At 29.4% G+C, this 61,336-nt stretch overlaps 2 protein-coding genes and 1 long non-coding RNA gene across 3 annotated transcripts; all 3 read left to right on the top strand.

The window, feature by feature from the left end:
* Positions 1-900: 900 nt before the first annotated feature.
* Positions 901-3,501, top strand: LOC129959710 (uncharacterized). Its single transcript, XM_056072600.1, has 2 exons — positions 901-1,380; positions 2,713-3,501. Exons 1-2 carry the CDS (start codon positions 901-903, stop codon positions 3,223-3,225), a joined length of 993 nt encoding a protein of 330 aa, XP_055928575.1. The 3' UTR covers positions 3,226-3,501.
* A 2,148-nt stretch (positions 3,502-5,649) lies between these two features.
* Positions 5,650-17,216, top strand: LOC129960614 (uncharacterized). The gene is made up of 4 exons (XR_008783640.1): positions 5,650-5,942; positions 14,358-14,487; positions 14,790-15,058; positions 17,009-17,216. It is a non-coding gene; the product is annotated as an uncharacterized LOC129960614 (long non-coding RNA).
* Positions 17,217-32,824: 15,608 nt separating this feature from the next.
* Positions 32,825-61,085, top strand: LOC129960973 (caveolin-3-like). The gene is made up of 4 exons (XM_056074754.1): positions 32,825-32,979; positions 44,955-45,331; positions 58,383-58,625; positions 60,887-61,085. The coding sequence occupies exons 2-4, from the start codon at positions 44,975-44,977 to the stop codon at positions 60,992-60,994; spliced, it is 708 nt and encodes a 235-aa protein (XP_055930729.1). The 5' UTR covers positions 32,825-32,979; positions 44,955-44,974; the 3' UTR covers positions 60,995-61,085.
* The last annotated feature ends 251 nt before the right edge of the window (positions 61,086-61,336 follow it).

Raw genomic sequence — 61,336 nt, 5'->3', positions numbered from 1 at the left:
TTAAGTATCGAAAAAGAAATTGCAAAAAGTTGTAATTTTTCTGAAAAACAAAATCACGCATTAAATAATATATGTTCGTGTTGTATTTTTTTTTTTTTTTTTTTTTTTTTTGTTTCACAAAAAAGTAGGGCCTCAAATGGGTTTTTGCACCCCGGCCCCTTGATATGGAAGGCCGCCTCTGGGGGTATGTAGAAAAGAGAGTCTAGTATGTAAATTAAAACGAGCTTTATACGGACTTCATCAGAGCGGTAGAGCTTGGTATTTTGAATTAAAGAATGTTTTAAATGAAATTGGTTTACAGAAATTAAACTAGTGTAATTGTACTAATATTTATGGAAATTCTATTGTTCTCCTAGTATAAATGAATGATATTGTTATTTTTGGGCAAAGTGAAAGGGATATTGAAGATGTTTTGAATAAATTGAAGGGAAAGTTTGATTTCAAAATTATGGGCAAGACTAAAAAGCTGTTGGGAATTCGAGGAAAAGGATGACTGCATGCTAATCCATCAGAAACCATATATTGATGAGATATGCAAGAAATATGAGCATTTGAATATCCCAATTTCCTCGTTACCGATAGCCAAAGGAATTCAATATAGTGAAAGCCAATGTCCCCAGTCTAGCGATGAGAAAGTAGAAATGAAGGAAATCCCGTATCGAAATGTTCTTGGCTGCTTGTCGTTTCTTGCGAGGCCCGACATATCTTACGCAGTTAACATTTTTTCACAGTTTCAAAATGACCCAGGTCTTGAACATTGGTATGATTTGTTGAAACTATTTGGGTATGTTAACAAAACCAAACCTAAACCGCCTTTTGGCGCTCACTCTCATTTCATGTACTTTCACGCACAGCTCTGTGATGAGTGTCTGAAAATATTTTATCTATTGACATACCTTCATGGCTGAACGAAGCATCCGAAGAAGGCATTTATCAAAGAATCAGAAAGATTTTTTGAAAAAAACTCTATTTCGTCTTCTTGCGGCTCTATCTGAGGAAGTAGAGGAAGAAATGAAAGCCACAAAACGTACTTGGGTTAAAAAATGGATTAGAAGAAGAGATGAACTCGGCACTTCTAATCTTCTTTTAAAAGAGTTAGCTGCCGAGGATCCAAAAGAGTACCGGGTTTTTTTAAGACTAACTCCGGAGATGTTAAACAATTTGCTATGCCGAATTTCAGATACAATTCAAAGGCAGAACACAATAATGAGAGACAATTTATCTGCAAAAATTAAACTGGAATTAACGCTGACCTTTTTAGCCAGTGGATGCAGTTATAGAACGCTGAGCCATCTCTTCCGTGTGCCTAAGAGCACTATCAGTTCTACTATTCCAGAAGTTTTGGATGCTATTTGTGAAAGCTTGAAGGAATTCATAAGGGTATAAAACTTATATTTATATAATTTGAATAATTAGTGCTGAATGAGTCGTATCAAAGAGTTTTAATAAATCTGCCGTGATTGAATAGTAATATATGTAGAGAAAAGTTAATTTGCGAGCATTTTTATGGCTTAATAACATTTACAGGTATAAATATTATAAGAAAATTGAAAACACACACGCAAATTAGTCATTTATATTTTGACTTCAAATTATTAATATTTTGGATACTATGTGTTTTGCTGTTAATTTATTTAAAAACACCTTTTGTTGCAAATGCCTTGTTTACTACAGTGATTTTTTTTTAATACTTGATTTTAAAGCAATAGAAATGAGTTGCTGGTGTTAGAAATGGAGAAGTATCATGAGAAAAAAAAAATTGTTCACTCACTATTGATATAGAACCATAAAAGATCCTAATACCTTGTTGATATTTATAATTTTTGCCAAAATAATTAATACAACAAATAATCTCTATTTGTCTTATCAAGTAAGCATATTGATTTAAAACTTCGTCTAGATGTTAATTACTTTGTCTTTAGTAAATATTTACTGCAGCAAAATTTCCTACTGTTTAATTTTATGAAGGAAAGCAATAAATTGAAGGTTTTAAAGTCATTATTACTACTGTAAACAAATAAAATTTAAGTAATTAAAAAAATTTACTGCATATTTATTTAAAAACAACAAGAAATAATTATTAAATTTTTTAGTAATTATTTTATATTATAGCAACTATAAGTAGATATTAAATAATTCAATCATGAAACACACAAAAAATCAAATTATAATTTATTTATTGGTCGTCAAAAATTGTACATTGCATGGCTGCAGCTAATAATCATTTTATGCACGTATGGGTGTTTTTGCACAATCTGCAGCCATGTCATGCAGCCGACACTTGCTAATAATTCTTTGTATTTCCAATTGTGCCTGAATCGCTGATTCAGGCTTCAGTTTTTTAATATCCAAGGCGATGGATCTTCCAAAAGCATCCACTTCATCATCTGAATCTACATTCAGTCTGTCCGTGAGTTATTTTATGTCTCCAGTTATTTCAAGCAAGTCCCTTTTCCTCTTTTTTTCTTTTCCCAAATGAGGTTCTGCCTCGTTCAAACTGAGGAGTCGACGTTGATGGAAGGTGAGGAGTACTCACTGGTGTTGATGTAGAGATCTCCACACCATTACTTCAGCATTTGCTTTCTCAACAGTTGGCTGAGGTTCCTGAAAAATTGATAACAAATTACGATTTTGAATGATGTCCCAAAAGCATATTTCAGAACATGAATAATAATTTTTCATTATTCTTACTGTATAAAAATTTTATTACAGGTCCCCTCTACTACAGAAGAATGGGCTGCTATTACGCAAGGTTTTTTGAACTCGTGGAATTTCCCAAATTGTCATGGGGCACTTGATGGAAAACATGTCCTGATACAGGCACCTCCTAATTGTGGCTCACAATTTTTCAACTACAAAGGATTCCACAGTATAATTCTACTAGCATTAGCTAGTTGGGATTACACGTTTCTGTATATTGATGTTGGATGCAATGGAATAGTTTCCGATGGAGGAGTATTACAGAACAGTGCGCTCTACGAAAAATTAGAACGATACACTTTATTTGGTACAGATGGATGCATTATTGGGGATGATGCGTTTCCCTTGAAACCATATTTGATGAAGCCATTCAAAATTCATCCATTGACTACCGAGAAAAAGATATTCAACTACCGTCTAAGTAGAGCTAGACGAGTTGTAGAAAATGCTTTCGGTATGCTAGCAGATTTAGAATCTTCACAAGAAAAATTGAATGCCAGTTATTTACAACTGACAAAATTGTGAAAGCATCTTGTGCTTTGCACAACTGGCTCATCAAAACATCTGCATCATCTTATCTATCTCGGGGGTCTTTGGGTGAAGAAAATATTGAAACAGGTGAGATTATTCCTGGTCAGTGGAGATCAGAAATAACCGAATTATTCAACATTCAGAGTATTTATGGCCGAAACTGCAAATCATCAAAACTTGCCAAATTGTACAGGAATAATCATGCCAAATATTTCAGTAATGAAGGAGCTGTGCGATGGCAAAATGGTAAAGTGTAATAAATTGTCAAAATTTATTTATATTCCTCTTTTACTATATTCATTATAATAATTTTGTAAAATGTTTTATTGTTATTAAGGAACCAGAATGTGGCCATATCTTGTATGTTTAATTTTTTAATATTACTTTGCTTATTGTATAAATAAAAGATGTTAGTGTACTTACCAAATAGTCTGTCGTATTCCTCTTTTGTTTCACCACGTTCATGAACTCGTTCATTATATGAAACCATCTGATATTAGGTACATAAACTTCTGCAGCGCCAATCCCCGATCTTTTGGAGGCTCTAATTTTTCTGCTCTCTATGTTATAGGTTCCTCGAAGGCTTTTAATCTTAGCCTTTACTAGCTCAGGAGTCCAATCTTGAAGACCTATTTCAGATGAAATGGCTTCAGTCATGGTCTCCAGAGTCTTTCTTTTTAAATTTTTGTTTTTATATGAATCGCTATCGGCATTCCATAGACATTCATGTTCCCGATAAAGGGACACAAATTTGCTTGTCTCACTGTCAGACAGCTTCATTTTCTAAAATGGAAAACAAAAACAAAAAATTCTTAAAGTTAAAAATTTCAATTTGAATAAAATACAACTAAAGTTCAATAAAATAGTACACATCAAAATATTAGTGTAAACCATAATTACTAAACTTTTTTTGTATGTAAATATTAAAAGCATTTGACTTAGTGGTATGCTGAGGGTCCTACATTTTTAGTTTCTTGCTTGAATACAAAACATTAAATTTTGTATATTTTATTTGTAACCATTCAGTTTTAAACTTAGCTTATTCATAAAATTACAGGTGGTAAGAAGAGTTTAATATTAATAAATAGAGAATCATTACCACAAAACTAATTTAAATGCTCTTGAAAAATGTATATTATACCAAATAATTCATAAACATATGGAGTGACTAACTTATGATTGTATTCACTTTTGTTTCGCTGCTATTTTTTATACATGTATAAGAAATATTTCACAAGGAATAGAATTAAATATTTTATTCAAAAAACATTATTGTATACAAATGGTTAAAAAAATCCTGAAAACTAAAAAGACTGCACATTCAAAACTTTTCTTCTCATTTCATTATCAAAATATAAATCCACAATTATTGCTAACACCAAATGTATAAAGCTCATATTTCATAAAACTATTTAATAATAATAGGAATGCATTAGTTTATAAAAATTATTAGTTATTAAAAATCTAAATGTTTTAATTAATACAATTCAGTCCATATTAAAATCTTAGCAATTTCTAAATTTAGAAGACAATGACCATGCCAAAATAATGGTAAACAGTAACTGTAGCAAGCATTGAATATTTAAAAATTATATTAATTAACTAAATAAATGTGATAAAATGACCATTAACATGCTAACACCAATCTCAAACAAATCTATAAATATTGACTGAAGAACCTTTTCATGCCTCTACCACACCTGACAAATTGTGTCAAATATATATTTTATAACAAACATTTTTATTATAGTATTGGAATACTTTTTCATAAAAATTAGACATAAATAAAACTTACCTGATAAATAAACAAATAGCTAAAATGAAAGGTGAAAGAAATAAAATATCAAGTAAATTTTAGTGAAGAAAAAAATGAAAATAGAATGGCTGTAAAACGATAATCGAAATGGCGAAAAACAAAGAACACACGTTGTTTGGAGGCTTCGCACCTTGGTACATTTTACGCCAAATAAATTTTGTTTACACGCCAACAAACATAATTTTTTTAAGCCAAAATCTACACACGCATGCGCAAATAGAGGACATGTTGGGACAATGGCAAATAATTGTCCCGTCGGGACAACAGTTTGCCGTTGTCTCAACTGTTCACACGGGGACAATAGAGGGACAACAGTAGAGGGACAACGATTGCCCGCAATAAAACGCCTCGTGTGAACCCACCTTAGGTGGGTTCACGCATACTGACAGTTAAAAAGTGCAAAGGAATAAATATTTTCTGTTCGTATTCACATTAAAAAAAAGAACGGAGAAAATAACTTTTAATTATAAGCTTAACTTTCTTTATTTAATAAATTTTAATTATAATAAAGAACAAAATTAAAATCTTTAATCGATATTTTTTAATTTAACATTTTTCATAATATAGCTGTAGTTTATGTACAGCTCAACCATTGCAAAAAGTAGTAAACAAAACAGCATTAGAGTTGTTAGAAAAGTATTCCTATGGCTTGCAATATTGGCGGCAAACTTGGGTGCACACTAATCTTCACTTAATCCAAGTTGTCTTTCTACCCGATGAATTGGATGATGCTATGCAGTTTTAAAATAAAGAAGTGATTTCTTCCGAAGGCTTTTTTTTTGTTGTTGTCATTCAGGTTTTTGATGCACTGTGCGACTTTGTAGTTGTGGCAAACACTGTTAACCTGAGAGAGCCGCGCGGAAATAAGCAATTGTTAGATTTGGCAATATGAAAGGTAAATAAATTGGCCATATTCTGACCATCCACAGTAACGAAAGTATCTCCTATGTTATAATTTAAGATTTTATTTTTGAAATTGGTTGTAGCAACAATTAAATGCTCGATTCTGCAAGAACCAAACTGCAGAAACAAAAGTTATACCATATTTTAGGTATTTCATTTTTCAGCTTCTTAGAATGGAAAGGAAGTTTAGTAAACTGATATTGTATAAATTGCCCACTGTCTCCCGACATAACAATTGATGAAAAACTGCAAATTTTGGAAAATATTATAACTAATATAATAAGAATCAAAATTATGAGAGAAGCTCTCATAAATATTCATTTAAATATATTAAATCTTGAAATTTAAAATATTTATTCAGATATTTTAAATTTCACGAAAAGATGATCTTCAACAAAGTGGTGGGGCTTTTGCTGAAGAATGATGGTAATTGGTTGGTAAATATCATCAAAGTATAAGTCTTTTCTTTTAACTACTTGATGCCACCCTCAAAATGATTTCAATGAGACAAGTAACAGGAGTAAATGCTGAAAAATTAAAGAACTATGGTAAAAGGAAATGAATTGCAAGTAGCTATAAACCTAATAAAACCTGTGATGATTAAAAAAACAAACAAAAACACAGAAATTCTAAAAAAAAATTAAGATACTTTAAATATTTTTTTGCTTTTAATTTAATGAATTGTATATTTTAAGTTGATCGGTATATTTCACTTATGTAGTTAAAAAGGTTATTTAAAGATGTAAATTTTTTTTAATTCTCTCTTTCTTAAATTTTTGTTAAATTTAATTTTTTTAATCAAAAATTTTTAGTCATCCAGGAGCATAAAATTTGGGAGTAATCAAGTAAGAGGACACCTTCAGAATATTGAAAAGGGTATTGCTTACTTATAGAAGTCTGGTATTACCTCCATATCATAGGATGGACAGAAGTATAATTTTACAAAGTGAAAAGTTACTTGTAAGTAACGTGAATGCATATTTAATTTAGATCGAATAAATGAAAATTTGCCATTTTATCTGTAGATTTCTTATCTGTGATTTCTTTAGTTAAAATGTGTTGGGAAAGAAATTATATATAAAAAAATTAGTTTTTTTCCCTATAAGGCTCTGTAAAATTCTTTTAGAACAATTTTTTCCCCCCCTCACAATAGGAAATATTTTGAAAAATGACATTATCTACAGGATTTATTTTAACTATTTACTTTTATACTTTTTTCTGATTTTATAACAGAATTTGAAATGAACATGTGGGATTAATGAACTTATTTATTTTTATAAATATAAACTAATAACAAATTTTTTTGTTTTTAATGTGTCTTGAACAGTATCAACTGTTTCTTTAGCATGGATTATTTCATTTCATAATTTAAAAATAATTCACATTATGATGAATATTTATATATGTGATATTTTTTCATTTTTTTCCCTGTACAAGTTTTTAGTATTACTGTCTTCTATGGGAAATGATTTACATATATATGCTATTGTTGTTTAAAATTCTCAGATCTTTTACCTCTAATTTGTTATGCAACTTTTACCCGTGTGGATGCACAAAGTAGTGTTTTACAGCTTGTGGCATGTTTCATTCAACAAACAGAACTTATTTTAACCCCCCCCCCCTTTTATTATAGAAAATTAAAATTCAGCTTAAGTAGTTTAAAATACTTCTGCATTGAATGTCTTATTTAGAAGATTGAATGTGTTAGTGATACAAAAATAATTTTTTACTATTTAAGCTATGCTGAGGAATTAGGTGGATTGAAGATCATTCCATATTTCAGAATTACAGATTTATACAAATACCAAATATCTGAAATAGATCATAGTTCAACTATACAAAAACTAGAGCTGAAACCCTACAGAATTCTGCATTTGGATTTAAAAAAAGAATAGTAATTGTTTTCAAAGTGCTTAAGAAAATTCAAAACATTATCTTGTTATCCACATGGCATAACAATATTATTTATGAAAGTAAAAGAAACGAATCCAAAAATGTGCAAAAAATTCAGAAATGAATGCATTGTGTAATTTGTCTAAAAGGAGTGGTTTTTGTCTTGCATTATTTAGTAGCAGCATATTCAAAGGTGAAATTTCAAACATTGGTCTATACAAGTAATGTTTTTACTTTTGAAACTATTGCTATTCATTCTCCTGTACTGCTTCTTTCTATAAAATAATGTTAAAAAAAGCATTACAAAATTAGCTTTAACATAATTTAGACATTATTCAGTTTCAAAAAAAAAAAAAAAAAATTAAACTCACAATAAAAGTCTGATAAAATCCAAATTTTTGTATAAATAATAAATTAGGACATAAGCCCCTCCTCCCTTGCTCATTTCCATATTCTTTTTGAAGTGTGCATTCTCCGTTGTGGAATATTCAATATTAATAAAGAAAGCAACTAGTGATTTTAATAGAGGAAAAATATATCTGAAATATACTATAATGATATCTCATTTGGGTTTTTTTTTTTCTTATGTGTAGCGTAGATGTAAAATTTCTTCTATTGAATTTTATTCTTATAAATTTTTCTGTTGCAATAAAAGGAATTTTCATGCAAATGATGTACTTAAGTTTTATCTGACTAAAGAATTAAAGTGATAATCAGCTTTGATAGTTGTAAACTTTTTATTACTACATATAAATTGGAAAACTATGCGTTATTTATTTTTCATTTTATATGTTACAATTTTTATTATATTTTGTGATTATTATTTTGAAAATTATATTGTTAATTATGTCAATTTTTTTTTTATGTCAAATATTTAAGAACTGGGAATTCTATTATTAGTTTGGAAAAGGAATTGGTTTCAAGGAAAAGAAAATGTTTTGGTGATTTTTGTAAAGCAAGTAAAAAAAAAAAAAAAAAAAAATCTTTGAGATACTACCATTAGGACAGTTAGTTAAAATTAATTGAAAAGAAAAATTATTTAGATGTTTCATTATTTTTAAAAGATAGCACAAAATAAAAGTAAAAACTGAGAAATTATAATTTCTAGAATTTAATTTCTCATTTAATTTTCACATTTAAATATTTCTGAAATCGGATGAATGCCCATAAACATATTTGCTTTTATTAAAAAGTAATATATAATTGGTAATATTAAATTTATTTTTTAAAAATGCTGATTTAATTAAGCTATTCACTATTTATATTAGAATTATGAAATTTAAACTATCTGCAGGTGCTGTATGGATTGTTTTTAAGTGTTTTTTATTGAAAGAACATTTAAGTATTTTTTGTAATTTCGGCCAACTTCAAGTATTTTACCTTCCATAGTTTTTTAGAACTTTAACTCTTATTGCTTATATGCTATAATTTTCATATAAAATGTGTATTGTTTAATTTTTAAGTTTATTACCAGCAAGTTAAATACCACCTTTCTAATGCATTAAACATCATTTAATATATTTAAATAATTACATTTGTGGTTGTTCTGATGATCACACAATACTGAATATTTATATTACTCTGAAGTCAGTCTTTATTCGAAGAAATTTTGGTATTTTAACTTCTGAATTTATTATTGCAACATAACAAGCTCTTAGTGACATTATTTTATATATTTTTTATTGGATATATTTCTTTTTAAATTCTTGATTCTTCCAGAGAGATTCTTCTTTTAGGTAGATTCATATAGGAAGATTACTTATTGTAACGGTTTTCATGATAATACTTCAGAAAATTTCTGCAGTTCTTCACTGATCATGGTCTCTAGAACCCAAAATCACCCTTCATTCAAAAGTTATAAATAGTTGGCAAAATGTTTATTTGTAACCTAAATTTTTTTTTATGTCATGAAAAAGTTAAATGAGTTTTATAACTAACATTTGTTGAAATAAATTATGCTAAAAAAGAATGTCACAACAAATTATTAAAAATAAATATTTATTAAATCGTTTTCTAAAAAATAATATAGAAGGAATATTTGTATACTTGTGTAGTGAACATTATTGAAGTAAATACAACAATAAAATAAAAATAATTAATATTTTGTAAACAGACCATTGACTTTTATGACTGCTTCAAGATGTCTTGGTTTTGAATCTATTAATTTTTTGTAGTTTCTGAATTTGTTTTCCCTTACTTCAATTAATGCATTTTTCAAGCTATTCTTATATGATATATATTATATAAAAAATTTCATGAACTTCAGTGTCTAACTGAGACCATAAGTTTCAATTAGATTAATATTAGGAGATTGTAGAGGAGTTTCAAGTCATCTTGGAATATCCTAAACTAGCCATTTCTTGGTAACTATAGTAGTAGGCTTCTGGTCATTGTCTTGGAAAATAAAAGTATCCTCCACACCTAATTTCCTTACACTCTTTAGTAAATTATTGAGCAGCACATTAATATAACCTAAAGCATTCATTTTAGTGTTAATAAATGCTAGGTTTCCAACTCTGTTGTGAGCTACACAACCTTGAATCATTACATTCCCATCTTCATGATTTAAAGTAGAAAGTTCATTTTTAGGATGAAGAGCTGTTTTATTTTTTCTCCATATTTTTCTAAACCTTTAGAGTGAAAATCTCAAACTTGCTTTCATCTGAAAAGATAACTTTTTTTTCCAGAATTCCATCAGCTTGTTTTTATATTTAGAAAGCCAAGCTTTTTTTTTCTATTTGTTTCACTGATATGTGGTTTTCTTCTAGAGGTTTTTCTTTTAAAACTTGCATGGTGTAACAAATTTCTAATTTTTTGGTAATTACTGATATGTTAGACATTATTACAAGTTCATTAGCAAGATTTTGAGCAGATATCATAGTTTTTTACAGCTGCTTTAGCAACTTTGCGTTTAGCTGAAATTAATTTGCTTGGACCACCTGGTCTTTTTTTAATATTTTCTCTCTGTGTTACCAATAGTAGTAAAAGGTGATTTACTTAATTTTCCGACTTCCCAATAAGACTTCTCACTTTTCTAGCGGTCTATAATATGATTCCGCATGTCTAAAGAAAGCTCCTTGGTTTTAGGTACCATTTTCAAAAATATATCTGTAAATCATAAAATAGCCTTTACACCACAAAACATTATAAATAACTAACATGTAATGTGACTACGTCAAAATTTTATTAAAAAATACTAATGCATGAATGCACATTGTACAAATACTCTTTTTGCAACAATTTTCCACCTTTCATATTTTTAAATTTTGGTTTTTCACTTTTAAAAACAAACAAACTTATATTTATTTGAAAATAGACACAGAAGTTTTGACTACGAATTAATACAGTTCGAATAACTGCTTATATTCCAAAAAAAAATTTAAAAAAATAAGTGATGTGCAATAAACATTTTGCCTATTGTATATAAGTATATATGTGTGTATAAAGCTTTGCCCATATTATCTTATGAGCAAGATAACTAGAGTAATTTTGCTTCGATTTTAACCGGTTTTGAATATGTTATAAGAAATGTGAAAGCCTCAGGTGAGTTCGTAGATGGGTCATTTATCTTTAAAAGGGGTGGAAATGGGGGATGAAATTTTCATTTCGCTATAACTTCCTTATTATTGAAGAGGGAAAAATAAGTTAGTCAAATTAACGTCTCATGAGGACGAACAACTTTTGGATTTAAGTTTTTCCATAACTGCAGTTGCTTCGAAGTTTAACGCTAAAAAGAGATTTCTAATTTAGACTGTTCGTCAACAATTTATGTTGCCCGTTTTTGAAAGAAAATGAAATGCAACTGCTACTTTTCTTTTATTTCCATAATTTAAAATTTTGAAATGGTTTAAGTGTATATGGAGTAAAGATTAAAAGCTTGAATAAAGCTAATTAAAGGAGGAGAAAGATTTAATGGCAGCATTGTGTAAAAATGATCTGCTTAAAAATTTACTGAAGCTGCGTGTTTTTTATTTCTTTACATATATTATATAATTTTAATGAGCGTCGTTATGCTAGAACTTTTAATTTGATGGCGCTTTGGTTTGATGTCTTCCACATACTGAGAGTATACTGTATTTAAAAATATTGTAATAAAAGACAGTCATAATGGCTTTTACCCAAGTATGGGAACTTTTATTAACCGACTAATAGCAATTAATCGCCAAAAGAAGATCGAGAAAGATATGTTAGTCTGTTGACTGTTCGCTATTGACGTGCGGTTAAGTCTAATGCTTGCCAATGGCATGCAATTAATACACAAGTGCTGAAGAATATTAAAAAAAAAAAAAAACGGATGATAAATTTCCAGTATCAATTAAGAAAAGCTGACGATTTTCCCCCACCCAATTTAAATGAAAAATCACACTATAAATTCGTACTCTGTCATAAAACGTTATTGTTTGCATTTAAATGAAAGATGAATATTTGCTAATGATAGCAAATTTCTTGAAATATATTTAAAATGCAGAAATAAATTTTCAGTTTTTGCCATCTAATACAAACTTTTAGCATTTGCTAAAAACTTCAAAGCTCGTCTTCGGTAATAAACTTCGATAGTATAAACTTTGTAACAAGCCTAGATTTGTATATTATTTTTATAATATTTGTACTTTGATATTGTTTATTTTGCAATAAATATTGTTGGGTACCTATATAAATATTTCTTATGGTTACTTCAATATGCAGTTTTTCATTTTTAAGTATATGAAGTAAAGAGAAAGTATTTTTATTTTTATAAAGAAATTGAGGCTTTTACGAAACTCTTCATTTCGGACGTTCCTGTGTCCAAAAAACATATTTTTGGCTTTACAGCTGTTTGTCTATGACAAAGATAACTCAAAAATGCTTTGAGGTAGACAAATGAAATTTGATATACGGTCTTTTCACCAAATCTGTAGATTTCTATCAAATGTTGAGCAAAATCTGTTCAGAGGTAGTATGTTTGGCTGTTTGAATATAGATGGACTCAATAATTACAAAAATCAAAGAGCTATATAAATGAAATTTGGTATGCATAATCAGCATTTAAAATTGAGATTTGTATCAAATTTTGAACCAAATCTGTCAAGCGATTGATCATATATCGGTCTTTAATTTTTCTTGCTTATAAACGCGGTAATTCATAAACGCCAGGAAAATAAATGAAATCGTCCTTTTGTCTTGTGATTACAATTGTTGTTACGAGTCAAATTTTGGTGTGAATTGGTCTGCATCAAGGCCTCCAAACACATTTTTTCAAAGTAGATTCAATAAAATTGCTCGATTCATGCCAAAAATCTGTATTTTGTAGGGGGAGATTAATTGGAGAATGTTTTGGAATGACCATTCACTTTTTTTTTTCAGTTAAAAGAAATATGAAAATAGTTACTTATATGAAAATGAATCCACCTTTGACTTCCAGCTTATCGAGAGGAATTTTTTAAACTTCTGGTCCATTCTGAGATTTATTACTGAGTTATAGGTTGATTGTTCGGAATCTTGTAATTCAACTTTTTCACGATTTGAAGTAGGTTGACTTTTTAAACAACCTACCTCAACTTCAATAAACAACTCATCACACCTTATTCACTAGCTTGATCCTTTGGAGAAAAACGAACCCTGAAAATGGCTTTTAAACAATTTTTACAATTGAAGCTAAGGCACTAAAATTGCTTTTCATTACCTTTTTTTTCCCCCTTTATTAAGTTTCTTTTTTAATAATGCAGTTCTAATAATTAAATTTTAAAAATATCTCTTAGCTAAGATTTATTTTGGTATTTTCAATGCTCAGGAATATTCAGATTTAGTTTCATGCAAAATTGAATGACCTTTCTTATTGCATTTTTAATAATAAACCAAAAATCATGAAGTATTATCTCCTTGTATCTGTTTTTCTACTTTATATATTACATCATTGACATTATTCCACAAAATATTAAGCTTTAATACAGCTTTAATTTCAGTTTTGCATTTTTGAGCCAGTGTTCATTCCTACAATGATTTTAGGAAAAAATTGAAAAATTATTATAATTTAATACTTATTTAAGCGGATGTTTTGTTTGATTTTTTTTATTGGTGGAATTTAAAAAATTTACTCTTTACATCTGATAAAAATAAAATTTATACTTATGTATATTTTCTCATTTTATCTCTTATTTATTTCAACTATAATTTTTTTTTACATATCATAATCAAATGCAATTTTTGTATATTAAAAGCTAGAATGTTTTTTAAATAAAAAAATCTGAGGTTAAAACAGAAACACGAAAGAGTGAAGGGAAGATGATATTTAAAATAAATTAGAATTTTAGTTAAGTTCACATATTTTAATTTTTTCTGAATGTTTTGAAACTTTTTTCTTATAATATTCGCAGTGTCTTAATTTCTTATCGTATTGTTTTTAGTGACTTATGCTTTTATTTTTTCACTTGAAACTGTTTGATTAGAAAAAAAATAATTTACTTTTTTTACATGTATAAAAGCTTGTTTTTTAAAACTTTTTATCATTTAATACATATTAATGTCTATATTACAGATCTGTGTTTGACAATGACCCAATGCCATTTTGGCAGTTTTCGTAAGAAAGATGGGACTGCCAGATATGTGGCAACCACTTCTTTGTGGTAGCTGAATGTCTCCAGTCAGGGGTATCATCTTTAATAATGGTAAATATTTGTTAGAAATTGAATAAATTAATTTTACTCAAAATGAAATTCATTTAATTCAAAGGACCAATATCACCATTGCCATCTTTATAGAATTGCAATTTTTAAATTATTCGATTAAATGCTAATTAAGTTTCATAAATAATAAGACAATGTATTATCATCAAGAAGTTACAGCTGAACAAAATTTTAGAACTTTCATTATATTTCTATTATATTTTATAAAATTTAGTCTTAAGTTTATTTAGCATTCTTATTATTATCGAGAAGCTGCTTACAATTTCTATGTCTATCTTTTGCAGCCAAATTTGATTTGAAATAGGAAACTACCAATAAGTGCACTTCATCTTCACTCTGTGTTAAGTATTAGCTTGGTGGTGTCTTCGCTTTGAGGCTGGATAGTTCCAAGTTCAAATATGATTCTTCTGAAGAACTGCCAAATATGTGGATCTGTTGCTGGCTAAATTCATTGAAGCCAAATGTTCTCTACCTGGTGTAATACGGAAATTTGAAGAAGAGTTGCTGCTTCAAATGTCGTCTTCGTCATCTGACCATGATTCAAACTTATGAGGTACATCCCAAAACTGTTCTTGTCTTATTTCAAAACAGGCTGTAAATATAATCAAAACTAAAATCAATGTTGAACATTGTTTGATGATTATATCTATTATGTCTGCTTTTGTTATGACAAGAAAAGTGTAAACTAAATGATTAACAGGTTTTGATAAGGAGGCGATTACAATTATTACTTCCGGCAAAATAGTTTTTTTAAAATGAAATAATATTTCAGTGCAAATTTAAACAGATATATGTAAATTTAAATTATGTTTATAAAATTGACATTTAGTACATAAAAATGTTCTTGTAAATTATATTTTCAATTCTTGCATCCCAATTTTGAAATACTAAAAATGAGTACTTGAATCCATTGAAAACGGTTTCAATATTAGATAATGTCATAGAATAATTTTGTAATTCTTCAGTTCTGAAAAAAAGTTAAGTAAGGAAGTTTTACAATTAAAGTTTCGGTCATAAAACAGTACATTCGATGTGCCAGTCTGAATTATTTTTTTTTTTTTTTAAGTATGTGTGTGATGGTAATGAGCATCTCTTAAGATTTGAAAAAGTCTATTTCATTTTTCAGAAATTTTTGGATCATTTTGTTCATTTTAGTAATGGATTTACTTTTGATTAAAAAATATTTATTTTCAATCACATACATTTTTTTTCACTTTGTCAAAGTGGTTTTGTGTTTATGGAAGGAAATAAAACAAAGCTTGATGATTAAGATAAGGATAAATTAATATGTCAGTGTAATAATTATAATCAGTATATTAATTACTTTCCTGATAATTGTTTTGTAGATTTTTTTTTTTTTTTGCTGGCATATTTTACTGACTTACATACATATTAGAAACTACTTAGAATTTTTATAATGCATGATGCCCAAAAATTCACTGCATTATTACGTGTTACAAAAAAAGAGTATGGAGAACTTTTGCTGCCACAGGTCCATATTCAGTGATGTATATGCATCTCAACATAGCCATGATTATTTACTGGAAAACATTACACTATTGCTTTTCCTTAAGTAATGCCACTATCCCATAAATAAAAATTAGTGTTTGCTCATGCCACATGCTACACTAAAATTCTTGAAACTCAAGTGCATATCAGTATAAATTGTTCCCACATACTTTCTTGAAATTATCCTTTAATGGATATTTTTCAGTCCAATGATTAATTTATATCGATCTTGCATAGTTGTTGCAGGCAACTATGATGCATGTTACATACATTAATGATTTTTCTGTCTCTGTGTGTCAATTAAAGGAATTTGCTTGAAGAATATAAAAATGTATGAGTTTTCAGAACGTTTATTGGTAAATTTAATTATCTACTTCAGAATAGTTTCTTTTAATGAATAAGAAATCAATATTGCTTTTTCTCCTTAAAAAAGATTTTGCTAATTTTCAGCCTGCAAAATTTTTCTAATGGTGTGTAGAATCTTTTACAGGTGTATGCATAGAAATGAAATAATTGTGAGAATATACTGTTGAAAATATATACTGTAATATATGTAATTTAATGAAGATTTTATAATAAAGAGCTCTCTTGATTTAATTCCTGAGTTTTTTTTTTTTTTTCTCTGTCCATTTTCCTATGCATAATGCCTAGTAATGAATAGAATTATAGTTATCATATTGTCTTAAAAGTCATATTTTCACACTTCTTAAATAACCTAAGTAAATAATTAAATGTGTTCTCCGAATTGTTGCATAACTGAAATGATGCTGTGTTTGCACATATGTATACATTATTAGCATGCATATTTGCATACATGTATATATTATTAGTTTCCCCTTTAGCAACTACATATTAATGCAAGCATGCTGCATTTAAATGCATGTTTGGTTTATCAAATTCTTTGCATAAATTTGTAAAGCCTTCCTTATTAAGGAAAATGTTAATGTCATTATATTTCAGCTTTGTTGCTTATATATTTTTTGTCATCTTTTAGATTGCAAACAAGTTTGTACAAGTGCTAAGAAAACTGTTGAAGAGAGAAGAAAGGATCAGGAAAAATGAGGATGAATGAAAATAAATAGAAAGTGATTTGTGTCCATTTAATACAGAAATGTAAAACTGACTGGTAATATGCATTTAAGAGAACTATTATTGTATAAAAGATAAAAATGACATAAATAAACATGTGATTACCTTAATAATGCTTGTGCTGGATCATAGCAAATGTGTCTCGTAACTTTCAAAATAGCCACTACATATATATTATTCTACAAATAAAATATATAGTTATATTCTAGCTTTTATTTTCTGTTTAATTTTCATGAAGTTAAGATTAGAATTATGTAAATAGTTTAGCATGTGGAGGAGTTTCCCCCCTTATATTTAACATTAAATTTGTCATTGTTGAATGAAATGAGTTATTTAGTTAATTTATTATTTATTCCTAATTTTAGCTTCATGAATATAAAGTGAATGAATAAAAAGAATATTGACAGTAATGCAACTAAGGACTATTCACCAGAATGCATTTTGTATTAAATCTAGATGTTTTCTTCATTTTCTACTTATTAGTTAAATGCAATTTTTCAGTTTCATACAGAATAATGAAATGTTATCTAACATTTTTTTTAAAATAAAAAACAATGCTGCAGTCTATAAAATTTTCAATTTTTTTTTTCTGGTGTGGCAACAGAGAAGTAATTAAATTGTAAAATTGTGTGAATAAGTTTTTTTTTATAGATTATTTCTTATTTGCTTGAAAGGATATCATGCTTGCTAGTCAATAGTTATAAATTATAATATGAAATAGTGAATACTTTCATATCCTCTGAAGATGATTTTCATGAAATATTTCAAGTGACAAAAAATCTCAGGAAATGATCAAGATATTCATTCTTTCCTTTAAGGTATACTGACATTTCTTAGTAACAAAAAACTATTTTTTTAGTAGTCTGCAAGAACAATTTTTTTTTTTTTTTTGTATAAAATTTAAATAAATATCTGGAAAAAAACGCTTTTTCTGATGTGATCACATGATTTGTAAAGAAGAATATTATTACACTGTATAAGGGCAATGACAAGAGTTTGAATTTTTTTTTTTAACCCTTATGCATTGAAACCTAATATTAGAACTAAGCTAATACTTTTTTTTTTTTTTTTTGATAATTTGCCTTTTAAGCTTTCTGTACAATATCATGTTAATGGGACCGATTTCTGTTCAATTTGAATTGATATTTTATTTCATTAACTTTGAATTATCCAAGCTCCTTTATTTTGTATTTTAAGTACCATTATTGTTAAGCTCCATTATTGTATTTTAAGTGCAATTGGATCTGTCCATTTCAAATATGCAAATCACAAAAAACAGTTAGTCTGGATATTTTAAATTTTCCAACCAGTGTTGTTGTTTTTCCCCATATTTATTTTAACTATTATTGTCTGAACAATTGGTCTGCTTTTTCAGCATAACTTTTTTGAGATTGAACTGAACAATATAAATTGCGTATCATTGAAATATACTCTGGGTGTTCACAATGAATGATGTTGGTGATGCAATAGACTGCTAATAGTTAAAACTATTGAAATAGTAGCGAAAAAAGAAAAAAAGTTTGTAATGTGTTAGGAAAATTTCCTAAATCACTAAAAGATATTGATGAGAGTGTATTAAAATTACTTGCCTTAAAATAGCATTGAAACAGAAATTTAATACAGGTAATTATTCAAAAATTGCTATATCAAACGATTAATGAAATTAGATCTAGAATGCAGTTAGTTTTGATTTAAATGCATAATAAAATTTCCTTTGTTTAAATGTGTTTATTGGAAATATCATTTTTAGAAACTTAATATACGTATCTTATGAAAATTTGATATTGGTAAATAAGTATCGTTAAATACAAACAACCGTTATTTTTCAACATTCAGAATGAATGCAGACTAGTTCTATTCTCAAAAAGGCTGTATAATATGATTAACGTAGTATTTTTAAGTATATGTGAATATATAATTATAATATGGATAATATTTGTGAATGTTAGAAAAGGAACAATAGTGCTATTTTTCTCTCCATTTCCTTAACTGTAAAGATTTTAAAGTAAAAATTATCCTATAATTTATTTCAAACAAATATAAATTTTTTAAAGTTTTCTTTATCAGCAGATAATCATAATTTCTTGCATATAATCCGTGGATTATCTGTTTAAAAAACATGAAAATCGCCACTGTAATATCTGCCGATTGTAAACATGTTTTATGTTATTAAAAATGTATTTATGATATTTTCATCATAAATAAAAGTAGATTGCTGCGCTAAACAAATGGCCGTATAATGCGCGGATAATACGCAAGAAATTGCGGTAATAACGTTTCACTCATAAATAAAAACGAGTTTCTCAGTTTTCCTTTTATGTCAATTTATTACTGCATAGATGTATTTTTTTTCTCGATAAGAGTTTACAAGATTTTTACTGTACTGAAATGGTTTATAAGTTTGTTGCTTTTTTAATTCAGAATATTTCACATTTTTCACACGCACACACACATTATTTGACCAAAAAAAATTATTGCAAATGCTATTTCATTGATATTAGAATAATTGTTGATAAACTAACTCACATTGTAGCTGTTATTTATTGGTCTTGCTTAACATTAGTTTTAAAATCGTAAAGGCACTCAAATAATGGATGTTAAATTTCGATGGTATGTACATACACATTTAAAATAAATTCTTAATATTTGATTTGATGGAATAAGTTCTTGGTGATGAATTAGATGTGATGAATGAAATAAAGTAAAAATTAATTACGACTGCGCGTATGAAAAATCTGCATTGATTAGCTTTCAAATATGGAAGAACATGAACACATGAAATCAGATATTTGTAGAAATAGTAAAAACGCTTTTAAATTCATTGCAACAATGAAAATTATTGTTGAAAATATTGTATAAAAATATTTTTTAAATGTCCTAGAATCATGTAAAATATTGGCAAGCAAATTAGTGTCATTTAATAAATAACTTTTTGAATTTCAAAATTGTACAAAAATGATTTTTTGATATTAAATTATTTCTAAATGTTGAGGGGAAATAAATTAGTGTCATCATTAAAAAATCATATCGAATCGCAAATTCCTATCCTTCAAAGTATGTTTGTGCAAAATTCGATAACACGAAATGCAGCGATTTCTTCTGTTAAGTGCCAGAAGGCACATTAGTAAAGGTGTTTTTGCATCATGAGAAAACGGTGACTATTCTGTTTAATCCATCTTTAAATAATTGGCAACAGAACTTGCTAAGAAACTGAAGCCCCAACAGCTTTGATTCTTAAGATAAATAATAAAGTTGTAAGAATAATTGTAGTTATTCTTTGAGTTCCATAACTGTGTTTGTTGCGTGACTATCTTCTCTGTTTATATTGACAAAATGCTGTTTTCCAGTATTGTAAATTGCAGTTGATGACATATCTTCATCATTATTACAACTCCTCCCAAAAGAAAAGAGAGAAGCTTTCATATAAAAGAAGATGTGTAATTCTACAAATAATATTACCTTAGAACCTGGTATTGGTAAAATACGTTGTGAATAGAAATTCCACTTTCACTGAATAATTTTTTTCGCTTATAGATCAAGAATGAATTAGAATTTTTCATTGAAATGGATATCGAAAACCTAAAACTCGCATTTCTACTCTGAAATCAATGTATTAAAATGTCGAGATTATTCTATAGGCTTAAGAATATTTTCTTGTTGATGAAACTTGCTTTGCAGATTTAAGAAACCAAGATTATGGTTAGTTTTTCCAAACTAATAACCAAAGAAATTTGTTAAAATTGCATCTTTTTGTTTTGATGTATGCAAATATTTAAATAATATGAAATTTTACCAGAATATGCCGTGGCACTTTGAAATCTGTTTTATATGAAGCAATTAGCTATTAATTAACTTGTTGGGATGTCTGAGAAATAATTTTAAATACAAGGTGACAAATAGTATGACTAGTTACCTATCTCAAGGAACAGAAATTCCTTTATTTATTTTATTTATATTTCATCAAAACTAGCAACGAATAGTTAATTTATTTTAATGTTTTACACGATACTACAATCTTACTTTTAATGATTAATTTCTGATTGCCAATGGGTGTTTCAATTTATAGGATTGTATGTATTATCTTTCTTTCATTTATCACATTAATGGCATGTTATATTTTGTTCTGCTGCTGTACTTTAGTATTTAAGATACACTTTCTGTTGAAAAAATTAGGAAATATGAAAATTGCTATTTAAACCTTCATATTAACAATTTTTTTTATGTATACATTTTTAAATAAATTTAAATTCAGACCAAATTTGTTCTTACCTATTGCCAAATAAAAAGTGAAATATAAAGTTTTGTCGTATTGTTGAATGTAATTATTGCATCCATTAAAGGGATGCTTGTGTATAATGGACTACCCTGTTACCTCTGAACGAAGCAATATCAACAGAATTTGTACTAAAGAGAATATGCATTTGAACGTGTTCTATTATATACATGATATTCAGACATTTTGTAGTAACTACTGTTTTCTTAATATATCTTGTTTAAAAAATTAAGACATTGTTTTGTATTATGCTAAATTTATAGATAATAACTAAATAGATTCCAATATGCGTGGGGATAAATGAAAGATATAGAGATATTTTATTCTTAGTGTCAATATTACATTTCATTCAAGGAGACAAAAAGCAAGAGTATTTGAGTTTTCATACACTTTTTAAAACACAAGTTTTATAATTTGTTGAAAACTTACTGAATGACTCAACTATTCTTTTATGAATATCAATTTAAACTTCGAAATTCCATCAGTCTGTCCTAGATTCCACAACAAATCCTGTCGATACTGCTACGTTCAGTGGTGGCGGGGTGGTCGGCTGTACGCAAGAAGAAGCAAGAAGTCTGTCCTAGATTATTTTTGAGTATTTCCTTTAAGTTTTTTCAAAATTAGGTTTTATTTCGTTTTTAGTGGAATTAAGGTATACTGGCGAAACTGGCTCTTCTGTGAAACTGTGAATCAATCACCTTCAAGTATGGATTAATTCCTTTTCATTTCTTTGCTTCCTGATTGAACTTCGATGCGTCTAATTTAAAACCGTCGTCTTATAGAAGAATATTGAACATATTCACATGTATTCTAAGAAAAATAACCTGAAGTATATAAAGAGAATTTTTTTTTAAGTCAGATCGTCTTACATTTTTTTTTATTTGCAATCCCTTTTCTTTTCATAAGTCTCATTGGGCCTGTTTAAAATTTTGCCTTTTACATAAGCAAAATTTCTATTTTACAGGAATTTGTCGGCAGTGATTAGAGTACTTTTGATAATTTTTATCTGCTATAGAATTCTGAAGACACGTAAGTCTGAGTAAATAGACCCAGACTTGCGTGTCTTCGTAAAATGTTACTCTATAAAGACAGAGATCATGTCTAAGATTAACTCTTTCATTTATACACTATAGGTATTGATATGGCGAGACGCTGAGGCTGGTACAGCTGAAGAATAAACGAGATAATCTCTGAAGAGTAAATGAGATAACTCTTTTGTACAGGAGATGTTGATCAGTTACACTCCAGGCAAATTACTACATAAACATATACAGTTATATTTTGTATTCTGCTCTGATCTTTGTATGATAAAAGTGTTGACAAAGGAGAAATAGATTGGAAAAATTTTGCTTTTCTGTCTGGTACACGGAACAAGGCAATTTCGAATGTTTATTGATCACATAAAATAAGAAGGTTGATAAAGATTTACGAAGCATGTTTTTGATAGATTAACTCTTTGAAATGCCATAAAAGCTACCTGCCTGATTAAGATCAATTTCTTCAGGTAACAAATATCTTAAAGAAAACAAAAAGGCTCAATTGAAACTGCATTAATTTATAAAAACAATCGTTTTTCTAAAAAATGATTTGTAGAATTGGAAAAAAAAAAAAAAAAAAAGAGAGAGAGAGAGATAAGAAAACTTCCAAGGCGAAATGCTTCACAATTTTTAAAACAACCGTGAAATATATTAAGGAATAAAACAGTTATACTTATTAAACTGAACAAAATGTACCGATTAAAATCTTATAAGATACGTAACAGAAGATTTTTAAAAACGATACTGCGAAAAAAAGTTAAAAAGGATTTAAACAGTTGTCAAAAAGAAGATTCACGCATAGGAAAACGTGGAATTTCTATGATTACGAGATTCAGGAAAGGCATAAGAAGGAGAAAACGTTTAACAAATGCAATTTCAACGAAAAACTTAAAAAGTTGAATGTACAATTTAACGATCATGCGCAGTTTTGGAAAAAATTAGAAGTCGCTAAATTTCGTTCGCTATTTTAAATGGACTGATAGATATAATTATATTGCTTGAATTATGGAATAATTCATGCAAAATCGTTATTAAGATCAACATATAATAATACTGCTTTCCATGTCAATTACAATATTGTTCCGAAATTACGATAGTAGCTGTCGTAGTTTCTTTCTTAATCTATACTTTTGCATCATTTCCTTTGTTTTATAAATATTGTTTACTATTTTTCTATTTTCTTCATTCTTTGGCGGTGGATAAGGGTAAGGAAGGAGTTCATAAGTGAAAAAGTATGTATCTTGTTAAACATTTATGGATCCCATAACTTGTATAGTGGACATCGAGCAATTTTAACAATATGAATTTTTGCATAGCAACTCTATATACTTTAATAATGCTCTTTAAACATATAGTAAATTTGTTTTCCCTGATATTTATAATTCTGTATGCTGTTTAATTCAAAATTCCAATTGTTAGAGGTCCAAATCCTTCATCCGTCTGATTCAAGACAGGAATTAACGTACTTAATTTATAAAATTAGAATGTAAAAAAAATTCTGAAAAACCCGTGCTAAACATTGTTTGAATTTATATAGAATGAAGCTCATCTAGAATTGAATTTAATTAAATTTTGAATTTCAATATCTGACCAAAAAAATCATTTTTAGCTAGCTATTATTTTTTTTAATTCTATTAAAGGAAAAATTATTTCTATTTTCTTATTCTTTATTTTTAAATCTGATACTCTTTTCATGTCAATGATATGAAATGCTTACATTGAATTCAATATGTCGTTGTTTTTTTTTCAGAACGAATAAAAATATTTTATTTTACTTCACTGTAGTGCGTATAAGAAGCATTGTAATTTTATTAAATTTTAGAAATTGTTTAAAATTGGGATTTCAAATCATTTCAGCTTCTCGCTAATATCGCCATATCAAATAGAAGAAAACGATTTTTCTATTTTACAATGCCAGATTGTTCCGTGAATGGAGTTTCCTTATTAAATTGAACAACAAATGACAGATTATCATACAAGCAGATGAATTAAAATGAATTCTTGAAAAATAATTCTTTCTACTACTAATAAATAAAAATAATGAAATAAATTACAAATTCTAATCTTACAGATATATCTTAGTTTTTGCATACTAGTGTCCTCTAGTGGGGACTTTTCTAAGTATTTTTGACTTGCCTAATTAGACAAAGTACAAAATAAAAAGAAAGTTTCATGAAATTTCATTAAATCTTCGTTTACTTAATGCACATTTTATTAACGATAAAACTTACTTCAATTAATCTAAACCAATGAGAATCAAAACTAGCAAGTCTCGGGAAAACAATTGGAGACTAAAAGTGATAAACGTTGTGTCAAAAGCGAAAACATTGGAAAATCAGAACCACTCATTTCACCTCTTGATTACTCTTGTAGCAGAAATATTCATAATAACTGTTTCTTACACACTCCTTTGAATCACAGAGAAGTTTCAGTTCAGCAAAGTCCTCCTTAAATTTCATTTTGAAAAAAAAAAAAAAATTAAATACTTATTCGTAAATTTATTTATTTAGACTAGGAAGGGGGACAGACAAGAAAAAGTCGAAATTTATTTATTTATCTTATTTTAATTCATATCCTAAACAATGAAGAAGTCTGTAATCTTGTGTTGTGCAGTTTTAATATGATAAAAACATTTTTCATAAAAAGTTTGTTACATTTTAAAACATTTCTTCATAAGTTTTTTTTTTTCTTTCTCTTAACAATTTTTTCATTGTTTTCTTCATCATTCACTATACTATCTTGATTACATTTCGTAACAGTTTACAAATTGTGATGATCTATTGAATATTCAGCAATTACAATGTCTTCATCAATGTGCAGAAAATTAGATAGTTCTCATATCTTTCACATGCTACTATTTTTTGTGGCAGCCGATTTAATTGATTTTTTTTGGAACTTTGACGATTGAAAAATAATAATAAGTTAAAAAAAAAAAAAGTCGAAAAACTTTTGACGGTTAGAAATTATTTTTTATCATATGGAAAATAAATTTAAATGTAAATGTCTTTCAAAGTCAACGTTCTGTAAAAAATTTTGCTAAATGGAAGTTCATTGAATGGTGACTATACTGTACTTAGAAGATTACTAGATTGCTTTTTACGCTTATCACATTATGAAGTTTTCTCATGACACTTTAACGGTAAAAACCGTGTTTGAATTTGATTGGCACTTATATCATTTATAACATTTAGTCTTCAATTATTGACTGAAATGAAATAATTATTTTTTATATTAGGTAAAATTTTATTTAAGGTCACACTTGTATCAAAACTTATGGTCGAAAGCAAAAACATGAAGGATTGGCCACCTTGCATCACGAGGATGAACACGTTACTTTGTTTTATAGTTTACGTTTACTTTTTTCACAATATAGACAATGACATAACAAACATTGGTTACACCTAAATGACTCAAAATCGATCATTTGAACCATTCTTTTTGCCTCTTTTTTAACTAGCATGAGAGCAGTGCCAAGAGAAGACCCTCGTTTTTGGTACTGGAGAGTAGTAGGCTTGAAATATGATTCCTCTTAATATGGCATGTGGGTCTGGTGGTAGTTAAAGTTGTCGTCGAGGTCAGGAGTTTGGAGGACGCTCATGTGGCGTTCTCATTTTCTCACAATAGTTCAAAATCAGGAAATCTGCCCGAATACCACTTGTATTGCTTCAAAACAAATGTGAATACAACTAAATTAAAATTAAACCCTTTTTATGCTGTCCCGCATTCGGGAAACCAGAATGAAACCTCTAACTTCTCATTTTCGGGTATTGATCCACAGGAAGAGCGGGAATCCAGAGTAGTAAAGAAGAGAGTTTTATAATCCCTTTTTCTGAAGCCGTACTAAGAAAACACACACAAAAAAGACAGCATTCTCTGCTTAAAAACACAAATAAAAACATAAATAAACGTGAATCTGGAATACTGAAGTTAATCTACTGAAAAGGATGGATTTTTCCTGGAAAACAAAGCTACACACACCACTTATTCCCGCTCATAATAAATGCATATATATTAATACAGAAATATTCTGATGATTTAGAAGTAAATATTGTTTCAGCTAAGCAACGCCTTACCTTATATCTGTAAAATCACTAAGAAAATAAAGGAATTTTAAACTGAAATCCTATTTTCGATTCAAACTCTCACATTTCAGGATTTTTTATTACAATAATAATAATTATTAATATCTCTATTCAGAGCTTTAATCAAATTCGTAGCATCATTTTTCAAGGTCGAATCAACAAAAAGAGATTTTAACTAGTTACTCTCTGAAATGAAATCATGAGTATTGATTTAGAAATATTGCGATGCATTTATTGAAATTGCTATATAGAAACATGGCGATGATTTATAATACATTTATTTAATTTAGAATCAAATAAAATAAATGTAATAAATCAATGCATATACAATACATTCCATTCCATAGATATAATTTATGTTTTAGAGTTATCATGTTCGCAAGCCGGGGGACAGACATAATTCCAAAAATGACTTTTGTGGACCAAAGGAGATCTAAATGATGGATATTTATTAAAATTTTGAGGTAAAAAAAATTTTTTTTCGATTGCAGTATTTTCTTTTCATGTATATAAAGTCATGTCTCCGTGGTCTATGACGTGAGTTGTCCGAAATAATACGTGGGGGTGGGGGGAAGTCAATCCGAATCCACCAACGTGCCTTTCTTATCAAGAATATACTTTGCATGTATATTATCATCCATCCACTAGCTGGCCTGTGATGTTCGAACATTTAGGACGCCTTTAATTCAAGGGCGCCAGAAAATTATCTATTTTATTTACTAAAAATACGTCTAAAATGTCTTAAAATATTTTTCTGAAAATAAGAATATATATTTATTAACAGTAGTAATAAATGCTACTTTATTTACTATTCCTAGTTTTATTTTATTTTTGATCTAAAAATTTATTTTAATTATAATTTTCAAAGTAAAAACAAGAATTGGGATTATGGGTAGACAGCCATCGATTTTGGAGGTTTTACAAGCAGACATATCACTTCAAAAACTATTCATACAGAGATAGTCACAAAGAAGAGCTTAAATATTACGTGTAATATAAGTTACTTATGTATTTATGATACAGTAGGCAGTTGCTCGTTCATATCTAATATCATAGCAGTGCATCAGATTCAGATTTTTAATCCTGCAATATGTACAGCGGTATGTAAAAGAAAATTACATCCTGTATAAAAAGTTCCAAAGAGAAACTATGATTATTTTAAATACAATAGTGCTTTGTTTATATTGTGTTTTAGCGTGTGAGAGTGCAAATTTAAGCATTTTTACAAAGTTTCTGTTAAATTAATTAAATAGAAAAAGTGGAATGGAATCAGGAAATAAGAGAACATTTTAGAATGAAATTAAAATGAGCTAAATTAAGCTAAAAAATTAGGAAATTAATTAAGTTTAAATTAGATTTTAAAATATCATTACACACACACACAACTATATATATTAAGTATAAAATTGTAGATAATTTATTTTATTAATATCAGAAAATTTTGAAAAATCGTTTAATTTGGTAATGAAATTTAGTCTAAGTGTATTTATGAAACTGGGTTAAAAGATATTAAATACGATGCGCGTAATGTGAATAAGATAATCGAAAAATGCAATGAATCAGGGAAATGAAATTTCTAATATTGACTAGACATAAAAATGACAGATCAGGATTAAATCCACAACTTAGGACAATGTTATCGACTTGCCTATTCGTGTGCAACTGAACACCAGAACTCACAAATCAACATGATACATTAAAGAATTTTGATATGTTGTCTTGGGTCATCAAATTTGTAGCTCTATATCTAATCTTGGACCCAGTCTAGTCAAAGGAAAGAATTCAAAAATACATATTTGATTCTTTTTACCCTACGACGAAGTTAAGCGAAAAAAGGACCAAGAAATATACGAGGCTCAGTATGAAAAATGTAAATAAGTCGAAAGAGTACTCCGTTGTTTCACGTGATGATAATGCTTTATACCTGATTTATTGTTATTATTATTAATTGGGTGTTTTATTTCTTACTAATATTTGCGTGTAGAAATATTTTTAGTATTGGCGTAATACTAAACTTCGTCTTCTGGGCAACCTTAAAATGGGACTTAAAAATACAGGCTGCCTTAAGAAGGGAATACTTCTTATAGATAATGCTGAACTGATATTATGCATATAGACTTTTGTCTGTTTGAACAACGGATTCCTGTTATTCTTGCAGACGAAGCTGATTATAGAATAAATATTATTGCATTGCTCATCAGCTGGTAAATACTACATTTAAGCAAAGATAGTGATGTTTATTGATTAGTCACCGTATATTACTCTTTTAAATCTTCGGAAGGTCGAGGGATTTTTTTATACCTAATTATTAGTAAATTGTACTTTCAAATATTATGCAAAGTATAGAAAAATCCAAAATTATTTTGATTCAACTTGTCCTTTTAAGTGTAAGAAAATAGACACTTCAAGATGAAAATTTGATTTCTGTTTGAGGTTATTTAATATAAATTTATACCTTGATTTAGAAGTAAAGTTTAAAATAAATGAAAAAATTGCCGCTTATTCTTTTATATGGGATTAAGTATATTTGAGTATATAAGCATATTTGATTTGTAAATATGTTCCTTGATATTGTAGTATTAAAAATATGCACAATCAAAATTTCAGAAACAATCAATTAAAAAATTAATTCAAAGGACTATTTAATTATACGTTTTTATCAATGTATTCTAATTTACAATTTTTTTTTGTTTTAAATATTTTCAAGTCTTTGATTTAAAGTTAGTTATTATAAATATTATGAAGCTTAAAAATCAATCTTTTCTTATGTTCACTACGGAATGACTCCACTTGTTAAGAATAAAAATTTAATTATTCGAAAATTGAATAATTAAAGTTTGTAAATATTAAAATAATATATTCAAATCGAGAACAAGCAAATAAGCATAGTTTCCAAAATCTAGCACATCAGGGATTGTGAGAAAAATGGATAACGGAATTCCATTTTTATAAACACGAAATGAATAAAAAAAGGTTAAAATAAATAAAGTTAAATAAAAATGTTTAAAAGCTTTACTTACGATTAAAGGAGCTAAAATTTTCATATTAAATTTTACCACTGATGCTTTTAATTATATATAACATTTATGAATAAAAAATAAATAAATGCCTATTTGAAAACCACTATTTTTTTTTTTTAATTAATTTTTTCGTTCTGCAGAATTAAAAGCCAGTCCTCGAGAATTTTATTTCCAAAATGTTCTAGTTGATCTGAAATTTCAGAGAAATGTTTCTGAAGTTAATAGACGAAATGATTAGAGTTGTATTGCCATTTGACAACAATTGCACCATAGCTAGTAAATTTAATATTGTTATGTATATAACATATTCATAAGTTATTTTATAAAAGATCATGAAGATTTTAAAGAATTGTTATAGGAATGCAGCGATTCAGTGACTGTTTTGAATATGGAGCTGGAGAGCGGCCGTTTTATGATGTGACTTAAAAGAAGATTCTCCATGTATGTAGTAGCGGAGGCAAGTCGCGTTTGGGATATAATATTTTCCTCCCCCTTCTTTTCACCACCAATGGCTTTGTAAGTGCAAACTGTGCACGAACTAAAGTTCTGTCTCAATCGTTCCTCCCCTCCTAAGACTAACGTCCGGACATCTACACCCCTTACCCCTCCTCCCCCGTCCTTACGTCTCTGGAAAGTAGAACAGAAAATCTACCGTCTATGGTCAAAAGACCGTACGTTGGTGTGGTGTAAAATTCTTACTACATGGTCTTAGTTCAAAATTGCTATCTGTTCCAAAGCACTTCTTGTGTATATTTAAAGCGGGAAGTTAACTGAAAAATTGAAACCGTCAAACGAATCTAGAAAGTTGTTTAGTTTAACTTTATGATTGGTGCCTCAGACCTCAAAAATAAATTAACTTCATAAAGCTTTTTTTTAATACTCTCATGTGTTTACTGACAAAATCTAGTTGATTAAAATACCACAAAAAAGAAATTTATTTTCAAATCATTAATTTATTTCCCCGAATTTTCACGTATTGATCCATAACAAATAAATCAATTTTAAGTGCAATATTCACTAGCGTCCTTAAGGTCAGCCAACCGGGCGTACGATAGCAAGCAACCCAATACTAGAGAACCCCCATGTAGCTAGCTACCTTATGCATAAATCAGAAATTATTATAAGAATATGAAAGCTAGCCTAATTTTTTCTCTTGTATTTTCTAGTTCTCCCTCTAAAACAAATTAAAGAGAGATGACAGTAAAATAAGAAAGATTATTCTATCAAACATTGATTTCGTTGTCCACAGAAAATTAATTAAGAAAAGGCAACTTTAAATGATATAAATAATAGATAAATTCGCTGAAAACAAAGAAAATAAATTTTTAAAAAATTTTCTTTTGTATCTGTTTATTATAAGTTAAATATAATTATTCTTTTTGTATCTATACATTATAAGTTAAGTATAACTATGCTGATAAAAATAAATGTGGCAAATATTCCTTTCTTGTATTAAAAATTGAAGATTTCATATCATTTCTTTCTTTCTCATTTTTTCTTTTTCCTTCTTTCTTTTTTATTTACTGGGAGGTTCTGCTCCATACTTTTTGACCGAGGCTCAAAATCTAGAGCTGTGCTGATGATGTTCTTCTCTTTCAGTTTTGACTTCAACTTTATTTGTGTTTAAAACGTATTTTTTTAAAAAAAATAATGGGATAGAACAATATAAGAACATTTTGAAGCTTTAATTTATCTTTTTGCCCACTTCACTGTGTTTCATGACGTTTCACAGAAGCATTGTTCTCTGTTTTGAAGAGTTTTAATTATTTATGGTTTGAAATAATGATAATGAAAAATTGTTTCTCTCCTTTTCATAACAGCTGGGAGAAGTTCAAAATCTTTGTTTTTGGCGTATTCAAAAATAAAATCTACATTTTAAATTTTATTCAACATCATGACTAATAACATATGTACTTGTTTTTCTTTAATTCAAGTTTAATTTTCAAATGCACCTGTCCGTATCTACGTATAAATCCTTTCTCCGAACTACACTTTTTTAAATGGGTATTAAATTTCTTAAATTAAATTTAAACTCGTCTTAGAATGAATAATATAAAAGAATTTTATATTATTAATTTTAAGAAATTAATTAATATTTAGGAAATCTACTATTCTAATAAAATTCATCTTCCATCTCGTGTTATTATTTAATTTTGAAATATCAAGATTTATAGATTTTTTTAAAAAAATACTTTCCTAAGAACTGAATAAAATCTCAAATTTATACTTCTTTATAATGGTAAAATGAATTAAACCAGCAATAAAGGCCACTTCTAAACATTTAAAAACAACTTAACTTGTTTCATGCTTTCAAACATAGAATTTTAAAATCTATTGTTGACTCATTTTCTGATGTGCTAGAGTTATGAAATTTTGAACACTTGTGTGTTCTTGATGACTATCTTAATATTTTCAGAGCTTAATTATCAGTAAATCATAAATAAATTTTATTCCGTATCAGTCACAACACCTGATAATGAGTTCGACAAACAAATTATCTGAAGATTAAAAAGTAGAAAATAATTAAAATAAAAATAATAATACAATGTAAAAAAAAGTTTTCCTAAACTATTTTTTAAATGCATTGTATAAATGAGCTGTAGGTAGATTTTGAATTTCAAAACTGCTATTTAAATGAAAATGACTCTTTTACCTAACGTTTTGTGAAGAAACTGCTTTATTTTGATATGTTACACCACATAAATTTTTTTTAAAATTATCTTATACAAAGAAGCACTCAAATATTGCTTCAATTTCATTCTTTTGTATTTCACTTATTTTTCATTCTGCCTTGCATTTATTTCTACATTTAATAACTGGAATGTATTTTTGCTGATCAAACGAAAACCATCCATATTTTCTCAGTAAACTGTATTTTTTTCAATAAATTGCTATGCTTAGAGACAATATCATTGTGCAAATTGTAAAATGGAGCATTCATTCTTTTAGCAGATATATCTGAAATCCAAGTGTCTATTAGCAATTCGAACGCTAACGACCCAAGTATTTATTTTCCCAAGGAATCTACTTAATTTTTAATACTTACACGTTAAGTTATTATAGAAATAAGTGTTCATTGATGAGTGAAATTTTATTACATTAACTAACTAAGTAAAAACACAAAGACGAGTGTTTCATTTTTTTTTCCATTAAAAAAAAAAACTTCGGAGTTGCAGATCAAAATTCTGCTTCAAGTTTATGGTTTTCTTTCAGATATGAACCTTAACACAAGTGGGAAAAAGTTTACAACAAGAGGGAAACCGGGGATCTTTCTGGAAGATGGGGTAGTGGCGGGGCGGAGAGTAAACAAGCATCCGATTGGTTGATTCTTTCGACCAACCGGCATCTATTGGAAGCATTTGAAGCATTGCCCGCTCCCTTCAGAACTAGTGTAGCCCCGGAAATTCTTCAAGCTAGGTTGGAGACTTGCTGTACTGTATTCTTTACCATTTCATTTCACTGAGGTACGTACCACATCACTTTTCTACGTTATGTATCTGGCGGTGTCTATTTAAGATAAATATATTAATAGCACGTATTCTTTCAAATAATTAAAACGGATTATTAATTTATTGAGAACTTTCTTTCCGGACATATCTAGTTTTCAAATATTTCGGAGAAAGTTGAAATTAGTAATTTTATTTAAAATTATTAATTTCAACACACTTTAAATAGTGATTACACTTTATATAGTGAACCATAATTAATTGTTATTAAATTAATTATAGTTCACTATTTAAAGTGTAATTATTAAATTTATCACTCTTATATAATTAAATAACAGAAGGTTTCTTATAACTTTCATTTTCCCTTAAATTTGGTGGAAAAAAATTCTGTTTGTCGCAGCGTAAATATTTGGATCATCACCCTCTTTCACGATTTGTTTTACATAATTCTTCGAATTTCTTAAGATTTGTATTTTATGAGGTTTTTCTCTTAGCGTTTTTATACATCATTTGAATCAGAGTAATAATATTTTCTCATGAGTGCATTTTTTTTTTTTTTTTTATCATTTACGATTCAGTTATTGAATATTCTTTAACTTCCGAAAATTCGCTGATCTCTAATTTATCTGATCTGCAAGAATAGCTAGCTGCATTTGTATCTCATATTAAATTGACCGTTAGAAAGTGTTTCATTGTATTTGGTTGTATGAAAGTTCTTGCTCGGTCAACAGGAGTAGATTTTCCTAAGTTGGAATTCAAAAGTTATAAATCGTCTGAGGGGAAAAGAAAAAAAAAAAAAAAAAAGGCAAATAATTTTTCAAATAGCTACATATGTATCTCATACTAAATAGACCCTTAGAAAGTGTTTCATGTTATTTGGTTGCATGAAAGTTCTTGCTTGGTCAGCAAAGTAGATTTTCCAAGGATGAAATGCAAAAGTTATGAATCGTCTTGAAAAAAGCGCAAGTAATTTTTACAGAAGAATATGGGAAATCGAGTTTAAATAAAATAAGGAGTTTATGACCTACTTAACAGGAAATAATTTACGGTTTTATTATCCCTTCTTTTTTACGAAACTTCACTGCATAATATTACTTTGAGATTTTTATTCGTAACTAAAGTGATATCTTTCTAAATTGAAATTTGAGAAAGAATATTTTGATTTTATTATTTGATCTCAAATATCGTTGTTTTATATTTGCTTTAAGGTTTCAGTCATTCAAATGCCATAAAGCATTTTCTTCATCCTTAACAAACCTTTTTTTGGTTATATATTATTACTTCTGCTTTTTTACATATTATTTCTTGTGCTGGAAATGGTTTGTTATATTGACACTTGGTTTCCACCGATGTGTCATCTGACAAATTTTGATCATTTAGATTTTGTTAATTTTTTTTTTTTATCGAGATGTGTAGAATTAGAGAATGAGTAATTTACAAAACGATTGGATTATTTTTTAAAAAAACCCTCGCCCTTTTTCCATGACTTCCAGGTTATTTAATATTCAATTGTATTTTAATGTTGTCCTTTTTGCATTTGAATGGTATATGACGCACTTTGAAGCTCTACGTAAGTTAGCTTTTAATTTCTAATAAACTATCATAAGCTGTGAAGAATTGGATTAGTTCGAGCATTCGAATTATCTCAGGGAAAATAGAATTGTTCAACATTTTTTTTCCATTTTAATTTTTTTTTTCGCTGTCTCAGAATCGGAGAGTGCTTCTAATTTAAAAATAGATCTCTGGTATGCAGATTCTGAAATATCCATAAAATACGAAGCTTGTTCAAGTTTGAAAGATTGTTTGAATAACAATTTCGACATTTTGGGTGGGGGAGGAGCAAAAGATAAAATAAAGGGAAAAATATTTCCACATGCAGTTTGCCATATAAAATTTCATGCAAATCAAGAAGAAATATAGATTTTTAAAATCTGTAGTATTATCAGAAATATATTGAATGCGTGCTGTAAAAATTCTGCATACATTATTATTGTTATCTCTTATTGCAATTAATACGTCTCATTTTTAAATCACCGGTGTTAGAAATTTTTCAAACTTTTTGAACGGTATTTCTTTATCACTGACGTCAGATTGTTATTATTATTATTATTGTTTTGTTACATTTTATTCAGGAATCTATCTACCAATATGCTGCATTTCGGCAAAAATCCAAACATCCGATTCACCAAATCCGAATTTTCGCGTCTCGCAAAAAAAAAAAAACTTTTTCAGTTATGAAAAAAGATACGTTACAAACCCCATTTTGAAAAATCCCTGGCCGAGCATTCAAAAGGTCGAAACACAGGATATGTTTTTATTCGACCGTAACAAATGATAGCTTGCCGTAGAATTGTAGTGGGATTTTCTCCCCCCCAAAGGTTGAAAAACCTTTCTCTTTTGGATTCCTGTTTTCGTTGAGATTTCTTGAGGGCGTGTTTGCTCTCTCGGTGTTTTCTTTTCACAAGTTGTTATTTTGTGTTAACTTTATATGGAGTTTGTATTTTGAACTCAGAATCCTGTACTTTTTAAGGAAGATTTATATTAATATCGATCACTGTTAAAATGAATTTGATCGCTTGAAAGTCATTTTAGTGAGACAAGCTAAAGAGTTTTTCGTCAATCTGTCATTATTAGATGATAATGGAATGCTATATCTGTCTGAATCTACGATATAAAAATCGTTTTTTCCTCCCCTCGTTTGGGTGAAAGTTTGTAGTCTAATTCTTAGTCAGTTAGACAATCTTTAAAGCTTTTGTAACTGTTTTTCGTTGCTAAATAAGATTTGAAAGCACGGTTTCTTCGTTTCTCTTTAATTAAAATATGGTACTCTGGCCAAGTACAATGACTAATAAAAGAATATTCTGTGGAATTAACTTCAGTTATGGAAAGATGATTTTCATTATTGATCAAAAAGAGAAAAATTGCTTGTGAATCTACGATGAAGGCTCTTCTCTTACAAATTTTACTGCATTTCTTTCTGATTCTAAGTTAATACATTCGATTTGTGTAAATTAAGTATATGAAATTATCTATTATTTTTATAAATATGACCTTAAACTTTCAATTCAGAACTAAGGAAGATTAATTAAGAGGCACACTAATTATACATGATCAGATAGATATCATTCCCCAAATATTGAGTAATTTGAATGCAGGAAAGTCTGAGTTACATATGAATATTTCTGTTTTTGAAACGAGCATTTTGGTTCGTGGTTATCATCATTAAGACATTGTTCATGCAATCGGGGTTAGAATATTTCCGAACGATTTGTGCGTCAGGACATTTTATAGTATTTAGTTTAAAAATGGTTCTCATGTTCTACGGAACTTTATCCTGGAGTGTCGTAAAAGAAATTAGGTATTATATTTATGTATATATAAAAGACAGTTCAAATATTATAGTATGCTTTATTTTCTATTTTATAGTGTTTCCCCCCCCCCCTTTTTTTTTCTTTTTCTTTTTTTCGCTGCTGTAAATTGGCGAAAATATTTCGTAAAAGAAATTAGATATGGGAAAAAATATAAGAAACATCCTCTTAAGAAGTTGTACGAAGTTAAAACCTAAAAGTCATGTTTGATAATGAGAAACTCTTCAAAAATATGCCTTGTTTTTTCCCTTTGGAAGTCTTAGTGAAATTGTTTGTGTTAGTCTTTTCTCTTAAGACAGTAGTGGTTTATCACCATTTCATTTAACTGAACGAACCTGAATTTTACCACACGGAAACTGAATGATATAGTACCAAACTACCCGACAGAAACATTAACATATGTTACGAAAAAACACTTAAGCTATGGAACTGTACATACTTTTACCTTGGTGGCATTGAAAAATGTTAATACAGTCATTTGTGTATATCCGATCGTGGGAAATGCAGGTTTTTTTTTAAATATAACCTGTTGTAGAATTGTAGAATTTTCAACACATTTTGAAATTCATCGACTTTAAGGGAAATATAACGCCTCTTTCCTCCCTTAAGCAAATCATTACAAACGTAGTGGTCGGAAGGTGGCTGTAGGAATTTTAGGATGAACTCTCCCCGCTGTATTACCTCTTGTGTGAATGACCCCTACTTTGCTGAATTTAAACAGCTGGGGAACTCAAGGTTACGTTTTCACTGAACTGAAATAAATCTAGCATACGATGACAGGTACACATGAAAAATTCAGCTGGAACTTTCATTCTTTGTAAACAGGACCGTGCACGTATTTATAAATATGAAGTTCAAATAAATAGATAATTTCGTGCCGCCTTTATTATATTTTATTTCTTTTTTTTTTGTTGTAGTTATGTCCGTTCAAGAATGCTGTTATTCATTATTTTTGAATTTATTGTGAAAATTTCTTTTTGCTTATAACTCATTTAAGTATTTTATTATTTCTTGTTATGCACCTATAATTTTACTCAACCTAAAAATAAATGCAGATCTCCAGTTATCTAGGTAATACAAACGAGACAGACCTTTCCGGATTAGTGAATATCCGAATAATTGATGAAAAAGATATTTGTTTGAACGAATTTTGCTTATAACTATTAATGATTGCGAAAACGACGTTGCCTACATTATGTACTCATACGTATTGTAGTGTACATATTGAACATATTAACAAAAATCCATTGTGTCGTTGTCTTTAGTCGGGAAGATTTTGTTTTCAGATTCTCCCACTTCTCCGGAAAATTGAAGCTCTACTCCTATTATGTAAAATTCTGCTGTTTTATTTTATTATTTTAATAATTGCTAGTTGTAGATATCGAACCCTTAAAACCTGATAAACAGATAAAAAGAGAGAAAAAAAACAAGTCTTAATCATTCGTACGATGTAAACGAAGTCTTGCAAATTGCTAAGTAATTATTAGGTTATGTTCATGATGAGAAATGTTTCTCATCTATCCTAGCACAGCAGATTTTTAATCCACTTCATCTAATGAGAAGAAATTCTAACTCTGAAATTCAATTAGCAATGACCGTGTGCTTAATGAAAGGGGTGCCCTTGTGCCGCGTCATTTAATTAATTGTGGAGGCTATTTATTCCACACCCTGCTGTTTGTTTTTAAAACGAAGACAGGATCTTATTGCAGAAGCAGAAAAGAATTTTCGCTAAGCCTATTTCATTTTTGGCACGTATCCATCAATAATTGGGCTTCAACAATCACTGAAATTGAGCATTTTTGGAATCGACTTGCGCATTTTAGTTACCAGGTAAACACGATTGTTTTTTTGTGGTGATGATTTGAAACTTGTTGCTGGCAACAGAAATATTTGGTTTAAATCTGGACTTTCAAAATCGAACGCTGCAATTTAATTATGGCAGCTTCTATTATATTTTTCATTACCTTTAACTGAAGGAATTAAAATAAAATGCTGACTTGGAATAATTTCTTGCAATCTAATTACATGACTTAATCGATGCTATTTATCGTCTGTTAATACCTTATTTTTTTAATTTATTTCATTTTCCTATTTCTTTGCATCCTTCGGAAGAAGGAAAAATTTGTACAATAGGATATATGGTTATGACTTTTTTTTTTGCCGGAAAAATTTGCAAGTGAAAAAAAAAAAAGGAAATTGATGTTATGAATCAATAATATTCACTGTTTCTTGCCAGTGTGTGTATGCAATTATTAAATGTGTTGCTTTCTTGTAAGTTGTAGAAGGTGATTTAAAAATTAAATTTCATTTTTAAACGAGTTTTGATAGTGAAAGATTATTTAAGAATATTAGTACGGGTCTTGTAAAATTAGCCTCGTCAATAGATAGATGTTGGTTATGAGATTAAAAAAAAAACTGTGTGCTAGTTGTAATTAAAGATTTTTACCTTCGAAAATATGCGTTGACCAACAAAAATTAGGTTTATAACTATTCTTTATCTCTCAACAATAATGGATATAACAATTTCTAAGTGAGCTATAGATTAGATTATTATGGATAGATTTTTTTATATACCTGATTATAACATTTTAGAATGGTCAGTATTAGTTGGATGTTTCTTGAAAATTTGCCGCTTATGCTATAAGTGTTGAAAGGAATCGTATCTTCATTAACATTGTACTGCTGAGTTAACGATACTCTGTAAGGGAAAAAAAAGGGGCTGTTGTTTTTCGTCTTCCGAAAGTGGCGTGGGAAACAAATGTCGTTGGGGGAATCAAGCGGGTGTGATTTTCCCCTGAAGGCAGAAATTCGAATGGGGGGGGGGTAACGCTACAGAGGATGATTCATTCTGTTTCTGGGTTGTCATATTTGGCGATTAGTGCACGCACGCTTCTTTTCAACAATCATTAGTTCTTTCTTATTGTATGGTTCTTGTATTGATTGCGTTCACCGATGCATTAAATCTCGCGTTATTTCACTTGGAGTAGCTAGTTTCTTTTCGATTGCCCCTTCCCTCGCGCCCAAGCGTTCATATGGAGAATTAAGGTAAACCTGTACAAGTTTAATATTAGCATCCGGATACTGTCGAGATAAGCGTAATATTGAAATATTTAGTGTTTTTGAGGGAGGATTGGTTTTTAAAGAAATTTTTAGATATTGCTGTTATTGCAACTGTTAGTGGGTGGGCACCATTGATTTACAAGTAATTAGTGTTTTCTCAGACTGCGTTAGTTCAGGTTATTTAAATGAGTTAAATGAATTTTAATATAAGAGATCAATAAATAGTAGTTATATAAATGTTGGTAGTTCCGATTTATCAAAATTATTGACGTTTCGGTTTATTTGGATATTGAAAATTTAGTTTCTTTCTGGATTTTTCATGATAAAAACTATGCATTTTTAAAGAAAGAACTGAAGTATATATTTTTAATTTTCCACATCTTATAAATAAGAGTTGAATGAAAAAAACACACACATTTCCCCTTAATAAAATTCCTATAATTAAAACTTTTCTGCCATATTTTAGAGCAGAAAAGTTTTTACTAAAAAAAGTTTTGATTTGATGTGTGCAAAAAAATCTTAAGATCCTTTTAATTCCTTGAAAGTTATAATTAGTTATATTTGTATGCAAGATTTTTCTGTTCTTGGAATATTTCTTCACCCGGCTACATTAAAGCATTTTGGGTTGCGCAAATTCAGCCACTTGGAAGTCTTGCAGAAAAATGTGCTTTTTTAAGAACACAGCTGGCGTTCAGTTAGTTCTGTTTACTGGAAAGAAAACGTTATCTCGGAATATCAAATGTTAATGTTAATGTATTCTAAGTTTTTTTGAAGCGCTGTATACTATTTCGGTTTTTCCATGCAACTTAAGAAAGCCTAAGAATTTTCTTTCTTTCCTTTTTGAAACTAAAAGAAAAACAATCGTATTCTAACCGGAAATGCACTTACCAAACATCCGGTTAATTGTTGTATTATCCACTATCTAATATTTTATTTTTCTTGTTGCCTTAAAAATTGTCTTTTTGTCTATTAATTTATTTGACGCTTGCTCGGCATTATATTGACAGCAATGATCTAAACATTATTTGATTCAGTTATGAACGTGATATATTCGACTTTTGAATTAAGGAAATTATTTGTACTATTGCAATTTTACTTAGCTTGCAATTATTTATGTTTTGTATCTGTAAAGGATAGAACAAATGTCTTGGGCAGTATTTTATGTCTCATTGTTTCTGGTTTTCCCGTTTTATGTGGAGATCTTAATTTGGATTGTATTGTAGACAAGAATTTTAGTGAAAAGAACTTGCTACAATATGAAATGCCAAAGCTGCCGACTGTTTCCTTGACTTATGGAGTTGCATGTTGAACTGAGATTTATTTTAGAACTTCTGCTATGACATTGCCACGTTTTTGCTTTCAAGTTTCTCATTTGGAGGCATTTTCTTTAATTGCCATTTATCGCCGCATTTTACATTTCCGTTAAAGTTATGCCCTTCTTTCCAATGTACATATAAGGTTATATGTGACTAAAAAGAACTTTCGTCTTTTCTGTTTAAAATTTATTGAATGAAACGGATGAAAGGGAGAGTGTATAGAGTAGTAATTGTTATTCAAGCAATTTTATTACAGTTTTTTAAAAAAATTTTAAACAATGTTGTCGGATTTTTTTTATGTGATTAGTATAAAATCGATGACAGAATATAATGTTATATATTATCTTTTCAAATAATAATAAAGTGCTTTTTTATTTAGCGTTTTTTATATTTGTGTAATTCCTATATTTTTGTAGAAATTATGTCAGGAATTAATTTTAATAAAGTAAATGAATTGCTATTAAAGCTTTCTAATTGAACCGAGAAGGAATTTCAGATTCATAGATAAAGCAAAAAAGCAGAAAAAACTTATTATTAATTAAAAAATAGTATGATGATGACACTAGCATAGAAGTTTGCGGTTTGTTAAATGATTCCCGTAATTGTTTGGAATCTTACATTATATTCAGTTCTTGCAAAAAGTATAAAACTGTTTTCGCGCAATGAAATGGGGGGGGGGGAATGCTTAGAAAATCACCTTAAAACATTACTGATTTTTCTCATTTAAGGAAAAAAAAAAAAATCATGGTAATTTAAGGCAAAATTTATTAACCTTTGATTTTAAGCTATCGAAAATTTGTGTAAAATTCGTCGCGTGATATTTGTAAAGTTACATTATCTAATAATGACATTAATTATGTGTTTCAGTTAGAATTTTACATCAGTATGGCCTCTTTTTTATTATTAAATCAGTTCATCGCAGATATAGCAGAGAAAAGGTAATGCTCTAAATTTAAAATAAAATAGTTCCTTTTTTATTTTCCTTTGAGTGGGCGAATAATAGTAATAAATTTTGTGATATGTTTACTGCTTAATTTTTTGTTGTTTTGTAAGACAGATGTAATATTCATTCAAATGAAAAGTCGACCATCAAACGCTTTTGGTATTGATTTAGCATAATAGCGTGAAATGTATTCTAAAAAAATTGCTCTTATATCATATTTTTATGTCATAAAATTTAGCAAAATTTTCAAAAAAAAAAAATCGATCTTTTATGATGTTGATTTGTGCTTTTCTGACCCCGGTTTCCTTTTTCATGGGAATTTCTACGTAAACGTCTTGATTAGTTTTTTCTTTCCAACTCTTGATGTAAGAGGCTCTTTTTTTCCCTTACTTCTGTTGATTTAACTGTATTATGCATACATTATGTAGTATGAGCTCACTCGTAAAAAAGATTGAGCTTTATTTTATGCCAGAATAAAATGACTTTGACCTGAAATGAGTGGTTTCATTCACTTGCTACTGAATAAACTTTGATATGAATCATTGTTTTCAGTACTTGCAAACTCAGGTCACGAGTTTCCCTTCCAAAGGGACAAAAAGAAGGGGCAGGGGGTGACAGTTTAGTTTGATGTTATTTTCATGTCTTTCTGCTAAATGGATTCGATTCTTAAAATAGGAAAGAATAGTGTTCGTATGCTTGTAAGTTAAAATAAGATATTTTTCAAAACTTGAAAGGCTTTTATTGCTGGTCGCTCCAAAACAATAAATTATTCGAATTTTTGTTTATTATGCTATTAGATGTCAGATATGTTCTTGATTTGCTTATCTTTTCTTGGAGGTCCAGAGTTATTTACTTTCCTTATTTCTTTTTGGTAGTAGTGTAGCCAGTTGTAAAAGACATATGCTTGTCCTAAACACTGATTTACACAACATAGTGAAATAGTGTTTGGTTTAAAACCCAAGAAATTAACCAAATATGTTTCCTACCTCCTTTTAAATGTTAATCCATCTTCACTATCATGAATTAATTTTATGGGTTCAGTTAGATATAAATCGAAGGAAGGCTGTGGACAAATTTAGCCTGTGTCTTTTTTGTGAAATGTATTGAAATACAGAAACTATTACTTGTAGCTTACCCGCCCACAACATTTTTTTTTAAAATTTATCTGCATTGAACCAATACAATTGGCTTCTGAGATTATTATATGATTAATATTTAAAAGGACGTAAGCAAGAAAACCTATTTGATTTATTTCTTAGATTTAATGCTAGAAAAACTTGAACTGGGTATGCTATGGCAGACCTTCTTTGGGCCAAACATGGGCCCTTTACGAGTAGGGTACTTTAATATCCAGTGTCAGTACAGAACGCAGATAATGAGGGAATACTAAAAAAATATGCGAATCTAGACAATTTTTGGCATCTAATGACACAAAAAGCATGTAAGAGGGATATATTCGATCAAAAAACATAATAATTTTAAAGAGACCAGCAGTAAACACATTTTAAATTTCGAAAAGCATTTCCCAACTTACATGAACACTATCCACTTATTCTAAAATGCAATTAACAAACAGTTGCATAGAGTAAAAATTTATTTTAGAAATCAAATGGTCGTAAATTATCAAAATTATGATCAAAACTCTCAGCTTTTTATTAAAACAATTATGAAAGCGTTACGGATTGTTCTTCAAAATTTAAAGAAAGCAGGATTTTTTTTAATGCCATTTCTTATACATATCTAGCTTGTTATTTGGCTTGCTGGAAAAGATATTAATGTTTTTTTCTTGTCAGCTATATGATTGTAACTTAAGCTGTTTATTTCAGTTTTCTTTTAGAAGAGGGATTCTAACATATGTGTAGAAATACGCCATAAGTTTCATACCATCGTTTCACAGAGAGCTCAACGTAGTGGCATCTTATGTGTATATTAATTCACAGCGCGTTTAATAACTCTGGGTTTTATTATATTTCTAAGCAAGTAGATGCGTTTCAAGTGACGTGAACAATGGTTAGATTGTTTTCATGCGGGTACGCGTTGTGAGAGGTTCTGTGTGAATTTCTCCAGTTTCTGATTTCAGTACAATGATACCCATTAATCGTTTTCTGGGCAAAAAGTAAAGAAAGCCTTCTTACTCATGGGTCAGTGGTTAACCCAGTAGCATGAATATCATTTAAGTGACATGCATAGGCCATCTGCGTATTTGCCACAAAACTGAGGTCTTTCAAGTGTTCGACTCATTGGATGAGATAAAGTATCTTACTGTAAGTGAAGTCGCTTTGTTCGAGGTTTGTTGTTCTTAGTATTATGTAGCACTTTCAAAACAACAATACACAGGAGCGTTCTCGTTTTCTTTAGGGACATAATTGCTTTTATGCATTTTTTTTACTTGTTCTTATTCTTTCTTTCCAAGGAAAATATTTTAACAACTCTGTTTAGTCCCAATTAATGTTTCCCAAGTTCATATAATTCAAGAGATCTATTCAAACGGTTTTCTAGAAGGTGTAAGCTAAGGAATTTGTTGTTGTTTGTTTAGATTTGGACAAAAAATTATACGTGGATAGCTTAGCTGGTGATTGCAATATCTTTAAGATGAAATGAAATCGCTATTTTTTTAATAGGTGGGATAATTATGAGTTTAAAAACCATTTACTATACTGTATCTTTCAATCCGTTTGAAAATTTCGGTACTTATATTAACTACTGATAGAATCATAAACTTTATTTACATTTCATGCTTTGTAAGGCATGGTTTTTTTACCGAGCACAATTTATACCTGATCTTAAAATGTGGGCTCGAAAATTTTCATAGCATTCCTTCAAGCTGTTCAGTAGTTTGAATACAAAAATTATTGGGGGAAAAAAAGGTTATCTTGACTTAAAACATATCATTTGTTGAGAAGTACTATTTTAAATTATTTTTTTACCTTTAGTTAATTCTTCATTTTCTTTATTATTATTATTACTATTCATCGACTTCGATGTAGAAGCAGTTTATTCCATTCAAAAAAGAGGTCGGGACTATGACGCATGAAATAGACTAACTTGTATCAGGATCAATTGGAAGTGGTGCGGGCAAACAGAGAGAGAGGGGGGGGGGATAAAAGCAACAATTAAGACAGAAACTACATATTTGCCGTAAAGCCTTTTACTATTCCTTAATTTCAGGTCTTTTTTCTTTTCCGTAAATTTTTCACATTTAATGACATTTAACCTTAAACCTTATGTGATTTGTTCCATCTCGGTAGATTAATGATAATAATACTCGATTTGTTTATTAAATATTTTCATTTCATTTTATTTTAGGTTTATTTGCACCATCTACCATGGATACCAAAGACAAAACTTCTAGATCAAGTTCCAAGGAAAATCTGAACGAATCCAGCCGACCCCTTTTAGATGAGGAAGGCGGGACCGTGGCAATCGAGTTGAATCGCACCGACGACACCACAACGGGAGCTGGCGAAGAGGCAGTCAAGGAGTCCACTTTGGAAAAGAGTGAAGAGGCCAAAGCTGATGGTAAGGGATCGGAATCGAAAAAGGACAAAAAAGAGAAAAAGAAGAAAGAAAAGAAGGAAGAGAAGGAGAAAGCCTCTAAGAGAAGATCATCTTTCGCTGCAAAACTGACTGCTGGCCTCAACCTTCTGGACAGAGACGACAGAAATGTAAATGATCACATTAATGTAAGTGAATCACCCCCCTCTTTCATAGGCTAATTTACAGTTGTTTCTGTGTTATTAAATTACCGACAATAAAAATGATTTGTTGAGTGCAGTTGAACTAAGATTGAATGCATGTATTTCAAAGCCTTTAACCTTTGTAATATAACCTTCGCATTTTGCTCCAACCGAAAAAAAAAAATTAGTAAGATTTCCTATTCGAAACAAAAATGATTATTAATGCGTTATTATGCATTTGTTAAGTTAAATAAACCTTTAAAAATTATTGTTAAAATGTTATAAAAATGTTACTGAATCTTTTTTTACTTCAATTTATTTAAAAAGACTTGGAAATGCTTAAATAAATTTTGCTTTTTTAATATCGATGAACGTTTCTTCCACCTTTTTCTCCATAAAAAACGAATATTTGCCTTTTTTTTTTTTAAGATGATTGAATTATTACTGTTATTTTCGTTGAAAAGTCGCGTTTAATTTTGATTTTTATCAAGAAAAATATATTCAAAGTTCTATGTTGATATCAGAGACAAAATATGATTTTTTTCTTTTATAAACAATACAAAATTCCCCCTCCAATTCTCAGGAAAATTTCACAGATTTGCTGAGAAACTTCCTTGTAAATACTTCATACTTCCATGTAATTTCTTGTTTTTAAGAAAAATCCATGCTCAATGCAAAATGCATTTTTAAAAAAATTATTACAACTCACAGAAATGTCTAACTCTGAAAAGTTTTTTTAAAAATAAAATCGCGACAAAAGAATGTAATTTTGAACGAAAATTTATTATATAAACTTAATAGTGTTCTAACAGCACAATGCCATGTATGTTAAAATACAAATAATTAACAGCCACTTGTATAAGATGTCACTAGTGTCTGAGTATCATCCATATATTATGGGTGGTACATTGAAATAAACTCTCAGAAGGACATTGAAATAAACTCTTAGATCCACTGTACATTTTCAAGAAGAGCTTTTTCCTCAAAAATTTTCCCTTTCGTTTAAAATTTTGATATGGACTTTAGAATAACGATACATTTAAACAGGTTAAGAAATGAGCTAAATTAAAATTTCATTGAGTGGAAATTCACTCGTTCTTTTATAAATTCATAAATCATTCAGTCATAAAATATTATTTACTATTGCTTTTGTAATATCTGTTCTTCTGATTAAATGTTTCATATGATTTCAAATTCAAAAGCACATCTTAATGATTAATTTAATTTTATTGCTAGAACTATTAATATAATAATATTTTTGTATTTTCTGTTATGTCGGAAGTTAAATCTGAACATGTTTTCCAAATTGAATGATGAGTCAGAAAATTGTAAATATTTTGATTACTACGAAGTAACCACATTTGAATAAAATGTAGTCGATGCAACTTGTTTGTCTGAAAATGGGGCCACGAACTTAATTTTTATTCTTATTTAAAACAAAATATAATATTATGCGTCAAGAAAATTATTTTATCAAACGTGCCATCACGTGGATTTCTTCATAATATAATTTATAATTTTCTTCAGCAAATAACATCCACCCTGACCTTATTTGCTTGGATGAGCTTGAAAACAGATTTCTGGCGCCTTCGCTTTCTTCTGCTTTTCCATTTCAATCTGTGCTCATTTCCTGAATATCCTGATTATAAAAATGACCTGGCCCGGTGAAAACTGGATCTGGGGCCAACTTGGTTGTCAATCAACAAACCCTTTTACCTTCACAGAGGCCTCTGATGCAGACAACTCTCCTCCATTTCCGATTCTTGCTATTGTGGTTTTTATTCCCCGAGGTTATGAAAGCCACTTCACATGAAGGTCACTTGGCTTGACATTCCATCGTAACGATGACGATGACTCATCGGTGCCTTTCCATCTGTTTGTATTTATCTTGGTAATCTGAACCTACTAGATGTGTGCGGCTGTTTTCAGATGCATGTTTGGAAGATGAAGCTGGTGCAGTTGGAAAGACTGAATGTTGAATGAATTCTCGAAGAGAAGGGTTGTCATCACTCACGAGTTTCTTATGAGTAAACGGAAACGCATGTCAGTTCTGACAGAGTTATCAATATATGCATAATTGCTCGTGTGTGTGTTTTTTTAAAAAATATAATCGCATTCACGTCGAAATTTACTCAAAATATATTTGTTAAACATTTTCAGAAGACGAATAATAGATACAGATATATTTTTTATATGCTGCAAATACTGTTAAATATATTTAACTGATCCGGTTAGTTAAATTATAAACTAATAAAGTATAAGAGAGAATGTATGGATTAGTCTGTTATTCGTTACTTTTTTTAATTTCAATTTAGTTTCAATTTTCCGAATGATTTTTAAAATCCGCCGAATTTTCGTCGCTGTTGAAACAGGCGTTCAGTTTATTAATTTTTCAATAATTTCTGTGAAAGCGCTTTTCTTAAAAGCCCCGTTGTGGTTTTAACATTATATATTGAAGGAAATTCTGTTTTAAAAATTAATGAATATTCATCGCGTTAATATTTTTTTAAGGCATGACCAAGATAGGAGGATTTATGTTATAGCCATGACATGAATTATTGAAACCGATGTTTATTGATAAAATGGAAATAATGGCCAGCGAAAATAAAAGATTAATTAAAAAAGATAAAAGAATTTTAAGGATATTTTTTCTTCACTAGATATGAGTTTTTACAAATAGAAATTTATCACTATTACATATATGAAATGATATTAGTTTTATACGGATTCATTTAAAATCCTTGCAAAAATTCTTTAGACATGGAAGCACACTATATATATATTTAGGATTCTAATGTATTCTCATGCCTTGCTATCTTGTAGCTGGCAGCTTGTAGTATTCAACGCTAAAAGAGTTTAAATGAATATGAAGTCAATTATTTTATTAAAACCCCACTAAAATTCTATATTTTTTCATCAATGATACTATTTTCCATTCCTGGAACAAATGAGATGCCGGTTTTCCTGTATGCTGTGAATTATTTTTCTTACGTGCGTAACTGAAAACATACCCTTCTTATTCATGCCTGTTTTTGTGAGCAGGGAAATAAAAGCATTGATATGAATGAACTGTAATTGGCCAAGTCGTGATAGCGACTTAATTATGAAGCGGTGCCTGCTGTTCAAATAGACCTAACTCGCAGCTGAATACTTAGATGTTAGCAACAGAAAGCTCACTGATTTTTCCCTCTCAGAATATTATAGTTTTCTGTTATTATTTTGTGTTTGAAGAAATATAATCCATACATTTCTTATTTCCATTTTTTTCCCCTTCTTGAAAATCAATTATTTAGGACATTTTCAAAAAACGTTTTATGTTGAAGTTTCTATATATATTTCTTGATCTTATTTTGAGAAATATGGAATCATAAAATTAATCTGTTTTTCTGTTAACTTTAAAAAAAATGGTCCGTAAGGATTTTTATGCTTATATATTGCGTTCCGTAAATTGTATCTTATTTCACTCGTGTAAATTACTCGTTTAATCATTCCTTATCTCATTGAATAAATTTCATCATTTAATCATTCCTTATCTCATTGAATAAATTTCGTCATTTAATCTCTAATAAATGGAGTTAATAAATTAAATAAATAAAGTTAAAAAATGTGTACACTTTCATATTCTGAACAAAGATAAGTTCTAGATTGTATAGTTGTAGAAACTGATAACATTAATGATTATTTTTAATATAATCATATTATTGAATATTCCTAAATTATCGAAAGAAACTGTTCTTACTAAAAGCAATTGCTTTTATAATGATTTTATTTATCATAATATAGAAAATTCTCTTTTATAATATATTCGTAAAAAAATGTGGCATATTTTGCATTTTTACTTTGAAACTGCATTTTAAAAATAAGTCTGAGGCGATGTATTCATCGTGCCTCTCCAAGTGCATTGGGAGCCTTTTTTCACCTTTTTCTCCCTCTTTATAAGAGGCCCATTTTGGGGTGAGAGCAGTTTAATGAGGGTTCGGTGAGATCTTCGAAGGCGGGAAAATGCCTCCAGGCGGAAGCAAAGTTGTTTCTTTTCAACCTTCCCCAAAATGGGGGGGGGGGTATTTTTATGGACGACAGACTGCAACAGAGAATACCAAATTATGCGTTCCATTGGCATTCCAGATTGTTAAGCTTTCCGGGTGATTATTTTCAGTTCTACTGTATATAGATATAGAACATTTTCTTAATGTCGCCGTTTCTAAAAAACTCGACAAAATGCGCAGAACATAGTTCTTGTAGACTTTTATCGTACGTATTGTATTAGTATGAAATTGCATTCAAAGGCATTGCAAAACGTATTTACGTTTTGTAACTCTAAATTAAAAGCATGGAATCTGTTTGATCTTGCTTTTTTGGCATAAAAGTTATTTAAATTGATTATCTTAGGCCAAATAAAAGACATCAAATAGGCGGTAAATATTAAGGTTTAAGATTTGAAGTTCGAAACATCGATAACTAATCGACTGACGGTAGTTTGAATCTAAATGGGACAAATTTTGAATTATTTCCACTATAGTGCTACAAGCTATTATAAAATTTGGTTTAGGTTTTTCAGATTATTCAATTTTCAATGTAAAAAAGTCATAAAAATGAAATGTGTATTATTTCTGACTAATGGCGATGTGTTGGGAGTTTTTGCTCAGTATTCTATTGAAACTATAAATATTGTATTGAATAACTGATAACGAATCCCTTTTTAAAATGTTACTCTAAAACCCTTTTATTCCTTATAACTATAAAAAAAAAAAAAAAAAAAAAAAAACAGCCGATGGTAATAATGTATAGAAATCCTTTCTTCACAAAATTCAACACCGAAGCCAATCCTTTTGTTTTTCAAGAAAATAACAATAATTACAAAAATTGCTTATAATGAATATGTAGAATTACACTTCATTGAAAATTAGGAGGCACGTGTAAACATTTCCAATAAAATTTTATAAAAACGATCAATTTTAGTCGATTGAAGAAGGAATCATTAGGTTCGTATTATGATTTTATGTCTGAACAGCCAAGAACAAATTTCATTTAATAAAGATTTTTATCATTTGAAAAGTTTCTTACATTTGTCTTTTGTCACTTATGCTGTATTATTTCGATAATAAATCTTGAAATTCTAGATTATTTGAGCATCTGAATATAAACTAACTGTTCTACTCTAAATTATTATTAAGCTAATAGCATATTGAATTATCTTTAATATATACTGTATTGTAGTGTACAAGATAAGCATTCCAGTGAAATGCTTTCTGACAATATTTAAATTTATATGTTCTTTTGCTGGTAAAGAGTTAAAATTTAAAAAATTACCAATAATTTTCACTTAAAATGTTTTGTCAATACAAAACAAAACAAGAACTAACTTGTAAAAAAGAATAAAAATATTATCGTCTACACTATGCATCTTCATCTTGCATGACACAATGCTAGGGAAGCTATAACGGAATGCTTGTGGGAACTTATCAGAAATTATTTATTATGATGTTTTATCAGTAAAATCTTTCGAACTCTGGCGTGCAATGTGGCGTTTAAACAAATGATGATTCATTGGTTTGAACTGTAATAGTAAATCTGAGGCAGTATGAAAGGCAAAAAAGCCTTACTGTTAGAGTTAGCACTTTGGTATTCAACAGTAATTGCGAGGTTGTGCGAGACACACCATTCTAAATGTTCAGAAGTGTAGATAATTAGGACACGCGCTAGCAATTCAACTCTTAGAACTTCAATTCATAATTCTCCATGACCGAAGTCATTACTGCCACTATTTAAAGGTAATCTAATTATTTTATTACTCAGATACTCATGGGTACTTCTAGAACAATTACTACGCAGACTTACTTTTTAAAAAATAAAACAGAAAAATTTGACCTGGAAGTGGTGAGATTGCCATCATGCATGCACCCAATGAGCTCTCATGTCAATGCCATCCATATCTTTGGAAGGCTTCTTTTATGTTTGTGAAGCTTTTTCCACTCCTACACTCCCAAATTCTCTCTCTCAATTGACCGACACAGGAAGCATCTCATATTCTGCATTTAAAGCGTATTCATTGTGTATGGGGGTCATCGACTGTTCAAGAAAGCTGACTTTTGAAAAACATGGGAGACGGCCACAAAGATAGATGATTATAGTTTCCGATTCCAATGAATGGACCTTGAATTAAAAGTTGTTGAAAACTGATGAGAGGCGTAGAATATATATAAAAAAAATTACATTTCTTAATTGTGGTGTATCTTCTTTCCTACATCCACATATGTTTTTGGTCTAGATAAAGTTATGGTTAGAATGGTTAATGTTTGCTAAGAATATTTATTCGTCATTAGACTGTTGCACATGAAATATTATTTTTAATTCTTTCTCCTTAACGCAGATTGATGAAAAAAACATTAGAAGAATATTTCCAAGATGTTGATTTCATTGAGAGTTTTTGAAATTTCGAAAGACACTGATTAAAATAAACATCGATGAATTCTGTAAGCCATATGGTATTAGTATCTGATATATTTTGCGAATCTGAGTTTTTGTGAAATCGTCTAATATTTTGAAGTATGCTACTGTAAGTTTGTTATATACAGAATAGCTCTTATGTGGATATATTTTGTTGTTTCATGTTTGTATACAAGTAACATAAATTATATTTTGACAGATATTTGAAAAACTTATGAAATTAGTGGTTTAAATAGAATTTTCCAAATGCGCTTAAATAGCATTTTCCTTGTTGCTCTTTGAGAGACAAAATAATAGAGAATATCTTGTTTGAAATCTCAGAAAATAAACAAAGGCTTACAATATGTTTTTTAAACAATTTGAAATGTTTATTTCAATATGCGTATGGTTCTCTCTTCAAAATCTCTTGCTGTTTATCTCTTTAAAATTTATGTTGATTACTGAAATAATTTTAAACAAATAAGCTCTAATGTGAACGTTTTTTATATTTATGTTGCTTGATATTTGAATGAGTATCTGTCTTGATTAGAAAAACCATTTCTGAATCGATTTAATATTTCTTTAGAAAAATAGTTTCTGACATTTTGAATGCCAACCAACCGTAAAACTGAACAAGGTAATTTCAGCATGTTGCTGAGTCATCTCGAGTATTATTCAAACATATAGCTATTTATTCCATAAACGCTTTGGATGAAACCGCATCCTAATTTTCGTTATTAAAACATCGAACTTAGAACAATGCAACAGTGATGTTATTAAAGTAATTTATGGCCCACTGAAGACTAAAAAAGAAATGGGGGAAGGCCTCTTATTACCTTCTGTTCAACTGAAGACGTCTTTGAGTCTACTATTGTGCTTATGTCCAAACATATGTTTTCTTGTTTCTAATAATATGCCTAATTAATATCAATCGTTCATTAAATATATTTAATTTGAGTGCTGAGATTGCGGTATACTTCATTCGTGATAGCTGAACTTTTCATGTATGTCAGGTCAGACTTTATATGTTTGTTACAAACTATAATGGGACGAAGCAAAGTGAGTTTTAATCGTTCTTTTGGGTAAGAAAAATTACGCATTGTTATATTTTCTGCTTCTTTGAAAATACATTAATCGTTGCACCATTAAATGCTTAAACTTCGTTATCAGAGAAAGTAATTAGGGTTCCTTTCCCCATTTTGATTAGTGTGTCTTTTTTTTTTTTTTTTTTTTATCCTGAAAAGTATTTTATTCGAATCATGTTTGATCGAAGAATATGCTTTCGGAAAGTAGATTTTCATTTTAAAATTATTAGTTTCGAGAATTTTCTCGAGTCTGAGATTTTCTTTAGAATGATAATGAAGGATTAGAGCCATTAAACTGTACGTTTAAGTAAATACGTTACATAAGTGATAATATTTTACACGCAGAATTGAAATGAAATTTAAATCAATTTGCAACTATTCCCTGTAACTTTCGGTTGAAATATCTATAAAAAAATACAGTAGCAGTTAGTGACAATGCACTATTTATAATTTTGATGAATATAGAATTATAAATCTAAATTAAGCAAGTAATGCTGTTGAAAAGAAGGTTATTTTGATCGATTAGTTAAAATTTAGCCTGCAGAGAAAAAGAAATGTTTTACGAGTTATTAAACATACACATATGATAAAATCTAAGATGGTGCGTCTTCATTGACTTCTAATGCGTTAAAAAGTCTCCCTGCCCCCTATTTTATCTTTTTGATTCTAAATTTAATGTTAAAAGTAGGTTCCAGAATACTGGTTTCATTGTTATCTTGAAGCACTTACCGAAACTGTGAAATTAAAGAAGGAATTCACAGATGTCATCTTCTCCTTGTTGTAGGGTATTTTCGGGCGTATGTTATCTGATTTTTAATGCCATTTAGATTAACGATAGAGATGAGTTATGTGAAGCGAGAGTTACAAGGCTAATAGAAGCTCTCTCCCCCATCTTTCTTTATATCTTCATTCCTTTCTACTGGAACATTTGTATGAAAAACGAAAGGGAGAAAAGCTTCCCCCCTCCCTATCTTAAAGAAATAGTTCTACTTATCGTATTTGTAACCATGTCAAGAAGTTTTTTCTACAGGGCTTTGGATTCTACTACAAAGATATGCAACTTTCAAAAGGTGTTTGAAAATATCCTTTCTCCCTTTCCTCTTCTGTATTGGGGGGAGGGGGAGTCTGGTCGTCAAAGAAATAGTTAAAACTATTCATTTCTTCCTTCTCCAATATTATTTTTCTCTCCTTCCCCCCGAATATCTTGGGCCCCTAAAAGTACTGGAATACTGAACTTGACCGTTGCAATTGAAGTGTGGTTCTGTATCCCAAGATTGAGGCCTTTTTCTCCCCCTTGTTATGAAAAGAAGCATTCCAGTGGGGGTTGGTGAACATTGACCCCCGGGACAATAGCGGTCCCTTTCCGTGGGAATCTCGACCTGTCTGGCATCTGTTACGCATTCCTTAGTTAAGGCACCGCCCTTTTGAAGACGAAGGAACTTGGTTACGATCACTGCTTTGGGAAGTGAACCGTTGATAATATTTAACACTTTGTCCAAACGTTTTTGCCGTATTATAGTTATTATTCAAATGAATTTCAAGTAATATTATTTAAATAACTGACGTAGTACTAAATAGTATTAATATTTTAAATATTTCTACGAAATTATTGGTAGTAAAGACTTATCAATGTGGCGAATTTCCTACGAATTTCTTATAAATATTTAATTTTAAGTTGAAGGTTTGTTGAAAACTGGATCGATTAAATATCGGCCTATGATTAGAAAAAGTCAGTCAATAGAATCCAAGTCAAAAGTCAATAGAATCCAAATATCTAAATTAAACGGAAATCGAACTTATTCGGATGGTAGGATGCTGAGCTTTATCTATAAAGCTCAGAAATTTAGTGAAAAGGATGCCATGTATAGAAAAACCATATAATGCATAGTAAAGTGGTAAAATAATGAGTTGGAACATGAATTAAATTATTTATTAAGATTTTATTTAAAATTCATAACATGTTTGCATTTATCTCTGTAAGAATTAAATGTTTCATTTATTCCTGCTCATTGAGATAAAATTGTTGAATTTAAGATGTCGGATAGTTTTCGATTGACATGGCAATCCATCATAGAAAAAAGACAGATTTTTCTGTCGAATGTTATTTTTCGCCGCTATCACGAATAACTCGATATTCAAATGAAAATATTCTATCTTCCTTTTACCCTTCTAATTATATAAACATTGCGAAACCTTAGATCTAGTCGTCGAGGGAGTCCATATTACCGGATATCAGTAACCAATTATTTTCCTGCATCATGATGGTTATCAGGTCTTCTTTCTTATCATCACTCCCCCTCGTAAACATTCCACATTGTAAAAGGAGGGAATAGTTATGTTTAAGCTCAACTGATAATAATCCCCATGCGTGGGGGTTTGGTTACAAAGAGAGTTCTATCTGAGCAATTTCTGTTTTCTGTGCTCAGCTTACAACGATAACGTATGAGGACACAGGAGAGGGTGGAAGCTGAGTAATTCTTGGATGACCTTGCTGACCTCCTGAGGAGAAGCTGGTTGCTAATGGAAGAAATTCTTAGTCGATTGTATGTGTATCACTCGGCAACTCATAAATTCTGTTGTCGCATGAAAGAAATGGATTCGGTTTTGTCTAAACACAATCGAGTTTCTGTCTAGTGGTTTTATTCAGATGCATTTAAAAGTTTATTGGGATATCAGAAAAAAGAATTTTGCATATGAAGTTTTTATATAGTGTATTAAAATAAAAGTTGATTAATTTCTTGGAGATATTTTCATGGCTTTTATGTTTAGCTCAGTGCATTGCGAGAAGAAAAACTGCTCCTTTATCCAAAAAAGTACTATGTAGTACATCCCTTTCTCTGTGATAATTACTTCAGATATGAAATGCTCAGTTGCGAATGCAATTTAAGATTTTTCAAACCTGATAATAGTGAAAGAAATTTTGATCCTTCTTTTTTAAAGTGGAGGATTTTCGATAGGATTCTAATGCTAACAGCTCCAGTTCGCTGCCTTACAAAAGGCACAAAGTGCCTACAGTTCTCGAGATCCAATTACTGTTATGAAAAAGAAACCATCTGCAGGGTCTGAAGGTCACAAAATAATTTATTTTGGTTTTTTTCAATGGATCAGAGTAACAAAGCAATAAAGAAGGCAATTCGCTTCGGTGTGAGGAAGAAGAAACTTTCAAACTGTAAGATTGAATAAATAAACATATTCTCAAAGTTTCAGGTACGGTTAGATTGGCCATTTTTTCTCTTTCTTCCAGCATTTAATGATTTCTGGCTTCGCTTTAGAAATTGAAGTAGAGTTAGTTCATTATGTTCGTTGTTGAAATAGTGAACTCATACTTCAAACCAATTATGCAAATCTTGCTTTGTGCGGCAGATATATCAGATCACTTCATCAGCTTATGTTGTTTCCTGATTCCATTGGTTTGTGCTAACACAGCATGATCATTTTTAGTTCTAACATCATAGAACCTCGCCTATCTCTTATTATCTTTTGGTTGTAGTTGATTTATATAAGGGATTTTTGAAGAACTCATTGCATCGTATAAAAGACACGTTTTATCGATAGATGAAGGAATATTTAATATATGAATGCTTTTTTAAAACTGTTTTGTGAAATATCATTTTGAACTGGTATTGTGTTTTGAGTCCATTCGGTTGTAATTAAATTGTGTATCATTTTTAGGAAACGTTATTGATTTCTGATGTAGCATTAAGTACTAATATAGTGTACGCTGCTTAATGTGATCTCGGTTAATATTATCGAAATCATCTGATCCCGAATCGATGTATTCAGATAGACAAAAATATTCGCCCAATGTGATCGCTACGTTGTTTAATGTTAGCAGATTTGAAGTAGAGAATTAAAAGATTTTTCATTTTCAACCAGCATTAACTATTGAAGTCCCCGGCGTTACTTGCTCCACTTGTTATGAATCATCCCCCCCCCCATGGACTCTCAATAGACTTCACTTTCTTTTGTCTGGATTAGCTTAAAGAGACAGCTATGCTGCCTTGTCTGACCTGGAATATGTTGAACAGCTATAAACTACTGCTGAATGGGATTGATTCATGGGAGCAAAATGGATTGGATAAAAAAAAAAAAAAAAAAAAAAAAACGAAACAGAATGGATCGATTAGAGTGTTAATACGAAATTGAAATTTTTAACCGGTCTGAAAGTCTATTTAAAATGAATGAACGCATTCTGCTGCACAGTTAAAAATTTCATAACATTTTTTTTATATAATCAAATGAAGCAATAAAAGATGATGATTTTGACGGGATGAAAGTTTTGATTAAAATCTTCCAACGAACCCGAAGTGAGTCAAATATTTGATATTTGGAAACCCGGCTTTCAGCATCGTTCAACAAATTTTAAAAAATATGTAATAATATAAATACAGTTAAAAATATATCTAATGACAATATATAAGGAATAATTGTCAAGAAGCAATGTTATTTTTGAAATAAATCGTAGATAGCCCTGAGATAAATGCGGTTTTTTTTCTCTCTTTTCCCTTGATACGATAAAAATAGTTAATTTTACCCAATTAAATTATTGTTATCAATCGATTAATGTTATCAATTTCTTAAGTGCCGAAATGATAACATTAAGTGGCAACTCAGTATTATGAAATAGTTTATTGCAGTAATGCTTTTCAATTAGCTTGTCTTTCCCTCCTCTGAGTTCTGATAATAATATACAAAATATCTTTATAAGTTCCAAAATACAAAATACCTTTAAAAGTTGTGACTACTTTTCTGTCTGTTATTTTAAAATGATTATCATATTCTTACGAATTTTTATTTCATCATTTCATTTATCGGTTCCGGTTATTATCTCATGTAGAAATAAGTAATATCACTTAGGAAGCTCATATTTCTCATAATCGGTTGTATTATTATATTCTATCGAATCTATTATTGTATACATAATATCGTGTTCTATTGTATGTAATATCAAAATGAATACCAACAGAAAATATTCATAACTGAAGATAGAAAGTGTGATTTTTATCAAATCTACCTCTTAGCAATCATAAATTCAAAAATATAAAACAATTATAGATTGCATGAGTGTCAAGTTAAAATATTGTTAGAAACTACTGAAAGTTACTTTATTTTATTATTATTTTTTCATTTTAGAAAGATTAAGATTATTTGCTTTAAATCTAAGAAAAAACCTCCACTAAAATCTAAAATAATAGGCTTTTGTAAAATATATAATGAGAGTTTGTACAGATCGAAATTTTAAAGTTCGGCCTCAGGAAAGCTTTGCCTAATTTTGCCTCATTTAAATTCCTTTATAATTTAATATAAAAAACAATTAATATTAAAGTTGAATAAGCAAATATGTAAGCTAACGAAGAAATTACAAACTGGTTATCAATGGCTTGTCTATACGGATCTGTTTTTCTAGGTTTGCGAATAGTATTTTATTGAAAACACTGTCCAAGTTCGAGGTCAAATTCAACGATGAAGTATTTGACATATAAATTTTCAAATAATGAGAAATCATGCTTTTTAGCTAATCACATTGTTTATTTTTATCTTTGCAGATTACCTTTGAAGATGTGCTTGCTGAACCTGACTCGGGCCATTCTTTTGTTTGCGTGTGGCAGAATAGCTTCATACTGTTTGATGTTGTTAAGTTTTGGTTTTACCGAATCTTATCGGCAATCTTATTTATTCCCTTTGCTTTGATTTGGGGCCTTTTCTTTGCCATCCTCACCAGTGTGAACGTATGGATCATTTCTCCTCTCCTTCGCATCTTTGACGTTGTTTTATTCATCGTACACAGGGTAAATAACTTCTTATTTCAAAAATTCATACTTTAATTTTTTTTTTTTTTTTTTTTTTTTTGCTCGGTCTTTCCCTTTTTTTTTTTTTTTAGGTATTAAAACAACAGCATTTCGCCAAGATCTTTCGACGATATTTTTATTTTAAGAGAAACTGATTTGTAAGATATTGCACATAAACATTGGATTTATAGTTTACAAGCGTCAAGGATAGCTTAAAGAATCGACAAATTCATTTGTCCACGCATCTTAAACTTCAGTCATTAAATTTAAGACCAATCTTTAACCTCTTGGATTTTATTGGTCTACGTATATCTAAACTGAATATTGCTTTAACCTCAGAATTTCTTAATAATGAATTAGAAAGCTATAAGTTTTCTACTGTGACATCTTTTTATAATTCAGGTACTGGAAAAGATAAAAACGATATATTTTAACGTTCTTGCTACATAAGTTCGTGACTGACTTAAGTTATTTTTTTTTTTCAATCTGCCCTGCATGAAGTAATACATGAGAGATTTAGCCGCTAGAAATGGAGAAATTTTTTTTTTAATTGTTTCTTCTTTCGATAAAATTGTTTATTGCGCTTTTATTAAAACGTAGGATATTTTAAAGAAGACTATTGACAACGAACATATAACTTTAATGTATCCAGTAGGTATTTATGGAGCATAAAGTTTTGATAAGGGAAGCGAGTAGATGGTGTAGCCTCACTCTAAATATAAAAACTAAAATAAAACGGGGGTAGGGTGTTTTTACATCACGAGCTGATAGCCGGAAAGTTGAATTGAAAATAGCTCAAGATAAGTTCAGGCAGATGCAAGAGGTAACTTGCGGTTACTCAGATCCGCATTTTGGAACTTATTAATTAATGCAGAGTTTCTCACAATTTTTCAAATACGGGGTTGCTGCAAATCCACCCAAAATTGCAAATCCTGGGTTGGAATATGGATCCGAACTTGTGTCTTTTAATAAAGAATTCTTTATGTAAAAACTGAGACGAGGTAAATTTTGGATCCCTCTCCCCCATATTAAGCGGATTATAACCGCCGCAATTGAAAGCAGATAAATCGAGGCAAAAGCAAGAGTCAACTTGCGTTTTATGGAAACTCGCATTTTGCAGCTCGATTAGTTGTTACAGAAATTCTTTAGCTGCGCGTCACGAACACGAGTAGGACGGCGTAGGAAAATAATGGATTCGCTAAAAATTGTTTCTTTTTTTATTTTCCAAAAAATAATTGTTGTAGATCTTAATAATCCACTCGGAAAAAGTATCGCTAGGGGAATCCTATGTTGCAATATCGATCCGTCTAGCCAGTATCTCGTAATGATGATATTGAATCTTAGCTGTTTTTCAACCGCTCAAATATCCTATAACTTTAATATCACAAAATACAACATTATTCGTGATATTTTATTCATATATTTTATGTAGCATAAGTGGCTGGAAATGTTAGGCATAGCCAGAAGGAGTTGCTGTTAAGCGAAAATCCACATATTGCTTTCGAAATGTTATTTTCGAATTGTTAAGGATCCATTTCTCGACCTAGGAAAACTCAGAGCACGCATGTTTATCATAAAAAGAAGAAGTGTAAACGCTCTCGAAACTTATATGTATTCGGAACGGGGTAATCTGTCATTTTTGCTAATTCAGCCGGCTTACTGGGGTGGGAGAAAAGAAACGATTTGAATGACTCGCAGGTTGAAGTAGAAGCTTTTCATTTAAAAAAATAAAGCGGTGTGAAAATAACTAATATATGTAATGATATTTTAAGCTCTAATTTCAATTCCAAATTAATTCAACTGAAGCTTTGTAAAAAGGATTACGTTAGCGGTTCCCACGTGCCGAGTGAAGGGATGGGGAATCGCTGATGTAAATAGATTCTTCTAAAGGATCCCTCTGTTTCCCTTGTCAAGGTCGACACGTGTGAGAAATTCCTGTCAGAATCGACACGTGTCAGAAATCCATATCGGGATCTCATATTATATAAGAAAGGGGCGGTTTGTTTCTCCCTTTTTTACCTCTCTTCTGGCCTAAACTGTTGCTGCGAGTTGACATGCCTTGTCCGCGCCTTCTTATAAATAAACGATGCCTTCCCGGGATGGAGTAAAGAGAATAAAACGAACTTAAAAATGCAAAGTGTCTTCTCTATTGTCGGACCTGCCTTTTGCTACAAAAATTTATGATTATTACATTATATATATATATATATATATATATATATATATATATATAATGGATTGTGTTGCTTATTTCTTTTTAGATCTGGAGTGGCCTTATTAAAACATTTTTGGATCCTTTGTTCAAGTCCGTTGGCCAGATCTGCTCCAATGTCCAAATAGCCAAACGACATACACAGATGGAGGCGTGAAATGAATTTATAGATGGGATTTTCTTTTTTTAATTTTGAAGAAAAATTTCTTTTTCTCTATGCAGAGAATAAAACTGCTATTAATGTACAAGTGCCTTTTTTTATATTTTTTTTATTTGCATGATTTTTTTTATGATTTTTGTATGCATATTTTGATACATTTTACATGCTTTTGATATGCTTTTTAGTCGCGTTTGGATAATACTTTTACATGAAATGTTAATGAATACGTAGATATTGTTTCGTTAATCTCCAATGGCTTGATTATTTATAAGATTAGTAATGTAATATTTGAATTTCACAGTGAAGTATGACTTCTATATTATCTGTGAAAGGTTATAA

This window comes from Argiope bruennichi, chromosome X2 (genome assembly GCF_947563725.1).
Source record: "Argiope bruennichi chromosome X2, qqArgBrue1.1, whole genome shotgun sequence".
In the NCBI taxonomy this organism is placed as follows: domain Eukaryota; kingdom Metazoa; phylum Arthropoda; class Arachnida; order Araneae; family Araneidae; genus Argiope; species Argiope bruennichi.
Note: the sequence above shows the minus strand (reverse complement) of the source record. Positions and strands in the feature narration are given on the sequence as shown.

Coding starts and splice junctions, on each gene's coding strand:
- LOC129960973 (XM_056074754.1), top strand. CDS start 44,975: ATGGATACCAAAGACAAAACTTCTAGATCAAGTTCCAAGGAAAATCTG. Junction 45,332..58,382: donor ATGTAAATGATCACATTAAT/GTAAGTGAATCA, acceptor TTATCTTTGCAG/ATTACCTTTGAAGATGTGCT. Junction 58,626..60,886: donor TTTTATTCATCGTACACAGG/GTAAATAACTTC, acceptor ATTTCTTTTTAG/ATCTGGAGTGGCCTTATTAA.
- LOC129959710 (XM_056072600.1), top strand. CDS start 901: ATGGCTGAACGAAGCATCCGAAGAAGGCATTTATCAAAGAATCAGAAA. Junction 1,381..2,712: donor GCTTGAAGGAATTCATAAGG/GTATAAAACTTA, acceptor ATTTTATTACAG/GTCCCCTCTACTACAGAAGA.